The sequence below is a fragment of the Nuphar pumila genome, chromosome 1 (genome assembly GCF_984573655.1).
Source record: "Nuphar pumila chromosome 1, dmNupPumi1.hap1.1, whole genome shotgun sequence".
NCBI classification, from domain to species: Eukaryota; Viridiplantae; Streptophyta; class Magnoliopsida; order Nymphaeales; family Nymphaeaceae; genus Nuphar; species Nuphar pumila.
Genome location: NC_143249.1, coordinates 170,815,298 through 170,887,386, shown reverse-complemented (window position 1 = coordinate 170,887,386; position 72,089 = coordinate 170,815,298). Strand labels below are relative to the sequence as shown.

The 72,089-nt window shown below is 36.1% G+C and overlaps 1 protein-coding gene and 1 pseudogene across 2 annotated transcripts; one reads left to right on the top strand and one right to left on the bottom strand.

Annotated features, from left to right (window-relative positions):
* Window positions 1-20,577: 20,577 nt before the first annotated feature.
* LOC149851263 (uncharacterized) lies at window positions 20,578-32,556 on the top strand. Its single transcript, XM_090008130.1, has 10 exons — window positions 20,578-20,679; window positions 22,147-22,223; window positions 23,528-23,598; window positions 25,059-25,123; window positions 25,217-25,261; window positions 25,397-25,477; window positions 27,940-28,007; window positions 29,358-29,406; window positions 31,481-31,641; window positions 32,182-32,556. Exons 1-10 carry the CDS (start codon window positions 20,578-20,580, stop codon window positions 32,267-32,269), a joined length of 807 nt encoding a protein of 268 aa, XP_089864256.1. The 3' UTR covers window positions 32,270-32,556.
* Window positions 32,557-32,793: 237 nt separating this feature from the next.
* Window positions 32,794-59,597, bottom strand: LOC149851262 (actin-related protein 7-like; annotated as a pseudogene). The gene is made up of 7 exons (XR_016432237.1): window positions 59,489-59,597; window positions 43,723-43,752; window positions 43,132-43,283; window positions 37,951-38,195; window positions 34,258-34,438; window positions 33,268-33,338; window positions 32,794-33,183 (listed from the first exon to the last, which is right to left on the bottom strand). The product of XR_016432237.1 is annotated as an actin-related protein 7-like (transcript).
* Window positions 59,598-72,089: the final 12,492 nt, after the last annotated feature.

Below are 72,089 nucleotides of genomic sequence, written 5' to 3'. Positions count from 1 at the left end.
GGGTAAATACCCATAGTGGGTAAGTGATGCAAACACATCACATGATATTTACTTTCTTGGATGCAACACTTTTCTGCTCACACACTAACTTAGTTGTGGATATCTAGAACTGTTCTGCTGAAGCTTGGAGATCATGCTGAACATGATTTGAATGTATGAGAATAAAAATGCTCTTATTTTTGTAGTTCGGAGACCGTGCTAGTCATGGTTGTAGTTAGCAGGATATTGGAGTGTGTTTGTTGCATGTACATGTTTGGCATTGTTGTACTATAAATGATTAAATGTATTGCCATGTTTGACGTGATTGTATCCATGCTTGCATGAAGTTATTTTTGAATTGATTATGCCTTCTATGTGAAATTGTATTATGAAAACATGCTTAAAACGAATGTATTGATTTCATTTTTCTAAATATCCTTGTAATGAGTGCAAATATGATGCGATGGTTTTGCACATGAAAATATTGAGTTATTTATGCATGCATAATAATTCATGTGATTGCATTTTATGTTAAGCATGATTGAGATTAAACCATGCATGCAATTATGTTAAAAATTGAATCGTGCATGTGAGTATATATAGTAAATCATGACATGTATGAAGGTGAATACAAATTTGTTATGAACATTTATGAGAGCTTGTAAATGTGAATTATGCAAGTTGCATAGATTTTGATATCATGCATGAAAGCATGTAAGTTTAAGTAATGCAAATGACATAAACTTTTGAATTCATGCATGAGGGCATGCGAGGGTTATCTTGTGAGGATATAATGCTTGACTTTGACCTATGACTTAATAATAAAGATAATTCTGGACCATGAGTCTATTTGAGGTATTGGCAAAGCTGGGTTCTTTGAGATGACTTGATCCGTTTTGATCTCGTGTCCTCTTGGGAGAGGAAAGGGCGGTACAAGCCTCGTGGGACATGTGTTTCGAGGGCCGAAGGCACCTCTTGTCCCCGTCCCACGGAGGTTAGGGGACAGGTCTACCAGTTAGTCCTAAGTGGTAGTACCACAACTCTTTAGAGTTAGGGATGCATGATCGATTTTTCGTCGACGATTTTGGTTTGGCGTAGGCGAAGACCTGGGACCGTGTGTCTGTTCTCCTAACCGCTGCACTGCAGGGTTGAATTGCTCGGGAAAGACCGAGTTAAGCCATAGGAGGGTGATCAAAAAATACAGAGAATAATGAATACTCTTATGGTGGTTTCTGGATGTCTATCATTTCTTTTGTACCAGATGGGTTTGAATAACAAGATAAACAATTAACTAGATTTTTAGGATAACTGCTTTTATATGCATAATCATATATTGTGAACATGAAAAGACTTTTAAGTTTGCATGATTATTGGAAATGAATTTTGTTACATGTGAATGAAAAAAACATGTTTATGCTTGGTTATATGATTTGACCTGTTGTTACAAGCCAAGGGCTTGGTTCATGCACGTGAGGTACATGGGAAGGGTCAAGATATGACCTGTTCCATTATAATATCTTAATTGCAAAGTGCATAAATACTCTAATAAATGACATGAGAATATGTATTTGAAATAATGCATGCCTTAGTCATGAGTTGGCCATGAGCATGTTTTTTCTTGAGCATAAAGAAAGTGAATGATAACATTGCATGATAGATTGCATTTTCGCTTCACTTGGTATACACTATAAACTGTTAGCTTCATTCATTTATACAAATGATTATCATGTATGTGAATAGTTATGAAATTGAATGCTATGAATTAACATGAGAATGATTTTGAGTTCTCATTGCATTCAAGTGATGTAATTATGAATACCATGAAATGAATTATGGTTCCACTCTTACCTAGTACGATTCCTGGAGAGATCAGGCAAAAATTTTGAGAGGGTTAAAAACTCGTGTAAATTTTATTTTTTGTCTGAATCCTTACATTTAAAGAAGTGTAATCTTTTTGGAATGAGAACATGTTTAAATTCTGTCATTTCATTCCTATGATGTCTTGGATATGGTTTATAACTTTAAATTTTGAACACACAAAACTTTCAAATATAGAAAATGACTTAAAGTCATAAGTTGGATTTATTGAAGAAAGGAAGAGAAGGGTGTAAAAACCCATACTTACAAGAGGGGAACACCTCCTCTATTTATAGAGGAGGAGGGCACTAAGAAGGGACCACAAGGGGGCTCCCTTGTAGTCGTTGGGAGCCCCCAACGGTCAGAAATCTGACCGTTGGGGCCCCAACGACTACAAGAGTGGGGCCCCTTGTGGTTCAAACAAAAAATAAAAAAAAAGAAAAAAGAAAAAGGTAAAAAGGAAAAAAAGAAAAAGTAAAAAAATAAAAAGTACATTTTGCAGTTTTACAAGAATACCCCTATCGGGTATTTCACTAAAAAGAATATGTATATATATATACATATATATATATATATATATATATATATATATATATATATATATATATATTTTAACACGCCCCCTCAAACTTTACGGGGAGAAGACCTAAAGTTTGCTAAGGAGAAACATAAATCGTGGAGTTGGGAGCGCTTTGGTGAAGAAGTCAGCTAGTTGATACTCTGAAGTAACATATGGTAATGAGATAGTCCCTTTGAGGTATTCGTCTCGAACATAATGGCAATCCATTTCGATATGCTTTGTCCGCTCATGAAAGGTGTGATTGCTGGCAATGTATATCGCACTTTTGTTATCACAACAGAGCTTGGTAGGAGTGAAAATGAGGACGCCCATGTCAGCAAGGAGACTTCTGAGCCATACGATTTCCATAGTTGTCATCGCCATAGCCCGATATTCAGTTTCAGTAGATGATAAAGAGACCTTCTGCTGCTTTTTGCATCTCCACGAGATGAGAGATTCACCTAAAAAAATACAAAGACCCGTAATTGAGATACGATCATTGGGATTTCCTCCCTAGTCAACATCAGTAAAAGCAGTCAATTCAAGAGATGAGGAAGAGGATAAGAAGAGTCCCTTGGAGATGGTATTTTTGATATATCGCACAATTCTCATTACGGCCGCCATATGAACCGTGGTAGGTGCGTGCTGAAACTGGCTCGCTGCATGAACCGCATGAGCTATGTCAGGACGGGTGATGGATAGATAGATGAGGGATCCAATTAATTGACGGTAGGGAGTTGGATCTTCAAGAAGAACACCATCTTCAAGTCTTAGTTTCACATTGATAACTTCGGGAGTCTCAACTTTCTTTTCATCAGATATTCCTGATTTGGTACAAATTTCTGCAGCCAACTTCATTTGAGATAAGATGTATCCTCGTGCGGAATAAGCCACTTCAATTCTTAAAAAATATCTCAAATAACCAAGGTCAGACATATCAAAAGTATCTTTTAGCATAGACTTAACATCATTTACTCCCTTTTTGTCATTCCCAGTGATGATCATATCATCAACATACAGCAGAAGCATAAAAATGGAGTCACCTATCCTTTTAACAAAAAGAGCAGTGTCAGTATAGCAAGAAGAAAAACCTAAATTGATTAATACATTACTAAACCTGTCATACCAAGCTTTAGGAGCTTGCTTAAGTCCATATAAAGTTTTTTTTAATTTTAAAACTTTTTCATTTAAATTCATACCTGGAGGTGGTTCCATATAAACTTCTTCATTTAAATTGCCATTCAAGAAGGCATTTTTAACATCAAGTTGAAAGATAGGTCATTTTTTAACAGAAGCTATAGCAATAAGGGCTCGAACACTAGTCATTCGAGCAACTGGGGCAAAAGTTTCATCATAGTCTACCCCATACTCTTTGGCATATCCTTTGGCTACCAACCTAGCCTTATATCTTTCTAATGAACCATCACTCTTAGTTTTTACTTTAAACACCCATCTACATCCAATGGGTTTCTTGCCATTGGGAGGATCAATGATTTCCCAAGTTTGCGCCCTTTTAAGGGCATTAAGTTCAAGTTCCATAACTTCATTTCAATGAGCATATTGTTTAGCATCATTGTAATGAGATGGTTCGTGAAAAGAGTGAAGAGCAAGTAGACATGCTCGATAATTAGGAGAAAAAGAGTTATAAGAAACAAATCTATTTGGTATCTTGGGAATGCGATTGGATCTTCTTTGAGAGGTTTCTTCTATCGACTCACTTTGAGAAAATCTTTCAAGAGCACACGGAGGATTTCTTTCATTCCTTCTAGAGTAGACTTGTATTTGTCTTGAAGCATTTTCTTCTAAGTTTTGATCATTATTTGGATGTTCAACAAGATCTTCATCAAGAGATTCACTAGGATCAACATGATCATCTATGATGTTTTCTTGAGGTAACAAGTCAAATAAAAAGGAATAGTCAATATTTTCATTTGGTTGATGCGAAAAACCATTTTCTTTTTCAAGGAATATGACATCTTTTGAGATATAAAGTTTATTCTTAAGAATGTCAAAACATCGATATCCTTTTTGTTTTTCGCCATATCCCAAGAAAATACATTCAATAGCCCTAGGAGAAAGTTTATCATTTTTGCGAGTTAAAACAAAGCATTTACATCCAAAAATTCTTAATTTTTTATAATCGGGAGACATATTGTAAAGTTTTTCAAATGGAGAAAGATTTTTCAAAGAGGGTGAAGGGATTCTATTGATGAGATATGTTGAGGTTAGAACCGCTTCGGCCCAAAAGGATTTTGGGATATTTTTTGAAATCAATAATGTTCTTGTAGTTTCTATTATGTGCCTATGCTTTCTTTCCGCAAGACCATTTTGTTGCGGAGTGTTGGGACAAGAACGTTGATGACAAATTCTATTTTCTTTTAAGTAACTTTGAAAATCATTAGACATATATTCACCTCTCGAATCGGACCTAAGAATAGATAGATTTCCCAAAAATTGATTTTTAACCATTGCATGAAATTCTTTAAAGAAGGAGAAGACTTCGGATTTGCGTCTTAGGAAGTGTATCCACGTAAATCTAGTGAAGTCATCAATAAAGACCACATAATACGAAAAACCTCCTTTAGACAAAATTGGGGAGGGTCTCCACACATCGGAATGAACAAGTTCAAATGGCCGAGTGGTAAAGTAACTTCTTTGAGGAAACATAATAGCTTTAGATTTCCCAAAAATGCAATCTTTACAAGTGATGTGATTGTCTTTACAAGTATTGTTCAAAAAAGGGAAAAGAGACATTTTTACAAAATTTGGATGACCAAGTCTCTCATGCCAAATTCCGATACTTTTGTCTTTAACAAGATTGCAAGATGACTTAGATGGAAGCGTCAAAAAGTCCATAAAATAGAGATCACCCCTTCTATGGCCTTGCCCAATCAACTTCCCTGACTGGAGATCCTGCACGGTGCAATCTTTAGGTGAGAAAGAGACTTGGCATCCATGGTCGGTGATTTGAGAAACGGAAAAGAGATTTAAATTAATTTTTGGGACGACTCTTACTTTAGGAACAAAAAAGTTTTGAGATTTTTTGAAGTCAAGTGTTCCAATACTTTCAATTTTTAATGATGTTCCATCGGTCGTTAAAACATAGGAGGACATGGGTTCAGAAAAAACATTTGAAAGAGAGTTTTTATGAGATGTCATATGAAAAGAAGCACCAGAATCTAGTATCCACATACCTGGAGGTGATGAAGAGTAGGCGATGGCGGCTCCGGATGTTGAAGGAGAAGACTTGAGAAGGTGTTGGAGAACTTCAGAGATATGATTAAGAGTTTCTTTGATATCTCCTTCTTTGGTACTTTCTTCCTTCTTTGGAGAACTTTCTCCAACCGCGGCAGCCTTTCCTTTAAGCTTTGGACAAACCGGTCTAATGTGCCCCGGTTTATTACAATAGTAGCATATAATTCCCTTTCTAGGCCCATTACTATTTTTGTTAAAGTGGGGGGTCTATATGCTCTAACATTCGATCCGGGCCTATTAACGGCCAAAACTTCATCACTCCTAATGCTTAAGCCAAGTCGAGTTTCTTCTTGACATATCTCGGCAAGGGCATCTTCAATAGGTAGGGCTTTGCTTCTATGGAGAAGAGATGCCCTCACTTGTTCAAATTCCGGGCGAAGTCCATGAAGGAATTGAAAAAAGTGCTCCTTTTCAATTTGTTCCCTTCTTAGTTCAATATCTTGTGGAGCAACCCATTTAGGTTCAAGAAGGGCAAGCTCATCCCAAAGAGGGGTTAGAGAGCTAAAATAGTCCCGGACACTCATATCCATTTGTTTGGTGGAACGAATTTTTTCTTGACAAAAAAATTGCCGAGCAAGATCCTTTTGGGTATACATACCCTTAAGGAAAAACCAAACCTCATTGGCCCTTCTAAATTTGGCAATATTGGCACAATTTTTAAGGTCTACATTGTTCATAAACCATGCCAAAATTTTGGCATGGTTACTTTCCCAATCCTCAATTTTGGATTGATGTTCATTAATGGCTTTGATGCGCTCATCGCCATCTAAAGCCTTTTCAACTTCATTTTCAATTTTGGTAAGAACGAGAGAGGGTTCGGGAGTAGTTCCCATAACAAAGCCCCAAAGTTTCTTACCTCTTAGATGATTTTCCATAGCGGAGGCCCACATGAGATAGTCAGACCCATTTAGCTTGAAAGAAAGCTCCACTTTAGAGTCACGTTCCATCGGCACCAAATATTCTTCCTTTCTTCGAAACTTTGAGAGGCACGCGTTCCAAGATGACAAAGGAAAAGCCTAATCACCAACCGAGCTCTGATACCATGTAATGAAAAGAGGCGGAAGCACCAATAGAGCAAAAAGTCACTCTTTAAGAGTGACTACTAGAGCCAAGAACACAAACACCAAATGTGCACACACAAAACTCTCAAATATAGAAAATGACTTAAAGTCATAAGTTGGATTTATTGAAGAAAGGAAGAGAAGGGTGTAAAAACCCATACTTACAAGAGGGGAACACCTCCTCTATTTATAGAGGAGGCGAGCACTAAGAAGGGACCACAAGGGGGCTCCCTTGTAGTCGTTGGGAGCCCCCAACGGTCAGAAATCTGACCGTTGGGGCCCCAACGACTACAAGAGTGGGGCCCCTTGTGGTTCAAAAAAAAAGAAAAAAAAGAAAAAAGAAAAAGGTAAAAAGGAAAAAAAGAAAAAAAGAAAAAAAGAAAAAGTAAAAAAAGAAAAAGTACATTTTGCAGTTTTACAAGAATACCCCTATCGGGTATTTCACTAAAAAAGAATATGTATATATATACATATATGTATATATATACTTATATATATATGAATGTATATATATATATATATAAGTATATGTATATATATATATATATATATTAACAGTAACTCTTCAATTATCTTAAATCTTGATACATTTTGTCTTCTGTATTTTCTTTTTCACTTGTGAGAAACCTTTAGAGTAATAGTTCCAATCAAGTTGTGTATATGGATGATTTCGTACTGGATCTGATACTGGGAGGCTGATACTGGGAGGCTAATATACACTCGCGCTTGCGCTCGGGTGTGCCATCTAGTATTTGAGACAATTGAAATGTGGCCATAAATGAACTTGTTGGCATATTACTTTTGGAAAACATGTGAATTGTTTATATAAATAAAAAGTTTTAAATTTTTCTCAAAATTTGGGGTTTAGGAAAGTTTTTAAAAGGTTAGATTTTTGAGGGACGTTATAAAATGTAAATTCTCAAAGGCTAGCCATGTATTTGTAAATACACAAAAACGTAGGGTGTTTCTTTAAATTTCTCAAAGAAGGGAGGCTTTGAATGCCTCCCTCTTTCTTCGTCTCCCCCTCTCTCTCCGTTTTGAATTTCGGGCTTAATTTTTCTTTTCATCCTTTTGGTGAAAGGTGACAAGTTGCTTTTATTCTGTTTCCTTTTTTTTCTCATTTTGTAGTGAAAATTTGTCATTCTGGACTACGTACGAACTATCATCCAAGGATTGTGCCCGCTTTCCATTCTCTTTTTGTTTTCCCATTTGATGAGAATTTTTCATGATGGTGTTCTGTAATTCACATTTTTAGTGCAAAATTTTGATTATTTATTGTGTAAATTTTTAGGTGTTAACTAAATGGCTTCGTTGTGGATTCTCTTGTTCGCAATTCTAGTGTTCCTTTGGGTGGTTTCTCTCCTTATGGTTTTATACGTGCCAATTAGCCATGCTATGGTTACATTTCTTTCGAAACAAGGTAAGCTGTGCTTGATTTGTTTCTTTTGTACTCTGCTTAGCAAGGAAGTTTAGGATATGATCATGAGGTGGTTTTGTGCTCCATGTGTGGGTTAGATTTGGGGAATCAGTTTTTGTTCTCTAATTGGTGTCGTCAATATTGCTGCATCATTGATTTGGTGTGAAATGATGGTCAGATTTGAGTAATTGGTACCACTACACCTAATTAGGATGGTTGGTTTTGTTTGAGTGATTGATTTGGTGTATTATGTCTGTCTTTAGGAGATGAAGGAATCACACAAACGCGGAATGTTTTGTTGGTCATTGCTCATCCTGATGATGAATCGATGTGAGCTATTGGTATTTGTCTTAGTTTTTTTTTTCTCTCGTTTAGTTGAAGCTTGTTGACTATTTTTTAGCTATATCTGAGACTATGCAGCAACCATATGACATTATGAAATTTGGCTACACTTCTTTTTGCTTGTTGCTACTCTATCAGATCTCAGGAACACTAGAGATAGAGTAATATACCAACAATCGTTCTTCGGATGCTAATTAATTAATTTTTATTAATTTCGAAATTTATTTTTTATGTTTGTTTAGGACTCCTAGATAGTCTTTATTGAAGTTATGAAGACTCTAAGAAGGTTTGAGAGACTTAGAGTCTTTAATTTTTTTTTGAAAAGTCAACTATAGAGTCTAAGATTTTCGGAAAACCAAGAGAGAGAAGAGTCTCAAATGAAGTAGAGACCCCCTTTGCAGCCCATCTAGAAGGGACCGGAGAAGGGGGGCGTTTTTCCCTATAGGGCCTATAAAAACCATAAAAAAAGAGAGAAAATAGAACGAGAAAGGAAAAAAGAAAGAGGAGAGAGAAAGAGAGAAAAATGGAGGAAGTAGAGGAGGAGAAGAGCTATTTTCCTCCATCCATCCACGTTTTTGAGATTTCACTACTATTTTTGGGGTGATCTACATCAAAGGTACGGGTGTCTTCTCTTAAAACGAGTGAGGTATTGAATACCTGTGAGATTTTCATGCAATATCTTGCTAGAAATCCATATTATATGAAGAAATATGGATGAAAACCCTTATCTACATCCTCTTCCATGGGTGTTTTGAGGGTTCTTTTCATTCGTTTTAAATTAAAATTTCTTTACATGTCTATTTCTGTGCTAAAACAAAAATTCATTTAAAGCTTATTCTTGATGAAAATCGATCTTCCATGAATTCATTTTTTTATATTTTCACCCATTTTGAAAAACCAGAAAGAAAATAGAATTTCTGTGTATGCTTATTATGCAAAAACAAAATTTCTTTTATGATAAAGAAATCGTTTGTTATGGGTTTTTGGGTTGGATTTCATGCCCTAAAGATTGGGCTATCAAGTGTGGGTGCTATTCATATGATCATGGACCCCTATGCATTGATTTTTTTAACACGTAAGGACTCTTATACGTGACTGGCATAGAACTCTTTAACACTTAAGTTAGTCACACCTTGGTTGTATTACTGCCATGTGTTTTCAATGTTTACTTGAATAGGTATATGTGATGGGTATAAAAAGGGGTTAACTATGCCTTTTGTTTTATGAACTCTTCACATTAGCATGATGAATTTCAACCTAACCTGGTATTGTATTTAAGTTGTTTATCAAAAAGGCTGAATCATGCCTATTTGATGTTACGTATGAGTTGTTTTTTTTTTGGAAAGAGATAGATCTGGCATTTTTTTGGCAAGAGATAGATCTGGCAGCACATGGATATGTTGACAGACCATGTCGGGTCCAGCCTTTTGGCCGAGCAGAAAAATAGTGGTGAAAGCTAAAAAAGTGGATGGATGGAGGAAAATAACTCTTTTCTTCCTCTATTTTCCTCTCTTTCTTTTTTTCCTCTCTTTCTATTTTCTCTCTTTTTTTTAGCTTTTATAGGCCCTATAGGGAAAAACGGTCCCCCTTCTAGATGGACTGGAGAGGGGCCTCTACTTCATTTGAGACTCTTCTTTCCTTGTTTTTCGAAAATCTTGGACTCTATAGTTGACTTTTCAAAATTTTTTTCCAAGAGGACTCTTAGTCTCTCAAACCTTCTTAGAGTCTTTATAACTTTAATAAAGACTCTATCTAGGAGTCCTAAACAAAAAATAAAAATTAAATTTTGGAATTAATAAAAATTAATTAATTAATAATTAATTTAATATATTTGAAATTTCAAAGATAGATTAATCACTTTAGGAGTCTTCTTAACTCCAGCTGACTTTAATTTAAAACTTTAAACTCAATTTAAAGCTAGACTTTCATTGGACATGGTTTTGGATCTCTATCTGGATCCAAAATCAAAATCAATATCCAAAACGAAATTGGATTATGATATGGATCGAATCCATATTAATATGGGTCTTGGATAAGGTCCAAATCCATATTAATTCAGATCATAAGCATTGGATCCAATTCGATCCAACTCCGGATTAAGTTCGACAAACTACTCTTTTTTTTTTTTGAGAAAATTCGATTTTCGGGCCAACCGAAATTCGAATGCAAAAAAGTAATATATTGTTGCCCTTAGAATTCTAAGACGCATCCAACGATATATAACTTGAATACAAATTTTGAATTTTGCCCAAAAATAACCCGAATTTTGCTCAAATTTTGTTTGAATTTAAAAGTCAAAAATTAAACTTTTCTTCCATTTTAAATTGCTCGTTTAGACCTAGTTGATGATCCTTGGGCCAAGCCCGGACTCAAAAGCATCGGTTAAAAGTCTAGGTTCAAACGATTTTTCTTGCAGACGGCCAAATTTTCGAAAAACCAGAAAATAATTATGTAATAAAATATATGTTATTACATTCTTACCCCCTTAAAAGAATTTTGTCCTCGAAATTAGAACGTACCGAAAAGGTGTAGGTAGCACCAGAATCAACTATCACATGAGCTTAATGATCGACAACTAAGATGATACCTTCGATCAGATCAGTCTAATCACCCTGCGTGGTAGCCGTAACGACATAAACTCTCTCGTTGGTCCTTCGTTGACCCTGCTGCTGCTGAGGTCTCTGCTGCTGATGCTGTTCTCCCTGAGTTACTGGCTAGTTTAGATAGTAGGGAGCGATGTGCGGGTAACAAACCCCCTTGAACATCAGACAAAATCCCTGAGGATGGCTTTCGTTACAACTGTGATACACCGATCAAGCCTCTTCCTGCTGCCACCTCTGCTGAGGTGGTCCCTGCGGTGCACTCTGTTGACGTTCTCCTTGGGTCTGCTGCCTCTTGCCATCCTGTGCCTTCCCCCACCTGCGGGTGGGTTTGGCTTTTTCCTTGCACTACCAGCTGAGCTACTTCCATTGCTGCCTTTCTTCCGCGAGTCGCCTCTAAATCTCTCATGTTCCTCGTTCACGACCGTCGTAGTCTCAATTGCCTCTGCCAGTGTAGTGGGTCAGCCCCTCAATACCCGATCTCAGAGTCCATCCTTCAGCCCACGCACATACTTCATCGCCCTCGCCTTCTCATTCTTGAATAGGTTCGGGCGGTACCTCTCAAGACTCCGGAATATAGTGGTGTAGTCTACCAGACTCATGTTTCCCTGAGTCAAGTCGAGGAACTTCTATTGCATCTGCTCTTCGGCGTAAGAGAAAAAATATGTGTTCAAGAACTCCTCTCTAAACACCTCTCAGGGAATCATGCCTACGTCGGCAAACTTCACCCTTCGCAGGGTTCCCACCACTTCTTGGCATCGCCCTTTAGACGGTACGTGCCAAAAGCAGCTTTTCTATCCTCAAGAACAAGTAGGATGTCAAATGCCCGCTCCGTCTCCTCGACCCAGCTCTCGGCTGCCTCTGGGTCAGCCTTTCCCGAAAAAGTTGACAGATCCAACTCCAGGAATCGATCGTAGGAAGCCCCACCGAGGTTCGCAACCACCTCAGAGGGATGGATGCAGGTGGATGCCTGCGCCGCTTGCGCAACATGTGCCGTCTGTGCTGCCTGTGCCGTCACAGTCTCCGTCAATGTATGGAGAGCATTCATCATGAAGTCCCTCTGCTCCTGCCAAAATGCAGGAGCACCAGAAAATGTAGAAGCACGAGTGCGTTGATACGTCTAAAACATGAATTTTTTTGAAAGATTAAACCTCGATCGATCCTACCCTCTTAGGATTGATCCTGAGCAAAATCATTCATATAATCACACCAAAAGAGAATTAAATTATGAATGCAGTCAAACACCTGATTTTCACATAATTAAAATAAAAGTAAAAGTATCAAATAGCCTTACCAGTGAAGAAGATTGCTCTAGAGTACGAGGCACGACTTGTTGACACTTCAGGTCGGGGCTCACTTACCAAAAATAAAACTTAAATGCTAAGAATATGATAAAAATGTAAAATTTTGTGGTGGCTCTGATACCAAACCTGTAACGATCCCAACTCATACCTCTGAAAAAGTGCGGTTTTTTCTTAAACCATTGCAGATATCTTCTCAGAAACCCGAGGCCTTTACAGTTCCACTCACAACTGGATAACTCAACAAATCACAAGGGAACTTATACCCATCATCCAAGCTATAGCAAACCATAATTTATTAATTCATAAAGAATAATCAATGAGACAAATGTAGAGTTATCAGAGTGCATGATAATTAAATGAAAAGTAAAGAGCCACGCTGCCCTTAGAATCTATCAAGCAACCATGTCGTTCTCTCGTAGCTCCTCTCATGAGCAAGTCTCCTCACAGGGCATCTGAGGCTGCGAAAAATATCACAAGTAGGGTGTCAGAATCCAAGAAATTCTGCGTACGAACTCCCTAATAAAACAAATAAGCATAAAGAATACAGATGAAATTCATGCAATAATTTAGAGGAATGCATTTATGCTAATTTTATAATGTAAACAATCATTTAAGTAATATGGAACAAATGCAAACCAAAGAACAATTAACATTAAAAGAGAACATTGATTATGCATTAAAGATATGTTATCATGTAATAGAAAACAATATTATGCATTCATTCATATATCACAAGGGAATAAGTGAATATGCATGATCTAATGCATAGCGGGAAAATGCATGAACTCAATGCATATGCATGAATAAATTATTATTTTTAATCAAGTCATTTTTCACATGCATGCCCCTATTAAGATGCACACACATTTTAGTTTTACTTTTTATTACCATTGCCCATGGATATTCAAACCGAGTAAGAATTCATGAGGTCAAGTATGGTTCATAGAGTAACTTAACACACAAGTACTGGGTTCTAAACTTAGCCGTCGACCGATATCAGAAAACAACACCATTCATCGAAACATTAGAAATCAATATCTAATGTCGGGACACCAGGAACACCATCCACAAGTGCCACTTTCTTGACATACCAAAACAACAACTTTGTCTACACACCACCCCCAGGTAAAGTGACAGACTCTCCTTAAAACCATGACCAAGAGAAAGAACCTCAATATCGGGTTCAAGGGTAACAATAACGACACACAGAGTTTTTGTATCCTCGTAGTCTCTCAAAATTGAAACTCTAAGATTCTCATTCTAACGACGAGAGATTTCAGAACGTATATTATATTGTTTTTTTTCTTTATCTTATTATTAAAGGTCAATTATTGAATTTGTAATTCAGCATGCAAAACAAGCTCGTATATCCCCATGCGAGAACCATTACGGGACCACCGCCCACGAAAAAGCATAGAATAATGCAATACTGTGCAACAATATAAATGTGATTTTTGCAATGCATTATAAACAAGTAAAGAAGGAGTAAACTAAAGATCAAGGCTCATCAGGCCTACGACGATTCATTTAAATCATCATTGCAAAAACCATAACAATATACCATATATGAAATAAATCACATGTGTTCTAAATGCACATTCATATATGCAAATTTTAACTATGCATATGAAATAAAGATATTTATAAGCGTGTTTTTATTTAATTCATATGCTAATGACAAGTACACGCTTTCATTTAATGCACGCATTCAAGTCAACTCCATGCTTTCATTCATTATATATAATCATGGCAATTTCATACTTTCATTGCATACACACGTATTCACGTTAATGCATATTTTCTTTGAGTGTGCATATTCATGGCAATGCATGTTTCCAGCTATTCACCACATGTGAACACCCATGCAGTTGCATACATGTGTACCCATATTGATTTAGGTAGGCACCTGCACATAAGACCACTGTGCAATATTTCTTTGATTAAGTATGACATGACCAAGTGCAAGCTCGTAGAGCCTCATTCTTTTACATGTATCAGATTTAAATGCAAATACAAACCTGGAAACCTTACATATTCATACTGAACTTCTGTCCAAGTTCATACATGTATAAATGGTTGACCATGTATTAGGTCACAACATTTTATAGCGTAACCTGTACATGTGATAGAAGTCCAACGCCAACAAGACTATCTAGGCATTTCATCAGCATGCACTAGGCTTTCTTTTTTCTCTTGATGCCCAGCTGAGCCACTCATCTTGTCTCCAACAGCATGACACGTCGGGCCAACTGAATGGGTTCAGCTAGGCCTGCGGCCTATCAAGGAGTGGCCACACCTGGTCACGCCTGGCCTGCTGCCCAAGCCTGCTGCGCCTACTTTTTTATTCCAATCTGCTCGGCCAAAAGGCTGAACCCGACATGGTCTATCAGCACATCCATGTGCTGCGAGATCTATCTCTTGCCAAAAAAAGAGCTCATATGTAACATCAAATAGGCATGATTCAACCTTTTTGATAAACAACTTAAATACAATACTAGGTTAGGTTAAAATTCATCCTGCTAATGTGAACAGTTCATAAAACAACAGGCATAGCTAACCCCTTTTTAAACCCATCACATATAACTATTCAAGTAAACATTGAAAGCACATGGCAGTAGGGGTGGCAAAATCTGACACGACCTGCCAACCCGCTTCTTAGCCGGGTTCGGGTTTGGCTTAAACGGCTTCGTGTTGTAAACCGGTCGACCCGCCTAACCCATTTATTAAACGGGTCGGGTTTGTGTTAGGGGTATGCCAACCCGTCTGACCCGTTTAATAAACGGGTTAGGCGAGCGGGTCAACCTGTTTACCTTACTCGACCCGCCAACCCATTTACCCGACCCGACCCGCCTGCCAACCCGTTTACCCGAACCCGACCCTCCAACCCGTTTACTCGACCCGACCCGTTTATTAAACGGGTTAACCGTGTCGTGTCGGGTTACCCATTTAATAAATGGGTGGGGTTCGTGTTTGCCACAGCCGACCTGTTTAATAAACAGGTCGGGTTCGTGTTGAGGTATGCTGACCTGCCAACCTGTCGACACGACCCGCCAACCTGACCCGATTGCCACCCCTACATGGCAGTAATACAACCAAGGTGTGACTAACTTAAGTGGTAAACGGTTCTATGCCAGTCACGTATAAGAGTCCTTATGTGTTAAGAAAATCAATGCATAGAGGTCCATGATCATATGAATAACACCCACACTTGATAGCCCAGTCATGAGGGCATGAAACCCAACCCAAAAACCTGTAACAAACGATTTCTTTATCATAAAAGAAATTCTGTTTTTGCATAATAAGTATACACAAAAATTCTATTTTCTTTTTTGGTTTTTCAAAATGGGTGAAAATATAAAAAAAATGAATTCATGGAAGATCAATTTTCATCAAGAATAAGCTTTAAATGAGATTCTATTTTAGCATAGAAATAGACATGTAAAGAAATTTTAATTTAAAATGAATGAAAAGAACCCCCAAAACACACATGGACCATGTAGATAAGGGTTTCCATCCATATTTCTTCATATAATATGGATTTCCAGCAAGATATTGCATGAAAATCTCATTGGTATTCAATACCTCACTTGTTTCAAGAGAGGAGACCCGTACCTTTGATGTAGATCACCCCAAAAATAGTGGTGAAAGTTCAAAAATGTGGATGGATGGAGGAAAATAGCTCTCCTCCTCTACTTCCTTTTTTTCTCTCTCCTCTTTCTTTTTTTCCTTTCCCTTTCTATTTTCTCTTTTTTGTAGTTTTTATAGGCCCTATAGGGAAAAACGCCCCCCCCCCCCCCCTTCTCCAGCCCCTTCTAGATGGGTTAGAGAGGGGGTCTCTACTTCATTTGAGACTTCTCTCCCTTGGTTTTTCTCGAAAATCTTGGACTCTATAGTTGACTTTTCAAAAAAAAATTCCAAGAGGTTAGTTGCCTTTGCAATTTTACACGTCTTAGTAGAACAGTGGTGGCTTAAGTTCAAAATGTACAAGCATTTTCATGAGTCCTTTGTTTACTTTCGTTTTATGATGGTATGATGGGGTTTGGGCTAAATTGGCAAGAAAATAATTCTTTTGCATATTCTATAATGATCCTAACTTATGTTGCCAAACATTTCACTATTAAATTGTCACCCCCAACCCTAGTGCTTGCTGGATCTCTCACTTATACTTTTTAATGATTGGCTTGTTAGTGCATGTGGTTCACATTAGGGATGACAGTGGACCGGGGGAAAATGGGCCCCCCTCTTGCCCCATTTGGATCGGGAATGGAAGACATGGATGAAGGTTAAAATCAAAACCCATGTGGGGATGGAGGCGGGGATGGACTTACGCTTTCCACCACCTCGGCTTCGGCCCCAACCCTCGGCCCCGCCCCACGTATTTTATTACCTAGTCATTTTTTTGTTTTTCGAAAATTTGGCTAAGTCTGCAAGAAAAATCGTTTGATCCTTGACTTTTTACCGATGCTTTTGAGTCCGGGCTTGGCCCAAGGATCATCAACTAGGTCTAAACGAGCAATTTGGATCCAGATCGAGATCCTAAACCATGTCCAATGAAAATCTAGCTTTAAATTGAGTTTAAAGTTTTAAATTAAAGTTAGCTGTAGTTAAGAAGACTTCTAAAGTGATTAATCTATCTTTGAAATTTCAAAAATATTTAATTAATTAATAATAATTAAAAATTAATTATTTTTATTAATTCTGAAATTTAATTTTTATGTTTGTTTAGGACTCGTAAATAGAGTCTTTATTGAAGTTATGAAGACTCTAAGAAGGTTTGAAAGACTTAGAGTCCTGTTTTTTTTTTAAAAGTAAACTATAGAGTCCAAGATTTTTGGAAAACCAAGGGAAAGAAAAGTCTCAAATGAAGTAGTGACTCCCTCTCCAGCCCATCTAGAAGGGGCTGGAGAAGGGGGGGGGGGCGTTTTTCCCTACAGGGCCTATAAAAACTACAAAAAAAAGAGAGAAAATCGAAAGAGGAGAGAGAAAGAGAGGAAAAGGGAGGAAGTAGATGAGGAGAAGAGCTATTTTCCTCTATCCATTCACATTTTTGAGCTTTCACCGCTATTTTTGAGGTGATCTACATCAAATGTACGGGTCTCCTCTCTTGAAACGAGTGAGGTATTAAATACCAGTGAGATTTTCATGCAATATCTTGTTGGAAATTCATATTATATGAAGAAATATGGATGGAAACCCTTATCTACGTGGAAGAGTATTCATGGATCCTCTTCCATGGGTGTTTTGAGGGTTCTTCTCATTCGTTTTAAATTAAAATTTCTTTACATGTCTATTTCTGTGCTAAAACAGAATTTCATTTAAAGCTTATACTTGATGAAAATTGATCTTCCATGAATTCATTTTTTTTATATTTTCACCCATTTTGAAAAACCAGAAAGAAAATGGAATTTCTATGTATGCTTATTATGCAAAAACAGAATTTCTTTTATGATAAAGAAATCGTTTGTTATGGGTTTTGGGTTGGGTTTCATGCCCTAAAGACTGGGCTATCAAGTGTGGGTGCTATTCATATGATCATGAACCCCTATGCATTGATTTTCTTAACACATAAGGACTCTTATACGTGACGGGCATAGAACTGTTTTACACTTAAGTTAGTCACACCTTGGTTGTATTACTGCCATGTTCTTTTAATGTTTACTTGAATAGTTATATGTGATGTGTTTAAAAAGTGTTGTTTTATGAACTGCTCACATTAGCATGATGAATTTCAACCTAACCTGGTATTGTATTTAAGTTGTTTATCAAAAAGGTTGAATCATGCCTATTTGATGTTACGTATGAGCTGTTTTTTTGGCAAGAGATAGATTTGGATGTGCTGACAGACCATGTCGGGTCCAGCCTTTTGGCCTAGCAGATTGAAAAAAAAAGTAGTCGCAGCAGGCCAGTCGAGTGCAGCTCGGCTGGTCAGGCGTGACCAGGTGTAGCCACTCCTTGATAGGCTGCAGGCCCAACTGAACCCATTCAGCTGGCCCGACCTGTCATTCTGTTGGAGACAAGCCGAGTGGCTCGGCTGGGCAGCAAGAGAAAAAAAAAATAGAAGCCTAGTGCCTGCTGATGAAACGGTTAGATAGTCTTGGTTGTCATGGACTTCTATCACTTGTAGAGTTTATGCTATAAAATGTTCTGACCTGATACATGGTCAACCATTTATACCGGTATGAACTTGGACAGAAGTTCAGTTTGAATATGCAAGGTTTCCAGGTTTGTATTTGCATTTAAATCTGGCTGATACATGTAAAAGAATGGGGCTCTACGAGCTTGCACTTGGTCATGTCATGCTTAATCAAAGAAATATTGCATAGTGGTCTCATGTGTAGGTGCCTACCTAAATCAATATGGGTAGGCATGTATGCAGCTGCATGGGTGTTCACATGTGTGGTGAATAAATGAAAACATGCATTGCCATGAATATGCACACTCAAAGAAAACATGCATTGATGTGAATATGTGTATATAATGAAAGTATGAAATTGACATGATTATATGTAATGAATGAAAGCATGCAATTAACTTGAATATATGCATTAAATGAAAGCATGCACTTGTCACTAGCATATGAATTAAATAAAAACATGTTTATGAATATCCTTGTTTCATGTGCATAGTTAAAATTTGCATATATGAGTGTATATTTGGAAATCATGTGATTTATTTCATATATGACATATTGTTATGGTTTTTGCATATGGTGCATCGATGATCAAAATGAATCATCGTAGGCCTGGTGAGCATTGATCTTTGATTTGCTTTTTTCTTTACTTGTTTATAATGCATCGCAAAAATCACATTTATATTTTTGCACAGTATTGCATTGTTCTATGCTTTTCCGCGGGCGGTGGTCTCGTGATGGTTCTCACATGGGGATATGCGAGCTTTTTTTTTCATGGTAAATTGCAAATTCAATAATTGTTCTTTAATAATAAGATAAAGAAAAAGAACAATGTAATATACATTTTGAGATCTTCTGTCGTTAGAAGGAGAATCTTAGAGTTTCGGTTTTGGAAGACTACGAGGATAAAAAAACTTGGTGTGCACTATTGTTACCCCTGTACCCGATATTGAAGTTCTTTCTCCTGGCCACGGTTTTAGGAAGAGTCCGCCAATGTATTTGGGGGTGGTGCGTAAACACAACCGTTGTTTTGGTATACCAAGAAAGTGACACTTGTAGATGCTGATGTTCTTGGTGTCCCGACATTAGATGTTGATTTCTAATGTTTCTATGGATGATGCAGTTTTCTAGTATTGATCGAGGGCTAAGTTTGGAATCCAGTAATAAAATACAACTTGTGTATTAAGTTACCCTGGGAACCATACTTGACCTCGGGAATTCTTACCAGTTTTGAGTATCCGCGGGCAATGGTAATAAAAAGTGAAACTTAAATGTGTGTGCATCTGAATAGGGATATGCATGTGAAAGAGGACTTGATTAAAAATAATAATTTATTCATTCATATGCATTGAGTTCATGCATTTTTCCACTATGTATTAGATCATGCATATTCATTTATTCCCTTATGATATATGGATGAATGTATGATATGCGCTTTTTATTGCATGATAACATATATTTAATGTATAATTAATGTTCTCTCTTGGTTTGCATTTGTTCCATGTTACTTAAATGTTTGTTTACATTATGAAATTGTCATAAATGCATTCCTCTAAATTGTTGCATGAATTCCATTTGTATTCTTTATGCCTATGTCACAGGGACTCGGCTAGCAGGGTGCCGCACCCGCGTCGACGCGACTCAACGCGTGTGCGGGTGCAACACCGGGTGCGGTCAACCTGACCCTGGGTGCGTTGACCGCACCCAGGGTCATTTTGGTCTATTTTTTTTTTTTTTGTTTTTTTTTTTAAATTTCCCTAGGAAATGATCCTCATCGAAATCTGCAGAGGGGATTGCGGTGGGGAGATACCTCCATCTCTTGGACAGGATGTTGGTCCTCACCGCAACTTTGATGGGGAGTGAATCAGGCAATGGATTGATACTACACTTGGTGGCTTTCTTCATTATTCTCACCTTTTACTGAAGATCTGACACCTCTCGTAGTTGATGAGAGCTTAACTTTTCATGAAAATCTGGATGGTCTCAGAGAACAACCATACTGTATCCTGAAAATTGAAGAGAGCACGGATGGTTCTGTTAAAATAGAGGGTTCAGGAAGGCAAAAGGGTAATGATGCCCATGTTGGCCCGTACAGATTGCAGTCCACTGTACCTGCCTGCAAATATTAAATCAGATTTTGATTTCCTTCGAGATATGCGTTGGGCTGGAGGTTACGTACTACAAAAATTAATACAAAATATCTAAAGCCAATGAGCTGCCCAGATTTTGGGGCAGGATGTAATGATCATGGACAATACAGCCTTCAGGGATGACCAACTTGGTTACCATTCTAAAGTAGCTCAGTTACGGAACTAAGAGAGAATAACTAAAAGAGTCGGATGAAAAACCAAGCATATATGTCCTGGCCAGGGGGAAAATGGGGTCTCGCCCCGTTTGGACTGGTGTTCGTATCTTATTTGGTTCTTTTACATGTAATCAAATATCCATCAAATCCTGATATTTGTCTGATTCAATAGCAAAAAATTAAAACCATATATGCATCCAGCAGTGCTCGATTAAACTATTAAACTCGGCTCAGACCAGTAGAGCTTAATGAAGAAACTCGATTAAGCTTGGTTAATATATATATATATATATATATATATATATATATATATATATATATATATATATATATATATATATATATATATATGCCCCTGCCGCACCCCCGCACCCGGGTTTTTTGGAAGTGCCGAATCCTCGCACCCTCACCCGCACCCATGTGACATAGCTTTATGCTTATTTATTTCAATAGGAAGATTCGTACACAGAATTCCTTCGATTCTGACACCCTACTTTTAGTGTTTTTCGCAGCCTCAGATGTCCAGTGAGGCGACTTGCTTATGAGAGGAGCTACGAGGAGACGACATGACTGGTTGACAAATTCTGTGGACAACCGTGGCTCTTTTCTTTTCATTTAATTATCATGCACTCTGATAACTCTGCATTTGTCTCGTTGACTCTATTCTTTTTGAATTAATAAATGATGGTTTGCCATATAGTTTGGATGATGGGTGTAAGATCCCTTGTGGTTTGTTGAGTTATCCGGTTGTGAGTGGGTCTGTAAAGGCCTCGGGTTTCTGGGAAGATTTTCACAATAGTTTAAAAAAAAAATTCCACACTTTTTCAGGGGTGTGAGTTGGGGTCGTTACATTCTATGTGATAAAATTGTTTGAAGATAGACTTGTTGCACATTATTTTAGTCTCTTCATTGTTGATTTTATTTTTTTGTTTTAAAACAGTGATCCATGATAAAGTAACAAAGTTCCTATTATGCAAGAGGAAAAGTTGCAATTCTGTGAAACAGATAATATGGCTTGGTCATAATACTTACAAGGAAGCTCTAGCCCCATAATATAGTCCTCACAATGCATATTTTACCTTATCATAATTGCTCATTGGCTGCTGAATCATCATTAGTTAAATCACACATTTGAGACAATGTTATTTTCCTTTACATCTTCTCTTAATTGTGTGATATTACCATGAAGCACTTGACATATTGGCTATTTTCCACAAATTGGTGACATTGCAAAAGACTTGCTTTGGTACCTTCTCTAAAAGCATGAAATTGATAAATTGATCCGCTCTATAAGCCCTTGTTCTGCACTACCTTCTACTTTAGATTATTGTTTATAGATCAATTTGGGTGGTGGTATAGTTCAATCTACACGGTTTGGCAGCTTCATGTATCGGATACAAGGGACACTGGGACAGTAATCCCAGTCCACACCATGAAATTAGATGGGGTCAATTTGTACCCACTTTGGGTAAAGGGATCCCAGTTTAATTCAATCTAGTGATTGCTTCAATAAAGTATCTTATTTGGATTTTCAGTAAAACCAGATCAAAGTAACAATCTGATTACTGATATGAGAGTACTGGCGTCAGCAAGGGGCTTACAAAAAAGAAAACCAAAAATAAAAATTGACGAACAGGTCAAAAGAAAGAAGTCGAGCAATAAAATAAGAAAGATAAAGAAGAAGAAGAAGAAGAAGAAGAAGAAGAAGAAGAAGAAGAAGAAGAAGAAGAAGAAGAAGCAATATAATAAGAAAGAAAGAAAGAGAGAAACAAATAACAAAACAACAAAGGAAAGCTGCAAGAAAGAGTGGGAAGAAAAAAAGGGATTGCTTATTGGACAAGAAAGAAGATGGAAGAAAAAAACAGGTATAGAGGGAAAATATCAACTTGCCTAGATCTGAATCCAAGGTATAATTATCTTTTCTACCATGAATGTCTCCTAGGGACCTGCTGCTGCAGTAATAAGAGGAGACAGTGAAGTAGGGAAGGAGATAGAACTGCAAGTGTCTCCTTATTCCTTCATGGGTGAACGACTGCATTAGGGTTCTTGATTTATATCTTAATCACCCATCAGCCGTGACAAGGGTGTTTACAAACAAAGAATAAATTAATAAAAAATACAGGTTCATGATAACAGAAAATAATGAAGATAACAATATATGAAATTCATATAGTACATTGTGCAAAACCCCAAAGGAAAAGGTACAAATGACCATGTCAGCTTTATCTTTAAGTTTTTACAAATAATATAGTATCGGTTTACTCATAGTTGCCATAGGGGTAAGGTGCAAAAAATGATGGGGGAATCTGAAGGAAATCAACAAATTTATAATTTTAAGAGGACAAGTGAGAAATAAAAGAAAGCAATGTGGGGGATTGTTCAGGAAATGAAACAAGATTTGTCTGTGAAGTGACAAGGAAGCAAGGGAAGTAAAATAAATAGATAAATGAATATCATAATTGATAAGCACGACTAAAGCATTCCTACATCACTTTATTTAAAAGAAAAATAGGAACTAAGCATGCTACATTCACAAATATGGTGCTCCTTGTACTTGGAAGATCATCCACACATAATCATTATATGCCCAAAGAAAAGTAATGTTATGATTTTCACCCCTTTATTGGGGAAAGAGCATTTGCAGTGGTTGTTTTCTAAGAACTTTTTTAGAAACACTTGCATGTCTTGTTGCTTAATATGTAGTTTCTTTTTGTTCAGGTTTTTTGCCCCAACAATTCTGTACTTGGCATCAGCAAGACAGGCTGTTCATGTTTTATGCATTTCAACTGGTAAGTTTCTTCTATTATGGTATGGTGAAAACCCATGGACCAAAGTACTTTTTCGTAATATCAATTTTGACAGGTGTCCGCAATTGTTTCAATGGATGCTTATCATAAACCACAAGTATCAATGTAGAATACATACTTGTCAAAAAAGCACTTGGAATATATTTGTGTGATCTGAAATGTTGGAGAGATTGCTGAATCTAAGAAGTTAGATTGAAATTTTTTATCATCTGCATGTGTTTCTTTGGTCCCTAGGCATGTCCTTCCTTTGTTTTCTACATTGTAATTTGCCTTGCCAGAAAGTTAAAGGTCAACATAGGGGTTTTCAAGATTTTCAAGAAAAAAATTCAGAAATTGATCATATTCAAATGAAGCAATGACCATGGCTAACCCATATTTCTCTTTTCTGTATCATTCCTCCACCATTATCTACACGACCATCTTCCGTGCCAACATAAAACACATCATCACTTTGAGCAAGAACTCCAAATGATTTGCATTTTCTTGGAACTTAGTGTGGATTTCTGTTAAAATGGTAGTGTTTTCTTCCTTGGTCATTATTCCTTTAGAAAGACAAGCAAATGTTAAGAGCTATGTCACATGGGTGAGGGAGCGGGGGCGGGGGTGCGGCAAAAATATAAAAAAAATTATATATATATATAAAGTCCAAAAGTTGGACATAAATGACCCTGGGTGCATTGACTACACCCAGGGTCAGGTTGACCGCATCGGGTGCGGGTGCGACGCGGGTGCGGCACCTAGTTGAAGAGTCCCTGTGACATAGGTTAAGAGGGAGAAATGTAGTCTATCAGACATGGAAGCAATACATCACTTCCAAAGTAGGAGCAGCAAAAAACCCTTATCTTTCTCCTTTCGGAAGAAAACCGCTTCTTAACAAAAAAATTTCTGTAGAATTGCTCTTAGTATGCAGAAATTTCCAGACCCAATAAATACAAAACATATTGCAATTTTAAACCCCTGTTCACCTTCTTATGGTTAACTCTGCCTCACCAGTGCCATGTGCCAACCACATACAGAAAGCCAATCAATACGGAAAATCACAAGTGCTCCTTCAACATGTTTATTTCTTCAAACCAACCCTTAGACTTGAAGAATGACTATCTCCAAGGGAGATAATAGAATACATGTATTTTCTAATTCGCCAAATGCTAGCCCTCGATACCCTTTATTTACTGTATATTTGTACGTTTCTATGGTTCAAGAATTTGGCAAATGTTAGAGATTGGCACTGGTAAGGTATGCATTTTCCTGCAACGCCAAGGTTGGATAGGTTTTGCAGCAAATATCAGATATTAGTCCAATAAATATAAATAACCTGAAAATCTTTCTTCTATGTAATTCTCCTTTTATTTTTTCAAGGCGCTTAACAACCTCTTTAATGATATTCTAAGAATTCAGATTACCCTTTTAACCTAAGGCTTCATATTTTACACTCTTCATAGGTGATGCAGAGGGCAAGGGAACCTTAAGAAAGGAAGAGCTCCATCGTGCTTGTGTTATCCTCAAGGTAATACATAGGTCATTGTGTTAGAGAAGCATTATGATAAGCAATGTTGGAAAAATAGAATGAATACAGGTGATGCTGTTATGGCACTTTCAGGTACAACTCCAAAGAGTTAAAATCATTGACCATCCTGATTTACAGGTATATCCATGTTTCACAGTATCTAGTCATCAACAGATCTTGACTCTGAGAACTTATTATTGCCCAAGCTGTATCTTCTATTCGGATGGTGCTTCTTGTTTTCATTGGATCTGATTTTTCTCTTTTCATTTGAAGGATGGTTTTGACAAATTGTGGAGCCCTTTTTTACTTAAAAGTCTTATTGAGGATGCTGTGGTAACTTGGGGTATCGACACAGTATGTATTCCATAATGTAGTGAGTAACCTTAGGCAATGCATGTACCTGTTTTAGTCTTTTGATGATATTCTAAGGGATGTACATTTTTTCATTGGGAGTTACGTGTTTGCTTCACGCTGTTTGTGTGTGAGAGAGGAGAGTTCATGCCATTGGATAAGTTTTTGATAGCAATTGAGGCCTCCATTTAGAAAAACCAACTATGACTTCTCCTATAAATGAAAATGTTTTACTGGGAACTTCTAGTGCAATTCTACACACTTTGAAAGCTGAACCATTTGCTCTTTACGTGGAAGAGTTTGCCCACCTATAAAAGCTGAGTGACAAATTCCATGGGTTTTACTCATTTTTTGCATTATTGTGGAAAACAAGTCATGATGTTCAACTTTTGTCATTTTTTATGTTCTTGGAACTGCAGGAAACAGATCTACAGGTATTTTGCTTTCTGGTTATGTATACTGCCATGATTTTTGCTTTTCTGAGTTTTCTCTGTGCGATTATCAATCATTTTGTTTCTGTATAGCGGATTTCCTCAACGTTGCATTTTGGGTTTGGGGCATACAATGCTTTTTCTCTTTAGCATGTTCTATGCACTCAGAACTTGCAAATATTTTGTATTTTCAGTATAGCAGCCATGGAAATCCTTTCTGATTGATCTTTTGGTAGCATTTGCAATCATACTTACAGCACCAACATATCTGACACCTTCATATCACTTAAATGGTTCAGGTAGACCTAAGGAGTCAATCTGATTTGACCTGTAGGTACCTAATTTTAGGTGGACCAAGCTGGGTCTAAAATTTGGGTCCAGTATTAAACAGGTTTGCTTTGGGGTATACCATTTGTAAGCCTGATCACATCGAGTCTATAGCTGACTTGATGCCCCACTCAATCGGTTCCACATAATACACCCCTAAACCAACATGTACCTAATACATACCTGACCTGGGGTGTACAAGGGTATAAGAATAGTCTCAGTAGTGGGGGATCCCAACCAGTAATATTTGGGTTAACTCTCTCTCTCTCTCTCTTGCTATATATATAGGGTTAACATATGGTCAGGTTGCCATAATGTCCAAATCATTTTTTTTTTCTGTTTTTCATGAAACTAACCTTACCTTCAAAAAATCATGCCTAAAATTTGTGATATTTTATCTGCTCATAAAATAAACACAATACAAGAACCGGTTGCCAGCATTTGGATCTTGTTGAATACATCTATGAGGTTCAATTGGGTCAACACAGCTTGTCCCTATGATTTCTAACTCATTCGGTCAATCAGATCGACATGACCAAATATTAACCCTGTATATACATATATATACATATATATATATATATATATATATATATATATATATATATATATATATATATATATATAGTTTTGCAGTATTGTAAATTGTCATGCCCACCAGGGGAATTTTTGTCTTTTTACTGCATGTAATAGTCACTGTTCAATTGGAACAGTTTTCTGTTTTTTTATTATTTATTTCTTTTTTATCCTTTTTTGTATTTAGTGTAATAGAGCATGGGCTCTATGGTCAAAAGACCATAGAGTCGTTGGGAGCTCCCCAATAGAGCCCAATCTCTCAAAGGTGTATATATAGGGGTTGATCCCCTCTCTTGTATCTATTGTTTTTCTAAGCATTTTCTCAATACAATATTATTTGTTTTTACGTGTTCTTATTCATCTTGTGAGCATTGTGCCTAGCCCTTTGTGGCTCTTTGTATCTTGCCCATCAGTGGCTTCTTGTGTGGTTGTGCCACTCTTTCTAGCCCTTTGTGGTATCTCTTTTGTGCACTTGTGTTCCGTTAGTGTGTACCATAAATTCTATATCAATGAGTGATTCTCACCTTCTCATGCATTTTCTACTAGATCTGACCATCCAGATACCTTTGTTACAGTCTATTTATTGTTATCCATGCTTCACATCTAGCAATCTGGATATGAAGATTCATTTTCTTGAGAAATGTAGTGTCCATTAAAGTCTTCTAATATTTAATTTCTTGATCCAAAGCATGTTGCATGGCAAATGTCCATGATTATTACCATTGGATCTACTTGAAAACTGTCTGAACAGTGAGATTCCACTCATTGATACCAACCTGAGTATGTACACACATGCACAACCAACCCCGCCACCCCACCCACACAGACGTACCATTCAATTTCTAACACAATAGCAAAAATATCATTATCTACAGGAATTACCAGGCCAACATATTCAAGTCATGAACCTACTTTTCAAATATTTGAGTTGTATTAAATGTATCCTTGGCCTACAAAATTTGTTTTGGCTGTTTATACATGTAAAGTTAAATGCAATTGGGATTACTGATGCTTGAGATGCAGTCCATTTTGTTAGATATTGTATTCTTTCTTATAGGAAGAAAGAATCATCCATGGACTTTTTTTATTTTTCATGGCATCTTACATTCTTTCACTTTTATTGTGATTCAGTTAATCACATTTGACTATTATGGAATTTCTGGTCATAGAAATCACCGAGATGTGCATCATGGATTACGGTAAGTTTATTTTCAATGTTGCTTGCATTGAAAATTTATGCTTTAATTAGATCAAAAAATTCTTCCATCAAACATTTTTCTCCTGAAAAGATATTGGTGATATTTGTTTGTTATGACACATAACACATAAGTTTAGGAAATTTTTTGGCAGAACCCTATTTTTAGGAAAAACTTTCAATTTGTGATAGGCTTTCTCTTAGTTTCTTACCTGTTAATGTTTCTTTCATATCTCAATAATTGTCTTTTTCCTGAACTTCATAACCCTTTAGTTTTGACAAGCTTTAGATCTAGTCAGTCTGGTTCTTATTATCTTAATTGGTGAAAGCGAATAGGTGGTTGACTACATGATCATCAAACTGCACACATATTGGATTTAGATTATGTTATGTTGGTTTGGAAGATTTGGTTCTTGTAAATTGATTTACATATTGAATGTTAGTTGTATCAGTTGTTACAATTGTTGGATGATGTAAATTTCTAAATAAACCTGAAACCTGGGGTCAATGGGGCTAATCTTTTAAAACAAAATGTTGTTTTTCATATTTTACCAAATAGATAAAAGAAAAACATATCCAGTAAGAGGGAAAATTTAATGTCATTATGAAGATGGCTTAAATGAATAAAACTTGATAATATTGAAATGAGAATGTAAAGCTGACAACTGATATCATCACCAAATTACATATGCAAGATTACAATGTAAAGCTCAAGTAGTATTCACTTGATACATTGTCATATATGCAAAATTCCTCAATAATCTGTAAAACCTAGAGACCACAGAGATAAAGCTAATATGGATTAGTGCTATAACTTCATGTTTTTAGAAACTGAGAAAAAATGCAGTCAGTGATTATGATAGCCGAGAACATGGAAAACTGATGACTAATATCTTCACTACATTTTGTATATATTTTTTAATGTTAATAAAGTTCTTTTTTGGCCATTCAAAAAGAAAAGCATTTGCTTCCTTTTTAAAATTGGTTCAGCTTAAAAAACAGCAATCAGTGACCTTGATTTTCAAGTATGGAAAAACTATGATTTTTTAGTTAGTTAAAATGCATTTGATGTCATACTAGGAATTGGTAAGAAGCTTTGATAAAACAAACATGGATTGACTGTCAAAAGGCAAGTGCCTGTTAAAATTTAAAATGGGTGAAAATTTTGGGTTCCATAATCAATATTTTGATAGCTGGAACGCACACAACAAAATTTATGTCAGTAACCAAATTTTGTTGTGCATAAGGATGTTAGAATTTCTAGTTGAAATGGTCCCATATAATCATATTACCTGCCTTGCAACCATTCTTTTGTGAAACTAATCCTACTTTCCATTGTATTTTATGTTACCAGCATGCTAATGAAGGGCAACTTGAAGAGAAATATTGAAGCCTGGGAACTTGTAGGGTTTGTTTCCTTCTAACAGGCATATGTTCTTTTTCCTTTGATCTATTAATGGCTATTCTTTTCCTAAGTAGTCAAAAGCACTAATTGGCGCTTAGGCGCCAGTCCCCTAAGGGCTAGTTTGTTTCATTCTCGTGGAAAGTTAAGACCTTTCATGGGAATGGGCACAGATTTCTAAAAAATCTTGCCAGCTCTGCCTTCCTATGAGAATGCTTTCATGGAGGGCAGGTATGAAAGGATTTGCACATGAAAAGTGGTAGGTGGTGGGAAAAACTAGGTCCCACCAATGCCAGCATGGCACATTCCTACCATGATGATTTGATGTTTGTTTCACTCATGATGGGAAAGGAAGGGAAAGGGATGCCAGCTCAGCAACTTCCCATGAAAATTACATGAAACAAACAGGGCTTAAAAGGCCTAGTTGATGTCTAGGTGGAAATAGTTTGGGACAAAAAAAACAGAAAATAAAAAACAAACTAAGAATTTATAATGAATTCTTAAAATTAATAGAAAATACATATTCAACACAATTTTTGAAGCTAAACAACTGAAACTGAAAGAAAAAACACAATCTATGAATGAAACTAAACAATTAAAACATAATTACATTTTTAACATTCAAATCCATCTAAACTAAAATATTTGTTTAGTTGGATTGCTTAGAGACCCACAAAAGAACATAATTATTTAAAATAAAAATTTAAAAAAACTGGAAAACATAAATGTTCCAAAATACATAACCAAAACATAAATATAATGTTTTAAAGATTATAAAAAAAATAAATACCAATCTTAGTGCCCCCACCTAGATACTCGCCTAGGCACCTAGGTGCCCCTAAGCGTACACTTGCATCTAGGTGCCCTAGGTGGGAGACTAGGCAAGAATTTTACTATGCTCTTTCTTCAATACATGTTTCAGATACTGCAATTCATCTATTTAGGTGCATATCAAGGCTGGTGATCTCTTGCATGTAAATCATGTAGATTACTATGTGATGCATGCTCCCTGAATAGCACACTTGGTTGGTTGCCATGTCCAGTTCCAGCTTATTTTATCTATTCATTTGTAATGGATATTTCATGCACATTCCAATGTGTATGGAGCAATTACTTTGTTCAGTTAAGAAGTTGCTATGAGGTCAATCAATAATTACCAATTCTTTTCTTTCATGTACTTTTGTGCTCTGGCAATCACATGTGCCTATGCTTCCTATGGAATATAAAGGTTGTACGTGAATTGGACTTTGACCATGTTCTTCTGTAGTTTTAATTTTGTATAAGCTTGAGCAGAAAGCTCCCGACTCTTGGAGCTACTATGGCTATTAGTCAGTGCATATAATCTTCCTTGTGTTGTCATAATTATCTCATCAATCTCCCTTTTGGGTCCCATTATATACATATCGTTTTCATTATCTGCCTGCTCATCAGCATAAAGTTACTTGACAGCTCCTAGACAAAAAATGTGGAAAAGGTGGGGAGGAAAATCTGCAGCTTCTTGATGCGACAAAATACCAAAGCATGTAACTGTTCTTTGCATGTGACTAGGAACAGAACCATGAATTGGGGTTGAGCACACAAATTCTTACACCCCCAAAAGACGACCTACTTCAACTGTTATTTTTCTGTTATGATGTTGGTCCTAGCTTTCAATTCATGTTCATTTAAAGCGGATGTGCATGTTTAACTATTTGGCTGCTTACTAAAATATTCTTCAAACTCAATATGAATTGAATTGCTAACTGATGTGGATGTCACTATTAAAATTTGAAGGTATACAATTTTAATAAAGTGTGCATTGATTTGCAGCTAACACAAAAGAGCACATGATTTCATCATTTTCTAAATGAAACACATAAAACATGACGATGTTTAATGAACTGTATCCTCCACCACAACTCTCATCCCTCAGTAGCCATTTTCCTCAATGCTTTAGGCATTATGGTCTTTGTCTATGATTTGCAAGCAAAAGTATGCACATTAAATTTTGTTTGCTAAGATTGTTTTTCCTGTCATTATGTGGAAATTTTGAGCAATACTAAACCTTGTGGATGTGGCTGCATTTGCTCTTGCAGATTAGTACTAATATTGCACGCAAGTACTGTGGCCCAGTAGACATCTGGTGGTCAATTCTTGAATCCTGCATACACCAGAAAGAGGAAATATATTTCTTGCCAAATAGATATCCTCGTCTGAGCGCCAATGCGATGGCACAACATGGTAGCCAGTGGGTTTGGTATGTTCTAATAATCTTTGCATGCCATCAAGATCTTATGAAATGTTCAATATTCAGGAAAGATTTTGGTAAGACTTTGATTTGAATTCTTAGGAGCCCCTGATCTCCTTTACAGGAAACCACCTTGTTAAAACTCAATAGCAATTATTGCACATGCCAGCTGCCCCAAGGGGGTTCGTGAAGTGGGGTGGGGCCTTGGCCACTAGACGGGTGGTCAGGGCTCCATTCTCATGGCCGTCACCCCCTTGCATATTGCCGAAGCATGGCAACTCCCTTGGGACGAGGGCTACACCCCAGTTTCACACCGCCGGAGAAGCGACCATAGACTGGCAGGGTTGACCAGCACGGCCAGGTCTCTTACTCTGGGGGTGGTTTTCTCAGGTTGTCAATGGAAGAAAAACACTGCACATATCAGCTGCTCGTAATTATGCGGAGCACATTCAGCAGTGATTGGAAAAAATGGAGCACATTTGTGAATATTTTTGCTTTTATGTGTTTGGTAAATACAATACATGGCATTTCTTTTGATGTGTGTTGCAGGTTCCGGAAGCTGTTTGTGTTGTTGTCTCGGTACACCTACATAAATACTCTAAAAAAGTTCAAAATTGTAGCTGTTTGTTCGTTCTAGCTGACACAAGATGTTAAGCTGGAAAAAACTAGTTTACACCCGCTGGCAAAGTGGAGAGAGCTACACCGACTCTATTTGTTGGTTCAGTGAAGCTTTCATCTTTTAGAAGCCATTGCCTGAGTTAATTCAAGAACACTACCGACTGAAACTTTGTTGTTTACTGTTTTTGTAATTTTGTTTCATCCGATACATTTTAAAAGCCTTTTAGTCGGACGTGAAAAAAACTCTGAGATATTGCAATAAATTGAAAAAGTGCAAGTGATGCAATATTTGCTTTTTCTCTCTAATACATCAAGTTCACATATCTTATTTTTTATTTGTTTTAAATCCATCTTTTCTCTTAAAAAAACACGCATTTTTAAATGGGTCACTTGAAAAGCCCTGCATAACCAAGATTTGTTACTTTATCCTTCATTACCTTGGTGTCTGCAGAACAAATGACACCTTAATAGATATTGGTGAATGCAAACCAAATAAGATAGTGCAGGAAACGTGAGAGAGAGAGATAACGCTTCTCAAAGACCTTTTAGCTGGTTGAAGATATTGAGAGGTACTAGTGATACAATCAAGTTGTAGCCTACATTCAATCAGATCAACAATTCTCAACTGCTCCCTCAAAAAAAAAGAGAGAAGGATCAACCACTCAGAAGCATATGATAATACTTTGATTTTCCAAATCAGGTCTAACGACCAATAAAAGACTCAACAATCCTAGTTTGCAGCCAAAGTTTTCCAATGCAGTGAGGCACCTGAGCAAGCAAGCTTTAAAAGCACTTTCTGTGGACAATGGATGGCCCGATCTCATCATAATCTCCTTTGGTAACATGGTTCTGAGGGAAGACTACCTTGGCCAGGATGGCGCCTCCCATACAGGCTGAATTCTTTGATAGGTTCTCTGGCATGTATTCAGGAGCCTGGAATAGCCAAGCACATCATTCCATGACTCTTTCACACAGAATCAACCAACCAAAAGAAATGAAGAGTTCTAAATTTTCTACCTTTACAAGTAACGGCCAAATAGCTGATGAACATAGATATGCCTCTTTCTGGAAACGTTCTTCGAAACCTGCAACAAATACGCAGAAATCTGCTCACAAAATCAAGAACCTTGTGTCGCTTCCTGATGCTAATACCCATTAGGATATTTCATTATCTACTTATAACATCTCACATAAAACTGTGGCCATTTTATCATTGCTGTAGTAATTTATGCACTCATCTTATGTTAGCAACATGGATGTGGAAGTGTTTCTGCATTGTAGGACTGCAAACATGCTCAAAAACATGTTCAGAGAGTCTAGGGAAAAAGTATAGAACTAGCTAAGGCAAACTGCCTTCACAATTTGCAGTAAAGGTAGGCCTGAACTAACCGGCCCCTGTGTGTTAATATCTATAAAGGATGGAGAATGTCACAGGAAGTTGAGGCATCAGAATAAGGATGAAGTTTTTTTTTCTTTAAAGAGTCCTTTCTGTGTATGCATGGCTAATATGCTACTCTAGTACAACATTTCAAGTTTGCCTGTTTGTAACCGGTGGACATAATTTTCTTGACTTGGGCTCTGTTCTACTCTGTCTGACATATTTCCATTTCAACAAATATCCTTACAAATTCTTCTACAGTTGGTCATTCTGTCGAGGTATGGATAGTCCAAAACTTTATAATGTATTTTATAATTCATATGCTTGTATTTCCAGATAATTTAACTCTTTTTGCACACCTTAAAGTCGATTATTCTAGGGTATACGTGCCATTCAGAATAATGATTTTCTACCTTCAAACAATCCCTTGTAAACTTTTCAGAAGCATATTTTTTATTTTAGATGTATGTGGAGAAGGGGAATTTTACATATAGTTGACAAAATGTTGCGAGAGCTCATTTTAAACAAAGCACTTATCATGACCAACAACTGTACAGAAACTATTATTGTTAACTTGAATTAATTCCAAAATAGAACCATGGGGTGGTCTGAAAAAAAAAGCATAACAATCATAGATGCAGTACCACCACATAGTACAGTGTTTTCCAATAACTGTCTATGGTTTTCATATGAAACACTTGAAATGCAGCGTGCAAGTTGCTCAACAATCCCATGCTCCTCCAAGCCTAATATGGATGGCTGAAATAAGGCCTCTCCAACAGTATACCTCTCTTTCCTGATAGTTATTTCCTAGGAAGTAAATGTTTTTAAGGCAACTTAAGTTTTAAGTATCTAGAAAAAATAATTATCAAGTATGTTCTTAGTAAATCTTTCCATACACCAAAGACACAAGTTCAACTTGATAAGACAACAGTATAAGAAAAGTTGTATGTTCAAATGTGATAAGCGTTGCAGAGAAGTGATGCATGATGACAACCAACAAATTAAAAATGTGATCCTCAAAAAGAAAAGAAAAAAAATGAACAGGATTCTAAACAGTCTTCCCTTAAGAGAGTGGTCAATATCAAGAATTAAAATTATGCATTTCTCTGACTCTTATAGATGTTGATGACATTTTTACTAAATAAACTTTTCTTGTTATTTTCATACTGATGCAGCCGGGTGCACGCCTGCGGACATTCACACACACAGCGTGTGCATGTGCAATTGCTAGTATCAGTTACTTTTCAGTTTCTCATTCACATCAAGAATTTAAGAAACTTTTGAAAGTTATTTAAGATTCTACAAACTGAAAAAAGTATCAAGAAACACATTTCAGATTTCCTTAAAGACCAATTTCCAGTTCTCAAAATTTCCCAAAATTAATTACAAACAACCAAAACAAGGACATTGCTAAAGCTTTCATTTTCTACAAAAGCTAAATTGAATAAAGGATCCTGACAGAATTTCAGCCTTATAGCTTTCTTAATTTCAGAAAAAGGGGGATAACTGCAAAAAAAGTTTCTAGTAACTAAATTTTTTAGTAGAAAAACTACCCAAACTTCTTGATGTCATGTATTTCAATTTTCTCAGTCCCCTTTTTTTCCTATTCCCCCCTCTCCTGTTTAAATTGTGGTTTTCCAAAGTTTTCCTGAGTAAGACCAGTATTTTAGCTTCTCCAAGAAATTCCATACATACGTATATATAATGTGTGTGTGTGTGTGTGTGTGTGTGTGTGTGTGTGTGTAGTTTAAGAAAAAAGATTACATTTGGTCGAATGAGAAAGCTGCTTTGTTAGCTGATACTATCATAACCAAAGGGTCTCTGGTTCAAATAGTGTTAAACACTTCAAAGTTTGAGAACTGTGAGTGTTGATGTCAAATACAGCTGGACCACTAGGAATGTCTAGGCAACATTGTTGAGATCCCACAATACTATCTTGCCAACAACCGAATATGTGTCAATGCCATAGTTTAGTCCTTCCATATATAAAGCAGCAAGCATCAATCGATCAAGCAAAAAACCCTTGTCAATGATCATATTTATAATAGGCTGATTTAATTGTCAATGAACAAAAAAAGGAAAAATCACAGCACACCCTCCTATATTGAGCTGCATCTTCCTGCAATGAGGTGCATTTTCCACACCATACTGAACATTTTTTAGGAGTAAAAAGAAAATGTTTCACAAATTGCAGGATACTTGTTACAAAGGAATAGAGCTTGAAAGCAGCCAAGTGACTACCAAAAACAAAAATAACTATGATGATGGAAAGAAAATAACCTCAGTTTTTACACTTTTACAGATGGAAGAAGAAAGGTCCTCAAAAGTCCCAAGGGGAAACAAAATAACTTCGATCACAAGTGTCATTTCTTGATAGAAATAAGAGAACCTTATTTTTCATGCTTTTACAGAAGGAAGAAGAAAGTCCCTGAAAAGTCTCAAGGAAGAATGTGTTTCAGATATTCTGACAAGCATGGTCACAAACATAGATGATATTTTAAAAATATTATGAACGGAATGCAATATTTGGTCAGTTTTAAACAGCCAAATTATCACAATATTATCAACATATCATGATATTATCATTTTAATGAAAACATCATGATTCTATTGAAATTTAAAATTTCAATAGTTATTTTTCTTGGGAAAACAGGTTAATTTATTTTTTATACATTTTTATTTTTTGTTCCTTTTACATATTTTATTTCCAATTCTTTAATTTATTTAATTTTGCCAATAAAACATGGAAGAACAAAAAAAAATTGCAAGAATTTCATTATCATTATTTTCCGTATTAAACTTTTTCACTATGCTAACAACATTCGTTGAGAACCAACGTCAAACTACCTCTTGTCACTTGACAACATTAATCCTGTCATACGGGCATAGAGACATGCATACTTGACACAAATACACAATTTTTTTCAGAACTAGGACACAAGGACACAATTTTTTATTTTAAATTCATAAAATCATATTTTTCATATTTCAATATCAAAAATATTTATTATTCAAAATACTATAAAAAATATCAAAATATATTAAGATTACTGAGGATGAAAGAATAGAGAGAAGTGTCAAGATCCCAAAACTCAACCCAGCTCTGATTGTAATATGTCCTCACTCAAGCTTACAAGAATGATAAGTAAATTCATAAATCCTCCAGGAGGGACTTCATGCAATTCTTTTTCTCATTTTATTTCTTTTTGAGGAAACATGCAATTCTAAGGATAGGAAATCTCCATTAGATATATTTGATAATTGCAGACAAAGTCAGGATTTCCATCAAAAACACTAATTTGATGTAGATGAGAAATTTTATTCTGATAAGTTAAAGGAAAAAGAGCTCAAGTGAATCCAAAATAAGTAAATAAGATCATAAAATGAAATAGATAAAGTTAATGACACAATATTGACTGTGTAAGAAACTGGTTTGACTATATCCATGAAGTGTCGTTTCTGTTAAATATATATGTCCATGGTCACACACACACATATATATATATAGTGTGTGTGTGTGTATTTATTCTTTTGTAATAAGTAATGACTTCTAGGGGCATACCTGTCATTTTACGCGTGTAACATGCCCTACCGATTAGGACAGATTGGCTATTTTCATTTGCTTTTATTTTTCTCTTTTTTTGTCTTTTACCCTTTTCATAAGGGCATTTATGTCATTAGCACATATAGCTGTTGGGGCCTCCCCAACAGCTACTATGGGCTCTCCTTTGCCCTCTCCCTCTTGTCTATTTAAGGGACTTCTAGTCCCCTTTATTGTGATGCTTCTCTTGAGCATTTTGACATATAATAAATTTATATTTTTATACTTTGTGAGTGTAGCCCTTTAATGGCTTGTGTGTGCTCTTGTGTGTTGCTCTCTAGCCCTTAGCGGCTTTTGTGTATGTCCCTTAGTGGAGTTGTGTATGTGTGCACATCTATTCCCTATTTCATTACAGTGTTGTGCCCGTGAAGTGTCCAAGTGTCGTGTCGGTACATGACACACATGCTAAGTGAAGTGTATGTGACAGAACCAAATCCTACATTACTTCTGACCAAAATCCATGAGTTCAAGGAAGGGAATGGGACATATAACAAGCAGTGCTAACTTTTCTCCATCATTGACATACTGAACAAACAAGATGATAATGGACACTGACTGAAAAAACAAAAGAATCCATTCAAAAGCTACTCAGTCATCAAGTTCTAAAAAGAAATAAAATTAGAGAATTTGATACATAACATTTCAGTTAACTTCTGCATCATACTATCTCAAATTTCAGTAGCCAACAGACATGATTGGACGTGAGAGAGAGAGACACCTGTCCATCTGAAAGAGTGTGTTTCTCTGTCTGACATGTCTTCTGTTTCTCTGCGTAAGCATACTGATCTTTTGCACAGCATGCATATAGTTCTTTCAATTTCTCAACCTCAGAAATGTCAAGATTGATTGATGGGTTAGACTGATGGAGTTCCTGATCGAGTAACCTTGTCAGATCAATGCCTGAAGTCCCAAACCTTTTTGACGCAATGTGCTGAACAGCGCCTTCACAAACTGGAGCAATATCTGGTACAATTACACAAATGCAATTGGTTATTGCAAATAAACAGCTCCAACAGGTGGCTGAAGTAATTCTGTAGCAGAAGGCACTACATTGAATTTCCAAAAGCCCAGGACCAAGATCAGATTTTCAAAGTTGCAAATATTTTACTTAACAGTAACACTTTTGAAGAGGCACTAAGCTGATTTATTTCTGAATTCCTGCATAACAAAAATAGTTTGTTTTTGCTGAATGGTGATGATAAATCAATAACAAACCCAGCCTATGTGAATTCCAAAAATGTCATATTTCAAAAAGAATTATATGGTCTCCTCTCCATAACACAAGAAAGAAATGCTAGCTAGATGTAGACCTTTACTCTTCAAATTATTTCAGGCATGAATTTTGTCCAATGACACCAGTCATGCAAACAACTTTTTCCCTGGGGACAGACCAAAACCCTAGACAGTGCTATGTGGGAAGAGTACCACACCAGATGAATGAGAGTGAAAAAATGATGTGGAGATGAAGACTCCCAACCTATCACCTCTCCAAAGGAATAAGTCATCTCTATCATTCAGTCTCTCGCAACTTCATCATGTTTATTGCCTTGTTAATCTCTTCATTTTTAAGTTTCTTCTAGTTGAACACCAGCTCCCATTCGGTTGCCAACATTCGCAGATATGGACATCCATTACACTAGCTGTTCAACCAAAATTTAAGATCCCATCTATAACCTTCAGCTTCCTACTCCCATAAACCTAAGTCACATACTAGAAACTCTAACAAAAAAAATTCTTTCCCTTTTCAAGCTTGATTGATCCAATTGAAAAAAAAAATAAGAGAGGAATTGGATGCTTCATTGTTGCACTCACATGCCCAAAAAGATGAAGGAAGACAACAACAACAACAACAACAACTACGCCTTCATCCCAAAACAATTGGGGTCAGCGATATGAACCAAAAAAGAAATTCATTTTGGGTCTTCCACATGAATCCTTTTCCTCCAATCATTTCTATCCAACGCCATGTCCTCGGTGAGGTTCAAAGCATTCATATCCTTTCCTATCATCTCCATCCAAGTCTTCCTAGGCCTACCCCGACCTCTTTTAACTAATATATTTTCCCATTTCTCCAACCTTCTAACTGGAGCATCATTAGGCCTTCGCCGAATATGTCCAAACCACCGTAAACGATTCTCTCGCATCTTATTTTCAATGGGTGCAACACCTACCTTCTTACGTATCTCTTCGTTCCGAATCTTATCTTTTATTGTATTTCCACACATCCATCTAAGCATCCGCATCTCAGCTACACTCATTTTTTGAATATGATGTCTCTTGGCAGCCCAACATTCCGTACCATATAGTAAAGCGGGTCTAATAGTCGTCCTATAAAACTTTCTCTTCAACCGCAATGGCATTCTACGATCGCACAGCACTCCAGTAGCACTTTTCCATTTCATCCACCCAACCTTTATCCTATGATTTACATCTCCATCAATTTCTCCATACTTTTGAATGATGGATCCCAAATATTTGAAATAATCATTCACCGGTATATCTTGCTCACCAAGCTTCACTACACTCCCATCACTACTTCGTTGCTTACTAAACCGACATTCCATATATTCAGTCTTACTCTTACTCAACTTAAAACCTCTAGCTTCCAATGTCTGTCTCCATAATTCTAACTTAGCATTAACCCCAGCTCTAGACTCATCAATCAAAACAATATCATCAGCAAACAACATACACCACGGTACATTTTCTTGAATTGATCTCGTAAGCTCATCCATCACTATCGCAAATAGGAAAGGGCTTAAAACAGATCCTTGATGTAACCCAACCGTTATCAGAAAATTGGTTGTCACCCCTCCACAAGTGCGGACATTGGTTACTACTCCTTCATACATATCTTTAATTATACTAATGTACTTGAGAGAAACACCTTTCTTCATCATTGTCCACCAGAGAACGTCCCTAGGTACTCTATCGTATGCCTTCTCTAAATCAATAAAAACCATATGCAAATCTTTGTTCCTCTCTCTATATCTTTCAATAAGTTGTCTAAGAAGATGTATAGCTTCCATAGTTGATCTTCCAGGCATAAAACCAAATTGATTCTCCGATATCATGACAACCTTCCTCAACCTAGACTCAATCACCCTCTCCCAAAGTTTCATAGTATGACTCATGAGTTTTATACCACGATAGTTTGTGCAATCTTGTATATCACCCTTATTCTTATATAAAGGCACCAAAGTACTCTTCCTCCACTCATTAGGCATCTTATTTGTTCGCCAAATCAAGTTAAAAAGATTTGTCAACCATTCTAAACCTTTCTCTCCCAAGCATTTCCAAGCCTCGATAGGTATACCATCTGGGCCAACTGCCCTTCTAGATTTCATTTTCTTCAAAGCCTCTGCAATTTCTTTCTTTTGAATCTTGCGCATGAAGTCACGATTTATCTCATGAAAAGGAATGGAGAAGTCTCCAAGATCTTGAGCATGACTATCATTAAATAGCTTATCAAAATAATCTTTCCATCTCTCCTTAATCTCCTCATCTTTGACTAAAACCCTTTGCGTTTCATCTTTGATACATCTAACCATACCCAAATCCTTCGATTTCCTATCTCTCATCTTTGCAAGCCTATAAATATCCTTCTCGCCTTCTTTGGTATCCAACTTGTCATAAACCTCCTTATATACCTTAGCCCTCGCGTTTCGAACAACTTTTTTAGCTTCCTTCTTTGCTATCATATACTTCTCCAAATTCTCATTATCACGACTCTTACTTAGATTTCTATAACACTCTCTTTTAACCTTAATAGCTAATTTGACATCCTCGTTCCACCATGATGTATCCTTACCTAGTGGTGCACCGCCTTTAGACTCACCCAATACCTCCTTAGCTACTTTTCTCATACCACCCGCTATCTTATTCCACATTGATTCTGAATCCTCCTCGAGACACCAATCAACTTCCTTAACTATCTGCTCTACAAACATTCCTTGTTTAGCTCCTTTCAGTGCCCACCACTTAATTCTAGGATCTATCCTATGTCTATCCCTTTTGCGGCATTGTCTAATTCTAAGATCTAAAATTAAGACTCTATGTTGTGTAGCTACACTTTCTTCTGGTATAACCTTACAATCGATGCAACAACCCCTATCTCTCTTTCTAAGTAGGAAAAAATCTATCTGACTCGTATTAACCCCACTTTTAAATGTTACTAGGTGAGACTCCCTCTTCCTAAACCAAGTGTTTGCTAAGATCATATCATAGGACAAACAAAAATCTAAAATCCTTTCTCCACTTTCATTTCTTTCTCCTATACCATAGCCTCCATGGATATTCTCAAATCCATCCCTACTAATGCCTACATGTCCATTAAGGTCACCGCCGATGAAAAGCTTTTCTCCATAAGATGTCTCTTGTACTACTCCATCTAAATCTTCCCAAAATTGATGCTTAATGGAATCATCTAAACCTACTTGAGGTGCATAAACACTAATAATATTAATAATATCCGTACCTAATACTAATTTAATAAGTAAAATTCTATCACCCTTCCTACGGACCTCAACTACATTATCTATAAACTGACGACTCATAACAATCCCTACTCCATTCCTATTCCTATTTATTCCTGTATACCAAATCTTATATCCCCAAGGTTCTATCACTTTAGCTTTCTCACCTACCCATTTGGTCTCTTGAAGACATAAAATATCAATCTTTCTCCTACACATAACATCTACTAACTCTACCAACTTACCAGTTAAAGGCCCTATGCTCCAAGTGGCTAACCTAATTTTATGGTCTTGGACTAACTTCTTTACCCCCACCCGTCCAACAAAGTGAGGGAACCCTTGCCTATTTGACACCACACCCGGGCGCCGGTGTGACGCGTCGCTTCTGGGCGACGACCTAGCAACCCTTGCACATTTATCACTGCTTCCGGGCCTAGAGAGTACAGCGCGTCGCTCAGTAGGGAACGCCCCAACGAAATTCTCATATTGGTTCATTTTCATAGGATATGACAAAGTTTTTATGCTGGCTGTCACAGGCCTACCGCAACCCTCCTCCTTTATCCGGGCTTGGGACCGGCAGTGTATAACTACACAGGCGGAGTTAAAAAGATGAAGGAAGAATGTCTTAAAATAATCCTCAAGTTATATCCACAGATATGCAAATGTTCTGCATGAAAAAGCAACTGCTGACACAGTCATTAGCTTCCTCTTCAGTGTCAGGCATCAGGTTCTGCAGGATCAGTAGTAACATGCTGTGGATAATTAGATACTAAATTGATGATTATGATGGCGAACACAAAACAAGAGAAAAAGAAAGAGAATACATATTATTTTTAGAGGCAAGTATGATATAATTCTTTTGCAGTGCACCTCAGGATGATGCACACCCGATCATTACATCGATAGGACAAAACATAGGGAGAAAATATGAAAAGAAAAGTTCCCATCTATCACACTATTAAGGGTGTATTTTTTATTACCTTAGATCTCAGATCCGAGGCAATGGGATATCCTAGTATCTTAAATCCAAGGATCTCAAGCCCGACAACAGGCCAGAAAACCATGTCTTGAGGGTTTCAAGGAACTCAGATCCTCCTTTTGCAAGATTGGAAGATCTACATGGGCGCATGCCACATAAGACCCCTGGATCTACAGGGGCATTCAAACATGCCCTAAGTGAATAACAGGGCTTGTTAACAATTTACCAACCGTTCAACCTTTACGTGCAAGGTATAATAGACAGAACAGGCTCATATCCAACTTCTGGCATGTTCTAGAACATGAACTAGGTCTTCAGATATTTCCTAGATACTGGAACCTTCTACTATGACACATTGCAAAACATATTGCAGGTAGCATATCCAGACATTCAAAGGAATTTGAGCTTATTGCTCAGGAATATAATACCATCAACGCATACCCACCTATCTTGCCATGACCAACATCAACAGTGCAACCTGAGATGCACCCTACAGCATAAAGTGACAATACAGCTTGTTCGGATGCATAAAACCCTGAGAGTCTGAGACATTAAATGTTTCAAACATCATCTGAATCAATTTCTCCCGAACAACCTGTTTCAAAACCAACATGAGACTATCAATTTCATTAATTACCAACAAAAGCAACTTAGGATACATATTGACAAAATGGCATACAATAAGAGCGCCATAATAGAGAGTGGCAATATTCTGACTATGTAGTCAATGTTGAAATCACATTTATAAGGCTCAAAAGATTCTTTTTAAATGCAAAAGAAAAAAGGTGGTAAAAAGATATTTATGAGAGTGCCAGACTGAAAATAAAACAGTCACTATAACTTTTCATGCTAGAGTTAGAAGTTACATACCCCCGGCACTTACCTTGGAAGGGATACACAAGAGGCAAGCACCAGTAAGTGAATTATATATGTATCTTGAACCCTTTTGAACTATTCTTCATTGTTTACCATATATTATTTTGGAAGCTGTCACATGGATACGGCGATACAGCTATTTTTATGAAGTTTCCAATATGACTTGTATATAAGGGGATACTGAACAGAACTCAAAGTGGAGTATCCGTGTGACATAGCTTGTAAGTTTCCATCGATAGGATGATTGCAGTAACCAGTACATGATGAAAGAGTTTCCTTTTTTGCTCTGATCTTCAAAAAAAAAACAAAACACAAAAAAAAGTGAAAAAAAAATTCTACTTATTATGATGTAATGGCATCATGACCAAAACATTATATATATATATAGTGTGGTAATCTAAGAGAATTAGTGACAGTCCTTGACCCGCTGCTAATTCCCTGGGCAGAGGCGGTTGAGAAAGGGCTTTTTTGTTCTAAAACAGCGCCCGCCTGGGTGTGCATCGAAAAACAGTGGATGATGTGTCCTCCACTGTTACGCCCTACTCTATATAGAAAATATGTGAACATGCAAATTCTCTCTCTCTCTCTCTCTCACACACACACACACACATATATATATATATATATATATATATGAAATTCCTCTTATATATGCAGATTTCCTCTTAAAGATGTTAATTTTCTCATATATATATTCAGATTTTCTCATGCATATATGGATTTTCTCCTAAATATATGTAAAGTTTCTCCTATATATGCAGATTTTGTTTTAAATATATGTGAAGTTCCTTTTATATATGCATATTTCTTTATAAGCATGTGATTTTTCTCATATATATGTGAATTTCATCGTAAACATGTGAATTTTCTCATATATATGCAGTTTTTCTCCTAAATATATGTGAAGTTCCTTATATATACGCGGATTTCCTCCTATACCTGTAAATTTTCTTATATATATATATGCAAATTTCTTCCTAGACATATGCAAAGTTTCTCATATATATGTGATTTTTTTCTAAACATGTGAATTTTCTCTTAAAATATGTGAACATGCAAATTTTTTATATATATATATTCATATTTCCTTCTAAAATGTGAATTTTCTCCTAAATATATGTGAAGTTTCTTATATATATGTGAATTTCACATGTTTATAAGGAAATTCACATATATAAGAGGAACATCACATATCTTTAGAAGAAAAATTGTATGTTTAGGAAAAAATCCACATATATATGAGGAAATTCACATGTTTATAAGAAAATTCATATATATAAGAACTTCACACATATATGAGAAAATTTGCATATTCAAATATTTTTTGCAAAACAATATATATTCTCATATTTGTATCTCTTTGATCCTACGTAAAAAAGTTATGTTTTTATAGTTGTTAGAAAACTAAGACACAAACCTATAACTTTACTGTTTTGAATCAAAACCGAAAACCCCTTTAGGATTTCCGTTTTTTAGTTATAAAACAAGAACAAAAATATAATCTGTTGACAAAAATAATTGAACAGTCTATCTTCTAAAGGACGTTTATTCTCAATCGCTTATCAGGTCAAAGTAATATTAGTGGCGTTGTAAAGCTAACACCCTGATTTATCTTTGTTCTTTTTATTATTTTTCTAGATTTCTGGCATAGATAGCCAAAAAATAGTATAAAATATTCAAGATAGGTGCAACTGCACCTGTTGATCTCTTATTTTAGGAACGTTGTCAAGGTTGTAACTCAATGCACATTTATCATTTTCAGTGAATTTGGTGTCGTTGTAAAGGTATTTTTGTTTATTTTCTTTTTTCTTTTTATGTTTTTTTAAAATCATTTATTTTGGGAGTTAAAAATCAGTAACAAAGTCTGTCACAGATCTTAAATATAATACTTATGCACATATTTTGGAGAAAATTTGAACATACGAAGGTTAAAATGATCCTTTTACATCCAAATATTTGTAGTTTTGGTCATTAGGTAGATTTTGGCAAGTTGTGAGGTTTTTAGAAAAACACATCAATTTTACAGTGCAGGTCATTTTTCAAAAAAAGAAAAGCACCAAACTATATTATCTGAGCACACATTTTGCAAGACCGACCCTACGTGACTTAGATACAGTTTGAACTAAGATATGTTCATTATGGTGCCTTCCTCAACCAAAATATTTATTCATATATGATCATTTTCAAACTCAAAATTAATTGGTTATCATTTTAAATTTGTTCAAGATAATATTGCTATTGTCAATTTTAGTTTTGCACATTACATGTATCCTAAAGCATGTGGTGACCAAACAATTGTATGAAAACATTCAATAGTTTGAATATTTTCAATCGAATACATTAGGCATTAAATAATATGCACATGACCAGTAGAAGAAGATCCTAACAATCTACTACAGTTAGTCTCTCTAAAACAATAATAAGTTCATGCAAATCGGGCCCCCATATTGTCTTTTTTTTCTATGACAAGGAACCTTCACCGAATAGAGAAAACCCCCAGGTGGCGCCCACGACCATCCTACTTTATGTGGTCCACATCTGAAAGCTATGAACACGCTCGTGCGCCAACGGGGTTTGATCCGGCACCTTCATCTCAACACCCTCACAACCAATTAAAACAGTTGGGTCCCTTAGCCTCTCACCCATAGTACTTGGTGGGTGATTTCAATACCTTGCTATATCATGAGGATTGCAATAAGCCAGTGAAAGCAACCAAATCAATGTGATCCTTTCAAGCATCCAATAACAGGTGGGAGTTGTATGATGTCCCACTAGGTCGAGCTTCATACTCATGGTCACTGACTTCCTTAGTTCCTTTTATGATCTCACTGGTTTCATTGGTTCAGGGGTGGCACCCAATCATTAGCCTTTTACCATCTGCCTACCTCACTAGTGAGGCTGAAAGTCTGCATAAACTCATGTGGAAGCTTAAAGAGCTTTCTATGCAAGAGAGGAGAGAGTGGAGCTTCCTAAAGCAGCAAATGCTTCACTACACAAGCAAAACCTAAAAGATCAACTTTATATATGGTTTTTGGCACGGGATTGTGACAATGGTGCCAATAACTTCAAGAGTCGTAAAGAAAGTTTGGTTTTTGGCACCATTGTCACAATCCCGTCATTGCCTTCTATGTAATTACTCATTACCTGAATGATATATATATATATATATATATATATATATATATATATATATATATATATATAGGTCAGACTACAATAACATTGTATGCTTGTACAAAACTAATCACACATAAAAACCCACATTCATTTAGGATATATATATTTCATTATAATAAGCATAATGTATCAAATTACCAAATAATACATAATCAATTGCATGCTTTCAACATATAAGTTCAAAAATCTAAATATGCTACAATAGTGTTAACTAAAACTAATCCATAATCTCACAAATGACTTTCTCAGCAATTTTATATTGTCATTTAATGTCATGCAACATTATCCAAAACATGCAAATATCCATACTTGAGTTTTTGTATTATTATAATATATTTTCAATACATGTTTAGCACAAATTAAAATTGTTCAAGTATAAGGTCTTTGTTTATCTTGCTTACCACTCTATACTTGCGAGAAATCATTAAGACAGACTAAACTACAAGAGATCTTTATTATACTATGCATTTTAAAATTTCAAGTGACTTATTAAATCGAATTCCAAAGCGAGCAGTCTGTGACCGAAAAAAAAACTCCCACAGATGCAACAACAATTAGGATGCATCATATATAACTACAACAACCGTGAAACCTACCACCTAAGACATATTGGTAGTCTGACCTCCTACCACTCGAAGACTAGAGACTAGGTGAGATGCGTTGCTTTACAATAATATTAATAACGTGGTCACACGAGGTTGTACCACCTATCCTTTTTAAGGTAAGTCATCTAAATGGGTTATTGAATCCATTTTATTAAAACATTTTAATATATTTGATCACAAGTGCTTCATATCATTAGGCAATCCAAGACTCAATAGCCCAAGTATCTCTTCAAGGTAACTTTCTACATTGTCATTCATGACATGATCATCATACTACTCATTTAGGACAATTACATATTTTATTTGCTCAACATTTTATAACTCATTCAATATGCTCCAGTGTTTTTAAATCCGTCGAGCATCTTGTCTGTAAAGGTGATATCTAGCAAATTCTGTGTATCTATTTTCATAACTTAGTCCACTTTCATCACTTCATGATTTCTCATCAAGCCCTTGCTCCTTCAAGAGAGATACCATGTACATGTAAGCTTTTTTATGTCTTACAGTATAAAATAATCACATGCTAGACATACATATGTGCACTATAACACCACATTGGTTCTTTGAACCCTAAGCCCATTCATGAGCTTCAACAAGTGCATGCAAGCATTTTATGTGGTATAGCACTACATAATAACATATAATATCATGTTGTATATTAATATGCATCTTAATATATCATGTTTGCATATAAACATCATGCTTAACATCATAAACATATTCCAATATCATGACAATATATAGCATGTTTAACATCAATTCATCACAAACATGATATTTAAACAGATTATCTATGTATATATCCATAATACCAACATATGCATCAAATTAGGTTTTTGTGCACATAAACATGACATAAACACATACCTTAAATCTGATTTTCTGTGCACATAAGCATGAAATAAAACACATACCTAAAATATGATTTTCTATGCATATCAATATGACAAAACACATACATCAATCTATTTTTTTGTGTACATAAGCATACCACAAAACAATATATTAAATCTATTTTCAGTGCACATAAGCATGACACACAACATATCTATATAAACTAAATTTCTATGCTCATAAATATAGCACCAACATATCTATCTAAATCTAAAATTTATGTGCATATAAGCAACATATTAAATTTTAAATTTCTGTGCATATGACACCATATCAAATCTAAAATTTCTGTGTATATAAGCACTATGTCAAATCTATTTTTTTTTTATAAGAGCACCATATCAAAATTGATTTTTTTTTCCACATGAGCATCATATCAAATCTGAAAATTTTGAATACTATATCAAATCTAAAATTTATGTGTATATGAGCACCATATCAAATATGAAATTTCTATGCATAAGAACACCATATCAAATCTAAATTTTATATGCATATGAGAATCATATCAAATCTGAATTTCTTTTGCCCACATGCACTTAATCAAATCTAAAATTTCTTCACACATGCATTATATCAAATCTAAAATTTCTTCACATACATGCATTCTATCAAATCTGAAAATTTTGTGCATATATGCATATTATCAAATATAAAATTTCTTTGCATATGTGCACTCCATTAAAATAGATTTTTAAGTGCACATAGGCTCACCTTTAAAGCATATTTTTATGTGCACATAAGCCCTTCGTAAAAATCAAATTTCATTTGCAATGCACAAACACTTGGTGTGCACATCAATTATCCAACATTATCAAAATTTTTAAATTTGCACAACTCAAATCCAACACACAGATATAAATTCAGATTTCAATACAAACATGATTTTAATACATGTATGAATTCAGATTTGCATAGAAACATAATTTTAATGTATGTATAAATTCAAATTTGCATGAAAACATGATTCTAATAATGTATAAATTTAGATTTGCATAAAAACATAATTTTAACATGCATATACAATTCAAATTTACATGGAACATGATTCTAACATGCATATACAATTCAAATTTACATGGAACGTGATTCTAACATGCATATAGAATTCAGATTTAGGAAAAACTATAAATTTAATACATAAATAAATTATAATTCATATAGACATCATTCTAACATGCATTTAAAATTTAGATTTATATAAAACCTAATTCTAATATGCATCTCAAATTTAGATTTACAGAAACCCCAAATCCAATACATGAATAAATTTTAATTCATATAGAATATCATTCTAGCCTGCATTTAAAATTTAAAATTATATGAAATCTAATTTAACATGCATATGCAATTTAGATTTGGAAAAAACCTCAAATCCAACACATGAATGAATTCTGATTTATATAGAACATCATTCTAATTTGCATTTAAAATTTAGATTTATAAAACCTAATTCTAACATATATATATATATATATATATATATATATAATTCAGATTTAGCAGACTTTAAAGCTCTATAACCATGCAATGTTAGAGTATTTTCTTACCTTTCAAAATTATTGGAATCAAATACTACAAAAATTGTGGAATAAAGAAATCCCCAAAACCATTGTAGTGAGTTCCTTGAAAGTAATTCATGGCTTCTCTAAAAACCATGGGAGAGAGCTATAGCTTCCTCGAAAAACTGTGAAAGATAGCTATGACTTCCTCAAAAACCATGAAAGAGAACTATGGCTTCCTCAAAAACCATGAAAGAGAAACAATTGAGAGTTTGAACACGTAGAGAAAGAGAGAGAGAGAGAGAGAGAGAGAGAGAGAGAGAGAGAGAGAGAGAGAGAGAGAGAGAGAGAGAGAGAAGATGAGAGTGATGTGAGATGGGATGCAGGGTTTGATATAGAGAAAGAGATAGGGTTAGGGTTAGGCGGGGACAAGGGAGAGGGGGTAAAATGCATGGATTAGAGGAGAGCGAGGGTGGTGGCTAAGGAGAGGGGAGAAAAACTTCTCCAAGCCTTTTCCTCCTTCCTTTTTGGGTTGCTCTAATTGGTGGTCTCCCTTCCACTAGCTCCATTAACTTCACTACTTTTATGCGTCCCTCATTTGAATATTTTTTTTCAAGTTTAAACCCATAATCTAATAGGTCAACCCACACTTTGGTATCAAACTAAGTCCAAATACCATAATGGAATTAATTAAATCTCAAATGGATATTACATATCCAAATAAAAATTAAAATTGCAAACTATATTTGAGACAAAATTTCACTTTTATTTATTTAATAATCATGAAAATTCATAAAAAAATTCTCGAGTATTACATTGTCCATTTTGAATACCATTGGCAAGGGATTTTAAACTGCGTACAAATCCTATATCTGTCATTGTGCACCATTCCCATCAATGAATTTCAAACTTGATTGTTCAAATTATCTTCATGTTTATGCACTTCTAAAATGAAATAATCGTGCATGAATGTAGTCTTATTTTATGTCTAACTTGCTGAATAGAGAAAGCTCTTGTTCATTTGTGCCCACAATTTATAACCCGAAGAATACAAAACCAAGGAAGATTTCAGCTTTGAGAAAAAATACATTTTTCAGACGATAAATATAGCTTGCAATTTTTTTTCAAGACATTCATTCTTCCTAGTTACCAATGGATGCTAAGCCGGGTAGCATTTAACTCTGATAACTTTTACCAAAAATGACGTAGATGGTACTCACTTTTGGTACTGTTTCTTGTTTTGACCAAGAATAAAGAAATATGTCAAACATGCCAATTCACTACTACAAAAATGCCAAACATGGCCAATTGATTTTTTTGTTATCAATTTTACCCTTTTGTCACTTACCAAATTAGACACCATGTTCATGTAATTGTCACCTGAAAAAATAAGGTGCCATGTAATTGTCACTTGAAAATAATAGACTTGCCTAAAAAAATCATGTGCCATGTAAGTTGTAGCTTTGAAAAAATAAACATCTAAATTTTTAGGTGACAGGGCAAAAGTGTCAAGTAAATAGTAAATTGGCCATGTTCATTATATTTTATAACTTGCGGTTAGAAATGGTATTTCAAGTGAGGGTGGTGTGTGTTCTCCCCTGAAGACGACCGTTAGCTACATTGCATGTTCGGGGGGTCTCAATGAGTGCCACATATGTAAGCACATGGGGATCGCATCCCCATGTTTGTCAGCATCAGTTAGCGTTGGATTCTGGTGCGGTTGCAAAGACTTAAGTACCCTTTCTTGCTATTCTCGCCATGAAACGGCGGTTCAAGAAAATGACAAAAACGTCTTTCATTCAAAAAAAGGACAAAAATATCCTCCATCCAGAAAGTCGAGGATGATGTTAACTCTTCAAAGTCTAAACAACGAAGCAAACCTGAAATGCTCTCTCTTTCTTTTCCGTTTAAACTTTTCGTCATCATCTTCTTCTTTTTCTTTCTTCGTGAAACACTATATTAAGGGAGGCAAAGAGCCGACGATCCAATGACAATCGTTGTCCTCTTTCTGCTAGTAGTGGTCGAAATGTTGCCCTCGTCCAGCAAGCAACCGACTGTGGCGGCCCCTCCGCCGCCTTCGAGGGACACCTACAACGAAATCTTCCTCCAGTACACCTACAACGGAGTCTTTCAAAGTATAATTCATCTACCTCTACATTGGCAATACTTTTTATCAGAGCTATGCCTTCCTGGACACCTTGACGCTGCTTAACACAGGTATTCGCACCCTCAAGTCTTGGTGGGCATTCTTCGGGTTCTGGCACTGCGAGGTCCTCATCTCGACCTCCGACGCTGTGCTCTTCGACAAGACCCACCTCCCCGCCAAATCAGTGGCAAATCGCTATGCGATTTTTGTAAATCGCTATATCGAGTAGTGATTTACAAAAATCACGTAGCAAAAATAAATGGCAAATCCCTATGCGATTTTCGTAAATCGCTAAATTGAGTAGCGATTTACGAAAATTGCGTAGCGAAAAAAAATGGAAAATCGCTAAATCGAGTAGCAAAAAAAATCAGAAAATCGTGGGAAAGAGTGTTACGAAAATCTCGAGCAAGAGACAACTGAAGGAAACATATGAGTGCCACGATCAAACAAAACACTTTATTGCTCTTTTTCGATAGTTACAAGAGGGAAAGAAAAGAAAAAATTTATACAAGGCCCTCAAGAAAAAATTGTTTTTGGGGAGCGTTGTATGTTTCAAAAACCTCGAGAACAAATATTTTTTTTTGGGCCTTGTATAAATTCTTTCTTTTCTTTCCCTCTTGTAACTGTCGAAAAAGAGCAATAAAGTGTTTTGTTTGATCGTGGCACTCATATGTTTCCTTCGGTTGTTTCTTGCTTGAGGTTTTTGTAACACACTTTCCCGCGATTTTTCGTTTTTTTTTTTCGCTACAAGATTTTCGTAAATCGCTACTCGATTTAGCGATTTTCTGTTTTTTTTTTTGCTACGTGATTTTCGTAAATCGCTACTCGATTTAGCGATTTACGAAAATTACATAGCGATTTGCCATTTATTTTTGCTATGCGATTTTTGTAAATCGCTAATCGATATAGCAATTTACAAAAATTGCATAGCGATTTGCCATTGAATTGGCGGGGAGGTGGGTCTTGTCGGAGAGCACGGCGTCGGAGGTCGAGATGAGGACCTCGAGAAGACAGAACCCAATGAATGTCAAACAGTCGTTTATCCTTTTGTCAAACAGTCGTTTCCCTTTTTTTGAATGGAGGATATTTTTGTCATTTTTTTGAACCGTCGTTTCATGGCGAGAATAGCAAGAAAGGGTACTTAAGTCTTTGCAACCGCACCAGACTCTGACGCTAACTGATGCTGACAAATATGGGGATACGAGCCTCATGTGCTTACATACGTGGCACTCATTGAGACCCCCGAACACGCGATGTAGCTAACGACCGTCTTCGGGGGAGAACACACACCACCCTCTCCTGTCGCTCTAACTCCCTCCCAGTTTGGTTCCACTAATCCCCTATGTCATCCTCCATCTTCATACCCCTCTTAAGTCTTATGTTGCAAATTGTTTTGATCAAATTTGACAATATTGATGGTTTCAATGTAGATGATTTAATAAGAATCGACTCTTGGATAGTATTTTTCAACTAAAAATATGATTTTTTAAATCACAAGCTTTTTGTGCTTTGTCAACTGTTGATTTTTGCCAAAATATCCTCCACAGAAGTCAGATTTTAGTGATTTAAATATCGATCTTCAACTAAATGAATGATGTAGTTTACATCTGTAGAGTCTGATTTAATCCAAACAACTTGCATCAATGAAATCCTAAGTTATGGTATGAAGATCAGGATGACATAGGGGATGAGTGAAACCGATTTGCTTGGTTCTGCCACTTCCTTCACTTATCCCTTTAATTGGTTCAAAATGCTAATATTTAAGGGTTGAGCACTCCTCAAATGAATAAAAAGAGCTGAAACTTTGACCTTTGTGTGTGCACGTGTTGTGTGCATTCATCCCTTTTATTTGGTAGGCCAAACATCCAAAAAGCATAGATTTACGCCTTTGCAATATATGAATATCAGAGAGAAGCTCAACTAGGGGTTTTCCCTCTTGGGTGTTCGCCGGTCGTTTCCCTGTGAGAAACCTCCTTTAGTTAATCGTATCCCCTTGAGTGGTCGTCTCCCTGCCACCTTGGTTGTGTGACACCCTAAAGCAGTGGTGCAATTCTCTGATGGTGCAATCTCTCCTATGCCTAGGGTTCCTAATCACGGTTAAGTGACGGTATTGGAGGTTGAGCAGCCAACCCCCTCCCATCTCACGATGGGGGAGGTGGATTGGAGGAAGCACAACACGTTGGACATGCGGCTTCTCTCACGATTTGGGTGCTTTAAGGCGAGATCATGGTTCTGATACATTGCCCATGAGGCATGAGATACAGTGTCTAGGAAGTGGGATGTAGTAGGTCGTTGACGGTGGGACGTTGCAAGTTGGCGTGTTGTTGCAGGGTTCGGACATGGCGCATGCAGGTTGTGCGTCGACTGAGGTGGTTGCTGATGGAGAAGCGGTGCTCAATGGAGCACCGGTTGTGTGTATTGTAGAACAGTCTGGCATAAAGACAGATGTTGTCGCTGCGGGGATGGGTACTAACTCGGGCTCTTCGTGTGATGGTGGTAGACCGATGGGTGCGAGTGGTGGTGTTGTACCTATGATCATCGCAAATTTTTTCCTCTCTTGTGGCTTCTCTCTCTTCCTTCTCTTTTCCTTTTCTAAACTCTATTTTCCTCCTTTTTGAAGGGAGTAAAATAAAAGAAAGAAAAGAGAGAGAGAAGAGAAAAGAAAGAAAGAAAGAGAGAAGATGAACTATTTTGCATGGTCTCACTTGACCTTAATTTGAAAATATTTAGAAAATAACTCACCTCCGTTTTTGAAATATTTGCGGGAAAACTGGGAGACAGGATCCGCTCGTCGGTACGAGGTTCGACCGTTCCTGGCGCCTTTACGAGGGGTAATCGAACCAAGGGTCAAATTAATGCCTTTTACTTTGCTAAGAAATTATCTAAGAATTTATCCTAAGTCTAAATGCACAATGAATCATGCTTGTGCAAAATGCAAGGATGTATGCTCTTTTCAAAATGATTTGGAAATCTCCAGGTGTTTCTAAGATGAATCTTATGATAGAGTGAAGAAATTGTTTCTAACTTAGAACTTAAGATTTAAAGTTCTAAGTTTTTGGAATAATCAGAGTTTGGGAAAATAATCTTTTTGAAAGAAAGGGTCTTTGAAATTGAGATAGAAGGAAAAGAAAGGAAATTTCAAAGTCATAAATGGACTTTGAATTTAAAATTTTGAATTTGGATGAATGTTTGAAAATTGAATTGAATTCTAGCTTTTGAAGCTTTGAAATCGGAAGGAGATTCATGAAACATAGATAGATTTGGAAAAGATGGGATTGATTTGAAAGTTAGGATGAAATGGAATTGGTTTTAAGAATTGGAATGGAATTGGATCCAAGATTTGAGATCCAAAGTGGAATTGGATTCTGGATCCTAGAATGGATTTGGATCTGAAATCTGAGATCCAAAGTAGAATTGGGTTCTGGATCCTAGAATGGATTTGGATCTGAAGTTTGAGATCCAAAGTAGAATTAGGTTCTGGATCCTAGAATGGATTTGGATTTGAAGTTTGAGATCCAAAGTAGAAGTTGGATCCTGAATCTAAAATGGAATTTTGGATCTGAATCCGAGATCCAAGGTAGAATTGGGTTCTGGATCCTAGAATGGAATTGAATCTAAATCTGAGATCCAAAAGTGGAATTGGATTCTGGATCCTAGAATAAATTTTGGATCTGAAGACTGAGATCCAATGTAGAATTGGACTCTGGATCCTAAAGGGGAATTGGATCTGAAGTCTGAGATCCGATATGAATGTTGAATCCTGGATCCTAGAATGAGTTTTGGATCTGAATTTGAGATCCAAAAAGTGGAGATTTGTACTTGGAAATCGGGATCCAAGTTGGATTTAGGATCTTACTTTGGATTTGGAACTTCAAAATTTGATTTTGAATATGAATTTCAAAGTCAAATTGGACTTTTGAATTTGAAGTTTGAATCTAGAATTTAGAAGATGAATCAAGAATTTCTAAGTTTGAATTGAATTTTGAAAAAAATGAATTTTTAGGAATTGAATCTTGAACATACAAATGAATTTCAAAGTTAAATTGGATTTTGAATTTGAGATAGAATTTGGAATTTGAAATACAAGATGATTCTGAAGTTTCAAAGTCAAATGGGACCTTGAAATTGAATTTCTTGAATCTTTTTGAGAAATAGAGTTAAATTTGAAGAGGTTTTGATCTGAGGGGTGATAGAAAGAAACACTTGGATTTATGAAAAGGATTTGGAAAATATAATGCAATTCTATCCTAAATGATGAATGAATTTAGAGAGTTTGAATTTAGATTTTGAAAAGCTTTCTTATTCTTGAAATGAATTCAAATAAGATTGAAGATATAATACATCCCTGACTATGGTCATTGAATGTATTATATAATAATCTATATTTAAATTCAAGAGAAGAATGAAATACATTTTGGTGCTTTTATAGAATTTAAAATGAAATGAACCCTCAATATACCCTGACTATGGCCATTGGTATATATTTTGAGTTAATTTTAAGTTAAATTCTGATAAAAGAAGAAAATATTTAAGGAAAATATGATGAATTTTGAAAATGGATCTAGTGTGGATCCAGTGTTATTTTATAAAAGATAAAAACACTAAGTCTTGTCTACATCCTGACTATGGCCGTTGATGTAAATCATCAACTTAGGATTAATTTACCTCTTACGAAATGGTGCACATGTCATTCGTGTTGCCATTTGTGAGAATTTGAAGAATAAAGGCAAAAATGCATGAAAACAAATAATTCATGATATTTACAATGCTCGTTCATTCTATCTAAGAGTTGGAAACATAAATTCTCATTTAAGATCTATCTTATTACACAAATTGAAAATTGAAATACAAATTCAAGAAATAGCCTTTTCCACATATTCCCTGTAAAGAAACGAGTTAGCATAATGCAGGAGAGAACACTTTGTTGAGAGAAAAAAATGAAGGTGTTGATTCTAATACCAGATGCTATGTTTATGTTGAATCAGAAAGGCATATATACATGGGTGAAGTCAAGAACCAGGATGGTCCAAGATGAAATATGGTAGTTTATGATGATCCACCATAGGAAAGAAGGGATCTAGTGGTCCGTTGTGAACCACTTGTGAAAGAAAAACTACTATAGTAGTTCTTAATGAACTACTATAGTCAAAAAGGATTACGGAGGTTCTTTGTGAACGATTGTAAAAGATGACTACTGTAGTAGTTTTTTGGCAAATTTTATAAAATAAAAGGGGACCATGATGGTTCATGGTGAACCACTATGAAACATGTAGCAACTATGGGGGTTCTTAATGGACCACCATAGAAAAAGGAAGAATATAATGCCATTTATCACGCCCAAACACAATGGGTATAACGATTAGCAAAAGGGGTATAAACAAAATATAACTGAGAATAATTGATGACTAGCAAGATGCACTGCTAAATTCGACAATTTAATGAATGTAAATGCATTGCTAACCCACCAATGAAAACAAATTTCATAGCCAACAAATTTAAGTACATTGTTGATATACAAAACTGAGAAATATTCAGCAAAATGCATTTGAATAACAGCATGAATATTTACAAGTGGGGATATATTGAAAGTGCTGAATGTGGTGTGTTATCACAACTGGCGAGGGTGCAAAAATTTGTGTAAGGGAACATGCAAGTGATAAAAAAAAAGTGGAATGCTGTAAGTGTGTGGATCTTAGTATACCCATAGGTTAAAATGGAAAGATATACATACCTTGGTGCTGGGATGGAACACTGTGGTGGCTGTAGCGGGAGGTGGAGATATTGTACAATGGACGAGGCTAAAGTAATGGAAATAATACAGGTGGACAATAGCAGTGCGATGTAGCTATTGATAGCTGATGCTTAAATGTAGAGTGCAAAAAATGCCTTTTATAAATGAAATGCTGAAGGGATATACAAATGACACTAAGTATATTGCAGGAAGATGGATACACAGTCAAAATGATGAATGCTTAAAGGGGCGATGTGGGAGCCATAAATATAAGACAATCGACAAACCACTTCCAGCAAATATATATATAAAAAAAAGAATGACCCCTTGTACCTTGGCCTCTGCAGGTGCAACTTCTATAATGTTATGAGAATGTTGGTGTATATGAGCATGGTGGTTCCATTAAACCAATATTTGCCGTATTCTAGACTAGAAGAACCACTGCTGGATACAAATGGATAAGAAAGGATGCCTATCCCTGACTTAGAATTTCGGCAATATACAGAACCCTGGTTCTGAATCTCCTGTTTGATGGTCATATTGATGAACAACAAGAATAAGGGTTTCCATTGAAGAGTAAAAGCTTCAAGATTCTCAAAATCTCCACAAGGTGCACATGGTTGGAGCAAGTGAATACACAAACAACACCTACGAAATCGAATATCTGGATGTTCTTGAAATAAAACTATCTTACACCAGATAACTGAGTCCAGGCATTCCCATACTATAGTCAAAAGCAAGATGGAAATGGACCATTCCAGTAACCAAAATGAAAATATAGATCAGAAGCAGATTCACCTGTCCTTATAGATCAAAAACTAATTCCACCGAACCTGTACTATATTTCTAAAGAACCCACTGATTCTTACCGATGCGCTGTTAAATCTGGTCAATTGCTAAGAAAATGCATGCTGGAACGATGCCTTCAACTCTTGACATCAGCCAATATGAGTGGATACGAGGCCTCCTTGGCCATCGATGATCATGCAGGTGCTCTTACATAATATGATCCTAAACCATATAATTTATCTCCCAAAAGACAGATCACAGCTAATGGAACGCAAAACTAAGAATTCACATGCCAATGACTTACCATTCCATAAAGCATAAACTTGCATAGAGAAGATGTGAACACCCCAAAATTTTCAAAGTTTTGTAAAAATGACCCTTTTGCCCCTAACCCCGTTTTCTGAGAAAATCAAGTCAGTTCTTCAGATTCTCTGAATTAAAATTCATATTGATTTATTCGAAATCAACTCCGGATCCGAATCCAGCACTTTAAATCCATATTTCCTCCAAATCCGGATCAAAAACCCATTTCTGAAGAAATCTTCTCAAAATAGTTTCTAAAATTCTCAGAAAAATTCCTTTTGTAAATATTTTACAAAAACATCAAAAAAATTAGTTTCAATCTTTTGATTTCTTGTAAAGCTTTAGGATTTTATTCTAAAAAATACAAAAAAATAGAAAAATAACATGAAAAAGCAAAAATTTGGAGAAACTACAGGAAAAACAAATGATTTCAAGCTTTGCAAAGTTGTCTTTTGCTAAAAACCTCATTTGAAAAGCTATTTTACAAAAAATTTCTTAAAAGGAGTCTTCTTTTTAGAAAAAGAGAAAATCCACAACAAACTCCTCCCGCACTCCTCTTTTCTCCTCTCTCCATCGCAGATCTCAAACAAATCCTTTGATCTTCACCTTCCATTTCCAACGAATTCTTCACTCGAACCTTCCATCTCTTCTTTAAGAAGAGAACTTCCCCAATGATCGGGCATCCATTTTTTTATCAACTTTCACGTAGCAACCCTACAGGGACATCCGTCCATTTTCCTCTTCAGATATCCATTTTCACATCGACCATCGGGAAGCACCATCCATCGATCGACTGAAGTTCTCGCACCTCCCTTCTTCAATCAACTCGTCTCTTCGTTCAGAAAAAGGGAGGAGCCCTCCAGGGAAAACACGAAGCCTCTTCTTCATCCTTCGGAACTTCAGTAGACCCCTGGTAAGTCGCCAATCCAACTTCATTCTAATTTCTTCTTTCGTGATTTCCTTTGAGGTTCATTTTTTTTTACCCCTTTTGACGCACTATGGGTGGTGTTGGGTTGTTTATATCAACCTCAACCCATCCTGTGCAATAACAACAGGACCCTTTAATCCTGACATTCTTTTCTTTTTGATTCTCTTTTCCTTTTGTCGTTCATTTCTGAATTCTTCTTTTTAATTCGTATAAAGTTGCCATTTATCTCTACTTCTACATTACTTTGCGTCTTTTGTTTAAATTCTGTCATTCGTTCATATGCATATACATCCAGCTCCCGATATACCGTGAAGGAAGATCTGAGTATTCGCCCAGCATGACTCCACCCGTTCTATTTAATCATGGGGTCCCATCTGATTCAATTTACCATGAAATTCTCATTTGATTTTCACAATGAATCAGATTTAAGGCAATGTTTAATCGGGTGTAGCTGGCTGATCTACTGTCTTAAAATCTCTCCCCTCTGCCTTTCTTTTCTCATTGCCTTCTTTCTCCCCCTCATTAGTTGCATCTCCGTGTTAGTGTCACATTTCAAATCAGATATATTATCTCGTTGACATTATAATCATCTTTTATCCCCTTTGCTCTAATGGCCATGTTTAAAGTTATATCAGTAGATGTTGGTACTGTTGGGTTTCTAAGCATTGTTTCAATATTTCTTTTTATATCTATGTGTATATTGATCCTTCTCCAGCAAGATGTTCAAACTGGTCGTTATTGAGGCCCTCCTAGATCTCATCATGAATAAAAAAAAAAAAAAAAACAAAAGCTGTCGCAAAGCCCCCAGTATGCTTGGTACTCTCTGGATCGGATTCAATTAACCATGGACATCATTATTTGAGATATCTGGTTTGATTCACCAGGGAATTTCATTAGATTCTGCCATAAATTCACGAGTAGAGAGAATCTGCCCCTGTTTCGTTTAAGGCATCGCCTGTAATGTCCTTTTAATCTCTTTTACTGTATCATACTTTGTACATTACCTGTATCCACTCTGCACTCATTATGTCATTCATACTGCATCATGTCTTACGATTATTTAGTTTATTTTCACTTCACATTATATCTTTCTGTTAAAATCTACGAGACATCTATGCATTTCTGTTTCAAATTACCTACACCAAAGGAGAGGGGGGATATCTTGTATACATGTGCCCGGAAAGGAGTCTGGACATCTTTGTATCTGGCCCCTGTAAAGAGGATGATGTTGGCCCTCTTCATAGCACAAGATACCTTCAAGGTTGTAAAGTCATCTCCAATTGGGACAATGCATGAGGTTCTTTAGGATATGGTTGAGATGACATCCAAGTGGTTCCCTAATGATAGGATGACTTTACCAAGCTGCACGATCCTTGGATCCCCTTCAGAAGACCATTCTGCAGGTAACAATTTTAGCCAATGAAGAAACTGACGTCAATGCTTACCAGTCCATTCTGCAGGTAACAGTAAATTTCAAGATCACCATTCGTTGAAGATATTTTATCAAGTTGAGGTTAGATGTACAGGTTAGGAAATGTTCAAAGAATAAGCCTTCAGTCTGGTTGCTGGAAGTAAAACAAAAGCTAGCATGACTCACCATCCTTGTGGCAGTTTCTTTTTTTTTTTTAGCTTTCAAGAACAAAAAAAAAAAACAGAGGAAAACAATGACCCTTGAGTTATATAGTTTCTGATGCAAACACTGATAAACAGATGAACTTTATTAGATGAAATCTAGTTAATGGTGTACCAATCTCTGAAATTTCTTCTGTGTCTTTATTAGAATTTGCAACTCAATTACAGGTACAAATTTATTTATTTTTTTGTAGCAACAGCTTAACTGCTGATGCACACTGGTGCAGCCATGGTTGTATTTCTATCTTAGTTATGTTTTCTCTTTAAAAAAAAAAAAAGTGCGTACCTGTTAATATCTTCATAGCAAGTACCCCTGCACCTGTGTTTGTCTCTACAGCAACCGTGTGTTTTGATTCATCATCATAGACAAAATTTGTATGTTACCATCAATATCAATATGGGCTCAATATTATGTGATAAGTTCTCTCCCTTACTAATGTGTAGTATAATCTCTGGATGCCATGAGTTCACTAGGTTCTAGAGCAGTGAACAGGGGAATAAAATGGATGAGGCAAAATCCCCTCATGTCCTGCTCCTTTTGTTACATATAGCATGATGTTGATTCATACTTCCATTCTCAAGAGGATATCGCTGCTAGAATCGGTCAGGCTGTCTTCACCAATCAATCAAAGAATCACACCAAAATATTGGTGTGACGTTGTTCTGCACATCAGGCAAGTAAACCACCAGTGATTGTTGAATGGAAGAATTTCCCATTGTAGTTCTCCATAACTGTTTTCGGTAAACTCCATTATAACAACACTTATGCCCAATTGTTATATCTCCTGGATCATACTCTGCTTATACAATAAATTTCTGCTGTCATTGCATGCCCTCATTCACACTCATCATACAGAGCATACCGGGTCCCATTACTATTACTTTAACACCACACCATTACCCAAATTAGGCCATCCTGCTGCAAACAACACAGCAGCAGTACCCAAAAACCTGTTGCAGCCTTAGTAATATCACTTCCCCCACACCTTAGCACATCTCCCCATTGAATATACCCCTATATGTATATATATGTGCCTATACATAGACATACACATTTATGTGAATATACCTGTATATGTACGTATATATGTATATAGGTATATAGATATCTTTTCCATCCTTTTATCATTTTCATCATTGGACTTCCATATATATATACATGTGATTTTCCCTTTTACTAACCTGGTTGTTTTACAGGAAATATGTAAAAGATATCATTATCTGGGATTGTACATTTAATTTTATCCATTGTAATAGTTAGGTTGGAATAAGAATTTACATTTCTTGCTTTAGGTAGAATGAATGAGCATACCATGAATTGTTTATTCAATGCATTTCTCCTTTATTTCTCAAAATCCCCACAATGGTGAAACACGAATGGCACGTGCACCATTTCGTAAGAGGTAAGTTAAATCTAAGTTGACGATTTACATCAACGACCATAGTCGGGGTGTGAACAAAACTTAGAATTCTTATCTTTTACGAAATAACATTGGATCCATACTGGATCCACTTTCAAAATCCATCATATTTTCTCAAAATATTTTTTCCTTTTATCAGAATTTAACTTAGGATTAACTCAAGATATATACCAATGGCCATAGTCAGGGTATATTGAGGGTTGATTTCATTTTAAATTCTATAAAAGCACTAAAAATGTATTTCATTCTTCTTTTGAATTTAAATATAGATTATCATATAATACATTCAATGACCATAGTCAAGGATGTATTATATTTTCAATCTTATTTTAATTCATTTAAAGAATGAAATAGCTTTTCAAAATCCAATCTCAAATTTATTCAAATTCATTCATCATATAGGGTAAAATTGCATCATATTTTTCAAAATTCTTTCAAAAACCCAAGTGATTTTGAACATCTTTTCTATTTTCCAAACCTATCTCAATTTCAAAGTCCAATTTGACTTTGAAATTTCAAAATTATTTCATATTCAAACTTCAAATTTCCAAAACTCAATTTCAAAGTTCAATCTAACTTTGAAGTTTCTAAATTCATCTTCTGATTCTAAATCCAGTTTCCTTCAAAGTTTTAAATCAAAGTTGAGATTGACTTTGAATCTCAAAACCTTCTCAAGTTCAAATCTGGATCTTCAAAAACCCAGATCATCTTTAAAAGTCCTATTTTGGACTTCTCAAAACCCAAAATCCAAAATCAAATCCTAGTCTCAACTTGGATCCAGATTTCCAAGTATAAAACTCCATTCCACTTTGGATCTCCAATTACAGATCCAAATTCCATTCAGGATCCAAAATCCTTATTCCATTTTTGGATCTCCAGTCACAGATCCAAATTCCATTTAGGATCTAGATCCTCATTTCATTTTTGGATCCCCAAATCCAAAATCCATTTAGGATCCGGATCCCATTCTACCATTGGATCTCAGATTCAGATCCAAATTCCAACTCTTAGGGTCCAGAATCCAACTCTACTTTGGATCTCAGACTTCAGATCCAAATCCATCTTAGGGTCCAAAATTCCAATTCCACTCTGGATCTCGAATTACAGATCCAAATTCCCTTTAGGATCTAGAACCCAATGCTACTTTGGATCTTAGACTTCAAATCCAAAATCCATTTAGGATTCAGATCCCATTCTACCATTGGATCTCAGATTCAGATCCAAATTCCAATTCTTAGGATCCAGAATCCAACTCTACTTTGGATCTCAGACTTCAGATCCAAACTCCATTCTTTAGGATCTAGAACCCAATTCACCTCGGATCTCGGATTTCAGATCCAAGTCCAGTTTAGGATCCAGAATCCAATTCTACTTTGGATCTCAAACTTCAGATCCAATTCCATCTTAGGATCCAGAGTCCAACCCTATCTCGGATCTCAGATCCAAATACCATCTTGGATTCCAAATCTTAAAACCAATCCCCTTCAAAATTCCAAATCCAAAATTCCATTTAAATTCCAATTTTTAAAGCCAATTCCATTTCATTCAGACCAAGTCCCTATTTCAAATCCTAAAAATCAATTCAAAACTCTATCCAGAACTTGGATTCGGATTTCATCTTGAAAATCCAACTTCTACAAATCTCATTTCTCAATTTCTTTAGATTTCCCATATTCAAAAGTGGAATTCAATTCCATTCCAGATATTCGTCCAAGTTCAAAATTCTAAATTCAAAGTCCATTTATGACCGTGAAAAATTTCCTTCACTCTCTTTTTATTACAAAACTTCAAGGTTAACCTCCAAATTCCAGATTTATCTTCCCAAACTCTTGATCATTCTAAAAACTTAGAACTTTAATCTTAAGTTCTAAGTTAGGAATCATTTTCTTCACTTTATCAATTTCACTTGGAAATTTTTCAAAACATTTTCAAAAGGAGCATACATCTTTGCATTTGCACAAGCATGATTCATTGTGCATTTAGATTTAGGATAAACACTGAGATAAATTCTTTGCAAAGCAAAAGGCATAAAACTCGACCCTTGGTTCGATTACCCCTGGTAAAGGCGCCAGGAACGGTCGAACCTCGTACCGACGAGCGGATCCCGTCTCCCGATTTTTCCCGCAGATATTTCAAAAACGGAGGCGAGTTATTTCAAAATATTTTCAAAATTAAGGTCAAGTGAGACCCGCAAAAGAGTTCCTCTTCTCTTCTCTTCTCTCTTTCTTTCCGTCTTTTATCTTTCTCCCTTCAAAAAGGAGGAAAATAAGAGGTAGGAAAGGAAAAGAGAAGGAAGAGAGAGAACATTATGAGAGGAAAAATTTTGCGATGATCACAGAAGACCTTTGAAGCACTTCACTAAAAGAATAAGATGTTCAAAGATTGAGCCAAACTATGTTGCATGATAACATACCTGTTAAATCTGGTCGATTGCTAAGCAAATGCATGATGGAACGATGCCTTCAACTCTTGACATCAGCCAATATGAGGGGATACGAGGCTTCATTGACGATCAATAATCAAGGCCTTTTTCCTTCTTTTTTTTTTGAATAATTAATCAGAGACTAATTTGATATGTTAATAGAACAACAACAGAAGGAAAAAAATGCCTCTTCATCAAGCAATAAAAGGAAAATTTCTCAAAAGAATGACCATAATTCACAGTTAATTTGTCACAACTAGCGTGAGTTCTAATCAATTGATAAGTGAATCCAATTAGAACAGAGGATCCTTCTCTGATTTGCTTCCAGACTTTGCTGGCATGATGACAAGAAAACTGGCTTGAGAAAGAAGTTCTATGGGCATCTTATTTTATATTCAAGGAGGAAGCACATAGTCTCCAAAATTTGCTGGCTTCAATTCAGAATCAGATCCCCTGAACCCACGCTGAATGTAATGGCTAACTCACGGTGGAAGGTAAAATGCCTAACATGCGATGGAGAAGATGTAATATTCAGATAAAAAAAAAAGTAATGACGATGCAGATGGAAACTGATGCAGGAAATAATGCATTGGTGACACAGAGCCTGCCATATGATAGCCCAAACGGAATGAACTAGGGAGGACCCTCGGACACCATGACCAACCAGACATTAAAATACAGTCGAAATGACCAAAGAAAATGAATCAAAAGCATCTAAAAGGTTATCATACGCGATCAAAGTAGAACAGAAAGTTCATTGCAGCAAAAGGACGACTTGATAGAATACAGGAACTGTTGAATCATGAAAACATGATCCGAATAACAAAAAACATAAATCGTAAATGAATACTACAATACAGGGAAATGCGAGATTCAAAATGGAAATCGGTATATTATTGCTAAATATTCCCAATGCTCGAGAGAATGAACATAAATTCATGTTTGTATGAATGAAATTTCAAAATAAATGGTAAAAGAAACTAAAGAGATGCAAGAATGAGGGAAGAAAAGAAAGAGAAAGGAAAAAAAATGTCGGAATACGATGAGTCCATTGGTGTTGCCATGGGTGGGTCGATCCTGCTACATGCAGGTCGATTCCACCCATTTGGCTTCATAATTGGAGAAAAGAGATAAAAAAAATGAAAGAAATTAGAAGATTGAAATACTGAGGATAACAGATATATTTGCAAAAAAAAAATGATAGTTACTTACCTGTAGAGGAGGTGCCGTGAAGAGGGGTCGACGGCGGCTACTTGCAGAAGATAGCTTAGATGTGAGTGGGGTGGAAATGGATGGTAACAGTGGATTCACCCAGAAGCTAGAAACGCTGCAGAGATTTGGATGAAAGGGGTGGTGGTTTTCCCCTTCAACCGCGAGGCCCTTCTTGGCGTTGTAGGATGATTAGTATCCTTCCGCTGTGCAGGGGAAAGCCAGGGAAGTGAGAAGAAATGAAGGGAGATGGGAAAAAGAGAGATCGGGAAGTAGAAAAGAGGGGAAGGAAAGGATGCGCGAAGCAATGGAGGGGTGAGAGGCGATGATGAGGGAAGAAGCACATGAAGAGGTAGAAGCTGGATGGGTAGGGTTTTCTTCTTTGCCGATTTTAAAGAAGATGGAGAAGATTCGGGAAGAGGAGGTTATGAATCGACGATTGATGGAGAGGAAGAGGATCGGCAAGGGTGAACGAAAGAGAGGTGGAGAGAGTGAGGGAAAGAAGGAGGGTTTGGAAGGTTCGTGAAGGGTTTGTTTACAAAATTCTTGGTTTTTCCAAAAGAGGCTCCCTCAACAAGATTTTTCATAAAAATGGTTTTAAAATGAGGTCTTTAGAAAAGAAAAGTTTTTAAAAGGTTTTGAGCTCCATTTTTTCTGATTTTTTTTGGTATTTTTAGAATAAAATCCTAAGATAGGAAATAAGATTTAAAACTGATTTTTGCAAAAATATTTACAAAAGAGAGTTTTCTGAGAATTCGGGTTTTTATTTTTTTGAAATTTCTCTCAAAGAGGGGTTCAGATCCTATTCAGATCAAAACTGGGTCAGAGATAAGATTTTGGGTCCGAATTCTAACAAATCCAAGGGATGAATGAAATTTTTGGTTAAAAATTTACCCGATTTTTCAGAGGATGGAGGTCAGGGGCAAAAAGGTCATTTTTGGTTTTTTGGAAAATTTGGGGTGTTCACAGTACCCAAAGCCGACCAGATCTCTCCTAGGGCATCAACTGTTCCAGGTGTCCATGCTAGTAGCCAGACTTAAGTTACTAAGCTATATGGAGATTGTGTTCTTGATGTTGCACTCAAGCTGGGAGTGTGTTCTTGGGCCCAAGTTGTGGGTTGCATTTCAATCCAACCAAACCCTGACCGGCTGCTGCTAGAGGTTGACAGTAAAAGGTCGATCCATATCCCACAAAAATTTTATGATGAAATGAGATCTTTCTCGAATTGTCTGGTTTGTAAATGGCATACAAAGTCTATGGAGAGAGAGAGAGAGAGAGAGAGAGAGAGAGAGAGAGAGAGAGAGAGAGAGAGAGAGAGAGAGAGAGTTCTACGTCTCAGAACTCTGCAAAAGATGGAACTTGCAATCGAAACTCATTTTCTCTATGCTGCCTGACAGTAAGTTCCTGGTGTGGTTCAGTAGCCAGAAAGATTTGTTATCTATGCCACATCAGGGGCTGTGGAGTGTAGCCGCAATACAAGAATGTGAGTCAATAGGGGCGATGAAAGGCACTGCTATTGCTCTCTTTGTCGCCTATATAGACCTATAACAGTGAAAAAAGTGGCCATTTAGTTTGAGCCTCTATTGATAAATAACGGTTAAAGGTTACATTCAATAATGGCGACTTTGCCTATAACGATGACTTGATAGTCAAAGTTATAAGAGATAAATGTGAGAATTAAATTTTGTTATAGCCTATAATAGAAAGCATGAAGCCACATTTATATGTTATAATGACAACTTAATCGTCTGCCTTATAGGATACAATGACGAGTTAAATTTTGTTATAGCTTATAATGGAAACATGAAATTGCCTTTATAAGATATAACAACGACCTCATAGTTGCCGTTATAAGCTATGCCGGGTTTAAAACCTATAACAGCGACACAATAATGTTGCCGTTATAGACCTTAAACCTGTAAAAATAAATTTTTATATTAGTTTAAAAAATATATTTTTTTACAGAAATTACATATAAAACAATAACAATGCATTACAACATTCAACAATAATAATGCAAAACAATAATAATTCAAACATTATATTCAATAAAATTTAAACAATAACAATGCAACAAAATTCAACAATATCAATGCAAAACAATAACAATTCAAACATTACATTCAACAAAATTTAAACAATAATAATGCAAATGGAATATCCTCTCCAAAGTACACAAAATTGCTATAATACTTTCTTTCATCTTCGTTAAATCATTTATTCTTAACGTCCTTGCATACAACAGTCTGAATATATCGCTCAGACGGATTAAAGTCAATGCAGTTGTCTTCTTTAGATATCTGTGAACTGCAATATGAAGTAGTCACTGGAATAAGATATTGCCATTATGACTCTTCATTCTTAAAAATTTAGTATAGTTTATGTTTATGCATCGCTCAATGTTAGATGCATAGCCGTTTGAAAACTTTACATCATTTAACCAATAAAATTTTTTCTTCTTATACTTACTAAAAAATGTGTATTCTGCATGTAGTTTCTTCAGTGTTGCATCGCTTGTGTCTAAGTGCATGCGACGACATATCTTTCTATCTCTTAAATCTTCTCATGTTGCATCCTTATCTTTTATTTTTTCCTTCACATCGACCAGTGTTTGTTAACACTTTCTTTTCTTTTTACATCAACCCATACTTTTTGGAAATCATTAATAACATTATTTAGTTGTTCCTCTAACTCAGCTTTTCATTTGGTGGCCCTCTAAGCTCTGCTTTACCATCAATTTTTTTTTACGATGTCATAGGTGTTCTAATGGTAAGAATTGATAGTATGCCATATAACACGTTTTCTTGCCAAACTTCAACCTATCCGACCCTATATGGACGTTGCAAACTAGACACACCAACTTTCTCTTCGTAGACCACCTTCATAAGTTTTCATATGCTGAAAAAATCATTGATAGTCCACATTACCGTCACTTGCATCAGAAATATTTGTTTAGTCAATGTGTCATACGTGCTAATGCCATCATCCCATAACTCTTGCAAATCTTTGATTAACGACAGTATGCAAATATCTATTTAATTTTCAAGTGTCTTTGGTCTAGGGATGAGTAGGGAAAGTTATATGAAAGAATCTTTTATACACTTTCATGGAAGCAGATTATACAACAATAATAGTACAAACCTTATGTTGTATGAGAGACTCATATTTTTGAATGGATTGAAATCATTGCTTGCCAAGACGAGGCGAACAATGCGAGGTTTTACCACAAATAATATATGTTCTCTGTCAAACAACTTCCACATTGAAGAATCTGATGAATGACTTAGTATGTTCTCATCGCTTGCATGTCTGGACTTGTGCCACCTCATATCTGATGTTGTTTATGTTGTCATGAACAAGTGTTGTAACCTCAACTTTATGGAAAAATATCGTAACACCTTTTGAGGAACCCTAATTCTTTTATCTTTATGTGGTTTCCATATTGAAGCATTAGACTTTAAGCATGTTTCTTTCTTCTCATGCTCCTCTCAGAAAAGCACACAATCATTCATGTATGCATCTATCTTCACATAATCAAAGTTGATGTAATTTACAAATTTATTCACTTCACGATGAGAGTTTGACAATCTTTTTTATTCTGGCAAAGCCTCCTTCAACAAATTAATCAGCATATCGAATAATCTGTTACTCCAATTGTTCAATGTTCTAATATATAACAGCTTGAGAATGAAAGAAAGCAACGAACGAGGAGAGAGAGGCTCTGAGGGCTGCAGAGAAAACCCAAAATTGGGGTCTGTGTTTCCTTTCATTCAATATATACACGTACAATGTATTTAGGGTATTACATAAAGTGTGTAAATTACAACACATGCTATTAATGAGTTAATGAGCATGTGTGAAAATAAGAGTAAACATATTGGGTCTGGATCCTGAGATCCAAACCCAATCGTGACATCTTTTCACCCTCCCTCAAGTTGTACATGGTTTTGAACCATGAACAACTTGCCTTTTAACATCCAAAATCTATCCTTGATAAGTCCTTTTGTAAATAAGTCAGCAACTTGATCAGTAGTCCGAACGTATTCTGGTTCAATTTCCTTTTTCTTGACCTTCTGTCTTACAAAATGTTGATCAATTTCAATATGTTTGGCACAACTGTGGTAGATGGGATTGAATGACATATTGATAGCAATTTGATTGTCACACAAGAGAACGCTTTTGAAAATCCGTTCTCCTATATTTGTCAACACATGTCTGATCCATGTTACTTCATCTGTAGTTGTTTCCATTAATCTATATTTCGCTTCTGTGCTCGACCTCGCTATGGCCTTTTGCTTCTTACTGCTCCAGGAGACAAGATTTAGGCCAATAAAAATACAGTATCCTGAAACTGATCTACGCTCATCTGGATCTCCTGCCCAATCTGCATCTGTGTAAGTAAGAAACTCATGCATGTGATGGTCATGCATACTCTTTCTATATTGAAGACCATCTCTAATAGTTTCCTTCAAATATCGAAGAATGCTTTTAACAACTTCCATATGCCCAATATGTGGTTCATGCATGAACTGAGATACCTGATTGACAGAATAGACAATGTCAGGTCGAGTGAAGGTAAGATACTGAAGCATTCCTACTATCCTGCGATATCCTGTAGGGTCCTCATATAGATCTCCATCTTGGGAACTGAGTTTCTGATAAAGTGCACTGGGTGTACTTAGAGGCTTGCAATTAGTCATACCTGCCTTGCTAAGAACATCAACGGTATACTTATGTTGAGTGAGTGTCATGCCTTCAGCAGTCCTGTCAACTTCTACTCCAAGAAAGTATCGCAGTTTACCAAGATCCTTCATCTTGAATCTATGATTCAGAAGTTCTTTAACCTGTTCAATATGTTTATTAGAGTTACCTGTAATGATAATGTCATTAACATATATCAATAACAAGGTAACTACATCTTTGCATTTGAATATGAAAAGAGAATGGTCGAGAAGAGACCGAATAAAGCCATATTTTTCTACTTCAAGCGAAAAACTGTCAAACCAAGATCAAGATGCTTGCTATATAGCTCTCTTTAACTTGCACACGTATTCTTTAGAGTTTCCTTCTGTATACTCTGTGGGTTGATCCATGTATACTTCCTCCTTTAGAGTTCCATGTAGAAACACTTTTTTCACATCCAATTGACTGAGAGTCCATTAGTGTTCAACCAATGATAGTATGATGCAGATAGTGCCCATTTTCACGATCGGACTGAAAGTCTCATCATAATCTTGTCCTTGCTCCTGTGTGAAGCCTTTAGCAACCAGCCTAGCCTTATAACGTTCGATAGTCCCATATGACTTATACTTCATCTTATACACCCACTTTGATCCAACCACATTTCAATCGTGTGGTCTGGGAACAATATCCCAAGTCCCACATTCATGAAGAGCCTCCATTTCTTCATTCATAGCTTCAATCCATCTCTTAGAATCTATTTCTTGATAAAATGTTATGGGTTGATCCTCCTTGCCCAAAGAGGCTAAGAAGAGTTGGAAATCCATTATAAAATTCTCATAACTAACCCACCTATCAATAGCATGTCGAGATCGGGTAGACCTTCTGTGAACAGGTGATTGAATAGAAACAGGAGGATTCTGCTCCTGATTAGAGCTGAGGGGTATCTCCTTCTCACATCGAGAGTAAACAATGCCTTTATATCTTTCTGGAGCTGATAGTGACTCAGAAATCACACTTTCTTGAAGTCTTTTCTCAGCAGTAGATATGTTTCCCTCATCTCTTTGATGACATTCAGAGGAACAAAC

What these genes read in the sequence shown, in the direction of transcription:
- LOC149851263 (XM_090008130.1), top strand. Translation starts at nt 20,578, where the DNA reads ATGCCCATGTTGGCCCGTACAGATTGCAGTCCACTGTACCTGCCTGCA. An exon ending in TGCGTTGGGCTGGAGGTTAC is followed by an intron (nt 20,680 to 22,146) that starts GTACTACAAAAA and finishes TATTGTTTATAG; the next exon opens with ATCAATTTGGGTGGTGGTAT. An exon ending in CATGGTAGCCAGTGGGTTTG is followed by an intron (nt 31,642 to 32,181) that starts GTATGTTCTAAT and finishes TGTGTGTTGCAG; the next exon opens with GTTCCGGAAGCTGTTTGTGT.